The 72,089-nt window shown below is 39.3% G+C and overlaps 2 protein-coding genes and 1 long non-coding RNA gene across 4 annotated transcripts in view; 1 reads left to right on the top strand and 2 right to left on the bottom strand.

Annotated features, from left to right (window-relative positions):
- PIGA (phosphatidylinositol glycan anchor biosynthesis class A) overlaps positions 1–8,823 on the bottom strand; it is a 9,924-nt gene extending 1,101 nt beyond the window's left edge. Inside the window, exons 1-5 of the mRNA XM_048931420.1 lie at positions 7,942–8,823; positions 7,261–7,393; positions 5,445–5,577; positions 3,729–3,935; positions 1–2,389 (exon numbers count right to left, since the gene is read on the bottom strand). The exon at positions 1–2,389 is cut by the window's left edge and continues 1,101 nt beyond it. Of these exons, the coding sequence (XP_048787377.1) occupies positions 2,069–2,389; positions 3,729–3,935; positions 5,445–5,577; positions 7,261–7,393; positions 7,942–8,611 (1,464 nt within the window). The 5' untranslated portion in view covers positions 8,612–8,823 and the 3' untranslated portion in view covers positions 1–2,068. The remainder of the gene's footprint in view (positions 2,390–3,728; positions 3,936–5,444; positions 5,578–7,260; positions 7,394–7,941) is intronic.
- A 9,996-nt stretch (positions 8,824–18,819) lies between these two features.
- Positions 18,820–50,908, bottom strand: VEGFD (vascular endothelial growth factor D). Of its 2 annotated transcripts, none has more exons than XM_048962305.1 (7): positions 50,256–50,908; positions 32,611–32,821; positions 26,817–27,007; positions 24,537–24,685; positions 23,443–23,540; positions 20,845–21,040; positions 18,820–19,485 (listed from the first exon to the last, which is right to left on the bottom strand). In XM_048962305.1, exons 1-7 carry the CDS (start codon positions 50,343–50,345, stop codon positions 19,359–19,361), a joined length of 1,062 nt encoding a protein of 353 aa, XP_048818262.1. In that variant the 5' UTR covers positions 50,346–50,908; the 3' UTR covers positions 18,820–19,358. The 2 variants fall into 2 exon arrangements, with proteins under 2 accessions (XP_048818262.1, XP_048818270.1); XM_048962313.1 differs by lacking the exon at positions 50,256–50,908 and adding an exon at positions 32,937–33,168.
- A 9,293-nt stretch (positions 50,909–60,201) lies between these two features.
- Positions 60,202–68,125, top strand: LOC125700956 (uncharacterized). Its single transcript, XR_007380106.1, has 5 exons — positions 60,202–60,339; positions 60,579–60,698; positions 64,373–64,443; positions 65,639–65,686; positions 66,261–68,125. It is a non-coding gene; the product is annotated as an uncharacterized LOC125700956 (long non-coding RNA).
- Positions 68,126–72,089: the final 3,964 nt, after the last annotated feature.

Raw genomic sequence — 72,089 nt, 5'->3', positions numbered from 1 at the left:
AAAGTGTTTTTAGTCATCACTAAGTCATCACTGTAAGCCCAACCACAAATGATGACAAGCAGCAGTATGCAGTATATTCCTATACTTTCTAATTGTATATTTCCACATACTAATGAAAAATACCCATTCTTTATTGAAAATGAAATAAACATTTAGATGAACCATTTTGTTGTAAGTACACAATGTTCCACAAAAGAAAAAATAGATTTTTTTTTTAATAGATTATCATAATCCTACTGAAAATTACGTCTGTTTTTGTAGCTGTTGTGGGAAACCAAAAGAAATAAACCGGAATCAATAAATTATTTAAAAAATTGCATAACATCTTCCTGGAATTATAATCAGTATTTTTTTTAAAGAGCTGCTATAAACTAGAATGTTGTTATTTAAAAAAGTAAGTAACTTTTGTAAGTAAAACATTACCTTATCTCCACCCATTTACCATAACATGTGGCACCATTTTAGCTGAACTCCACTGTTAACATAGAGAAAGATTCAAGTTGTAAGACAATGCATATTTTACATTATGTATCAAAAGCTAAAAAATGCTATTAAAAGAAAATACTTTGTAAGTAGCATGTATTTCACATAATATTTCCAAGTTTCGTGAATATACGGTCAATTAAATTATCAAATGTTTCTCTAGCAATAATGTACCCTAACTGACAAGATGACACTGACAAAAGCTGTGTTTCAAATACTACCCTTCAAGGGTTTGAAAACAGTATTTTCATATTGCACAGTTTTAACACTAAAACAGTGTCCAACTACATAATACTGAGGGTCAAAAAAAATCATCATTTTTTCAGTTGAAAAAGAAATCAGGCTGGTGCATTAGGCAGGGGGTAGTCTGATGGTTGTCTGACATCAGTGAGAGGTTTGCCTCCTCTCACATCTGCATGTTCTGCTGTTCCTATTACAAATAACTTACAGCTAACAGGTGCAAGGAACTTTTTTTTCCCTTCAAGAAAAGCTTATCTATTGGTTACTCCCATTGAAGGGGTGCCTTCTCTAAAGTTAACTTGCAGAACCTGTCTGACAGTGCTTCTGGTGTGGTCTCAGTGAAATCACACATGCTAACACTGTCCCTCCCAGAGATGGACTGTAATGCCATTTACATAAAAAGCAGAAGAATGGCAAATGGAAAAAAATAATAACAAATAAGAGTAGGATGGTGCTTGTTAAGGCTTGTTAAGCTCTCACAGATTTCTCTCTGTCATTCACACATATAAACACACACACACACACACACACATTACTTTATGCTTTGGCATAGTCTGCTGGAGGTGTTTTCAGGCCTGAGCTGGTTCTGAAGGCTATACTATATTATGCTAATGGCTAAACAATATCATCCCCTCACCTTTCTATTTTTTAAAAAGCCACCTATGTATTTTAAGGAAAAAATAATTAAAAAAAAAAAGTCTTAAGTTTTGCCTCTCTTTCTTATGTGTATGTTAGGAGGACAAATTCAGCCATTCTGAAAATATCAAAAACTCATTATGGAGTTTTAATAACAGGATAATCTGATTTTCTAATTTCATAAAGGAATTCAAAATTATAAGGCTGTGCAGGCAAAACACTATCACTGGGACACAACTGATAGAACTAAGTCTCTGAAATTTCTATGATAATAATGAATTCAAAGTAATACAGAATTTGAGAATAATAAAGAATTTAGGAGTGTTTTCAAGTGCCATTTTCATCTTAGGAAAGAAAAGGTATGTTTTGTTTAGATAGGTCTCAAAAAATCGCAGTAATTATAAGGAATTTATATAGATTACAGTAAACTAATAATTTTTCTGTTTTGCTTCTCAAAATACCACAAAAGCTTATACTCAGTCTGTAATATTCAATTTACAGAGAAAAAAAATATTTTTTGTCTCAAAGGCTCTTGACACATAAAAAATCCATGTTCTCCCTCAGCTTTAAGTGCAAAAGTGATGTTCGTATACTTTCAAGAACTCAAAACTAAATTAGAACATAATCCTAAATTGAGGTAGTACATTTTAATCAAGTTTCTTTCAAAGAACTCCAGAAAGAAACTGAAGAACTTAAGTAGTAATATCTATCAGCAAGCCTTAAAACCTCTAGGGACTGGTGCATTTTTAATTTCCATCTGAGCACTTTTGGAGCTTGGAGGTTCTTCTTTAACTCTTCCTCTTTTCCCCCCAAAATACTGTTTAGTCCATGCACCATTAGGACCTGTGGCATCCATTGCAACATCAATAATGGAATCTGGAGTTATCCACCTCAGAAACAACAAGAAAAGGAAGTTCAGAACAGCAAAAAGAGCAAAAATATACCCAGTCACTGGGCCACAGTGAGACATGAGTCTGTCAAGTCTCTCATCCATTGGTAAAACCACTTCATCTGCAACCCTCTCATACACCTAAGAGGAGAAAAGACAGAGAGTCCCTGTAAGTAAACCAGAACATAAAACTGATTTTTAATTAAAGAAACACTGCTACGATAAGCTTTAATGAATGTGAAAATACATGCTATTAATGACAAATATATATATAAAGTCATACATTATATGGTTAGTCCTGTGTTTCACAGAATCACAGAATAGCTTAAGTTGGAAGGGACCTTTGAAAGCCACCTAGTCCACTTCCCTTGCAATGAACAGGGACACCTACAGCTACATCAGGGTTAGCTACGTCATATATATAAAAATATATATTTTTTACATCCAATATAGTTTCATAAACCAGAAAAATGTTTTCAGGGACCTGCATACACAACTCGAGTCTCAAATCATACAAAAGAGCTTTGTTGTTGAGAACATTGCAGGTTTCATCCTACAAATACATTAGCAATGAGCTAACAAACAACTGTCCTTTGTGCAACTTAAGCTCTGTGTGTCCTTCTCCCAGTTAACAGAGTTTAGTTTCATGTCTTAAGGAAGGGCTACAAAAGCAGCTGAAATCTAGGCTGACTTCTATAAAAACTTTGCAATTGAAATGTTGTTTGCAGTTAAAAAATCGTAAGATAAGTTGTACTGACAGTATTTGATAAAGTCATTGTATGTGACACTTCTCCAAGGAAGTTTATAAATGAGAGATTTATCTAAGTAACAGTACAAAGTAATTAAGACATATGTGTTCCAGCTACTCTTGTCCAAAACACAGGGGCTAAAGTCAAGAGTGACAGATCTTTACAGGAGTGAATAAATTATTGCAGTTAATATTCTTCACTAATGACTGAGTTTTCCCCCCTGAAGCACAATTCTAATTCTGAAATATGATTTCAAAAGCATGGTAATTTATTTTCATTACATCCATAGCTCATATATATTCAGATATGTCTGCTGACATTAAGATACCTCTTGTCTCCTCATTTTAAACCAGTCATTAGCATATCACAGACTAAACTGTGTCATGAACTCCTTTCCTTTTCATAAATCTTATGCAGCATGTTTGCCAGTTATGCCAGAAAAGTTGCTTACTGTGAAAACTCTGGAAAAAATTATACGAATAGAAATGTAACTAAAGACCTAGGCTATTCTTCAGAATATTTATCAGAGTTATGTCATGGGGGAAAAAAAAGCAAGTAGAAAGAAAAAAAAGCCTATTTTGGAAAAGAGAAGTATTTCCTGAACTTTTACAAACCACCTGAGTTTGATGGAAAAAAAACATTCAAAAATTAAACAGAGATGCACATACAATGCTTCAAAAAAGTCACTTTCCAGAAATGTACTTTAAGAGAATTAAAGTCGTTGTACATACTTTTTCAGTTCTCTCTGCTACATTCCTCCACGTATAAAATGTCTTCACTTTGTTATGAACACTTTCTGGAGATGGCAGTTTTCCTGATCTGAGCTGGGCAATTGCCTTTTCTAGTCCATCACACAAAGACTTCACGGAAGGTTCACATAAAATAATGAGATCTTCTGGAAGCACCTCAGGAATCCCACCAACTCTTGTACTCACAACCTTTGAAAGAAACAAAAGAATTACTACATACACTGCATAACAATAAAATACAGCGATGATAATGCTGTTTCACTGTTCAGATGTAACATTATCAAAGAGAAAAAGAGAAAAAAAACCCAATACAATGACTGGTTGCCATGAAGGCAAAGACTGATGCCCTATTTTGGGAGTTTTACCTGCATGAGAACTAAAGGTATAAGCCCTAGAGAAGACCTAGCGCAATAAATTACTTTTAATGATGTTCAGAATTATTTGATTACATGGTAAGACAAAAGATGGTCCAGTGAGTGATTAAGGAGACATTTTCCCTAAAGGTGTTTCTCACAGTAGAAAACTATGTGCAACTAGATTTTGGACCTTTTCTCCATAGACCCTCACAACAACTGTTGCCTCTACTTGTGGATAATAGTTTTACCACATCTACCTTCAGTTTATAGTTTCTAGGCTGAACCTTTGTAAGAATTTCTTTAGAACTTCAGTAACCTGAATTATTTTTAAAGCTACAACTTGTGTTCTCTAATCATTTCTAGCAGGCAACTGTAAGAAAACCACAGAGCTTCCAACCCCTAGAGTGGAAAATAGATGACTGGGGAATGAACAGTGTTTACACTAAGCCAAGGACTCTTCAGCTTCTCATGCAGCTCTACTAGCAAGAAGGGGGGTGTACATAAGAAGGTAGGAGAGGACAAAAATCAAGACAGCTGACCCAAAATGGCCAATATATTTGATATTCCATACCACATGACATCATCCTGAACAATAAAACATAGAGGAGTTGGTGGAGGGGGCAACCATTGCTACAAGACAAACAATGTGTATCACTTGTGGGTTTTTTTTTTTTCTCCTTTTTCTTGCCCGTTCAACAATCTTTCTCTTCACTCAGAAGTTCTACCTTTTTCCCCCACCCATTTTCTCCCCCACCCCACTGGGGCTTAACTACCTGCTGGGTTAAATCATTAGATACTTCATCAGTTTGTCTTTTAAAAAGTGTCTTCAGGTTTTAATATGAGGACCTCAGTTCCTTATAACTGTTGATTAACTTCTTCTTTTAGCTGTCAATCTATAAATTGAGCTGTCTATTAGCCAGAAAGGACTTGTAATGTGATAGCTCCAGTGTCTTCTCTCTCCTCCTAATTTGAATGCCTGCATTCAGCTGAAGTAAGACACTGTATGTCAGACCTTGATGCAGAGGGAAAATAGTCATCAAACAATGGTTTAGTTTGGTAGTTTAGTATGTCCAACTGACCAGCCACCTATGGTCCTAAGCCATTTTTCAGGAGCTCCTCAATAAGCAGAGTCAAAGTAAGTCTTCATGAACATCAACTACCCTTCAATCTGTAATATCAGTACATACACAGTAACACTGTGAAGAGATAGTCTGGTTAATTCAAACTGAAAGTTAGCAGATGTGCCTGTATTCTTAACTCTACTACAAGTTTCATGAATTTTGATTGAAATGGATACATGCATTCTAGACAGTTGAGGTTTTTGTTTGCCTGTTTGTTTTACCTGTAAACCACAGCTTGCTGCTTCCACAATTGCCATACAGAAGGCTTCAGTGAGGGAAGTGTTGAGAAAAATGTGACCCTGGACTAGAACATCTCGAACATCCTGGTGTTCCAAGGCTCCTAGGAGACGTACCCTGTATATAAGAAAAAATACAAGATAAACACTGGATTTGTGCTGTAACAGTTCTGTAAAATGTTAAACATTGTTGTGGTTTAACCTGGCCAGTGGCTGAGTACCCCATAGTCATTTGCTCATTCTCCCAAATCCCAGTGGGATGGGGGAGAGAATGGAAAAAAAATACAAAAGTAGAACTTGGAGGTTGAGATCAAACTATTAACTAAGGTAGAGAAAAGAAAAAGGATAATAGTTATGACTACATATATATATTAATACATATGAATGTATACTGCAAGTAGTGCACAAGCAATTGCTCATCACCCCTCAACCAATGTCCAGCTAGTCCCTGAGCAGTGGAAGAGAGAGAGATGAACTCCCACCCCCTTCAAGACTCCATTTGCATGATGTCATATCGTATGGAAATCCCTTTGGCCAGTTTAAGTCAGCTGTCCTAATTCTCTTCCTTTCCCGCTCCTTGGGCCCTTCGCTGAGAATGGCCTTGGCTCTGTACAACACTGCTCAGAAGCACCTATAAAATTCGGTACTTTATCAATATTGTTTTTCTCCTAGAAACAAAACATAGCATTATACCAGACACTATGAAGAACACAATTCCGTCCCAGCTGAACATAAGACACGTATATACTGAAAAATGAGTTGCAGTCATACACACATACAGAGAGGGAAGCAACGCAGACACCTTGTTCCATTATCTCTAAATCTTGATCAACAATTAAGAAATAGAAGACTCTCTTGCTTCTTTTCCAGACAAAGTTGGTGGAGAAGGAGTTTCCCCATTCTGTTTTAAGAGCAACCACCTTCAAAATACTACTGGCTGATCCTTCTAGCTTTTTACAAGAACCCAGCTTCACAGAATTCATAATAAAGATTAGTGCGCCTTTCTGTGTTTAGATGCATTATCTGAATTTTCAGCATGAGGTGTGACCACTGTCAAAGGTCAAAATTAAAAAAAAAAAAAAAAATAAAAAAAATTAGAACATCAAAGATCAGAGCCTATCACTCTGCAGAGGTACTAGAAAACCAGAAGAAAGAAAAACAGAACTAAAAAACAAACAAATAAGTATATTAAGTATATTTCATACCAGACAGGAGCAGATGGAAGAATTACTGATTGAAGTACAGTACAGATACTGGAAAATTAAGAACCTGGTACTTGCTATATAAAAAACTACCTTTGAACAACAACAAAGAAATATTTACAGACATCACAGAAACATTTGGTAACATTTACTCGAACGAACATGTCTCTAGCACCACAGGAAGACATACTAAATAAGTTCTGGCCTGAAGAGTTTCATACTGAAATTAAAAGAGTTAAAGAAAATAAAGTAGAGCAATGGCAAGGAGGAAGCTTCCAGAATTATTAGCAATTATTCCCACAGACAATATAAGCAACACATTCTCACACAGCAACATAAATAGCCATCTAACAGTTCATGCCCCATAGTGATACTGCAAGTACATTAATAGTGTGATAAATTCAGATTATCTCTGACTCAAGACAAGGTTCACACCAGGTCAACTTGCAAGATAATAGTTCAACTCTAGAAGTTCTCAGTTAGTGCTTGATCTTTCTACTTTCCCTTCTCCAGCCTCAAGTTTTTGAGGGAAGAAGGCAAGGAGCTGCTGTCTTTCCTACCTCTTAAGTACAGCGATTAGAAACATACTCAGAACAAACCTGTCATGTAGCTGGTATCTTTCCCGCACTTCTTCGAGTACAATTCGTTTTGGTCCTTCTCCTCCAACTAGGAAATGTAACTCTGGATACTTCTGACAGAGCTCAGGAATTATACCACTAAGCAAATCTATACCTAAGAACATAAAATAGAAGGCAAGATGTTATTGTATTGGATATTAGAAGTTACACCATTATGCAAATCAACACCTAAGAGCATAAAATGTAGGACAAGCCATTACTGTAAAAGCACTTACCATGATGTAGCCTACTGCTACATTCCCCCTTGTCTTATCACTATTTGCCCACGTAAAAAGACGCTCTCCCTCCTGTTATATACTCCTCTCACGCACTGGAAGGCCGCAGTGAGGTCACCCCAGAGCCTTCTCTTCTCCAGGTTGAACAAGCCCAACTCCGCCAGCCTTTCTTCATAGGAGAGGTGCTCCAGCCCTGTAAGCATCCTCATGGTCTCCCCTGTACCCAATCCAAAAGCTGCTCATCTTTCCTGTGCTGGAAGTGCATCCAGGCCTGGATGCACTAAGGTAGTAAAGTAACATAAGCCAAGCTTTGCACTTTACAAATTTCAGTTTACAAATCTTCTCTATCAGAGAAGAAATATAACTCTGAATCCAACATGAGCAAATGAGAATGATGACCAAAATCAACATTTTTTGCTACCGTTACCTTTTCTGTAAACAAGCCTGCTGACCACCACGATCGTTACAGTGCTGTCATCTCTCCTAGACGGGTCTGGGGTGAAGTCGGTGGGATCCACAGCATTGGGGATGACGGAGACGATGCGGGGGTCCAACGCCGCTCGCAGCACCGTGTTCTCCTTACTGGTGTAAGAGACGCAGATGATGTGGTTCGTATCGCACAGGGACACGGTCAGGAGTTTGTTGGTGAGCACAGAGCTGACATCCGCAAAGCCAAAGAGCGAGTGGTCCGTGAACACCGTGCGCAGCCCCATGGTCTTGGCATGGAAGAGCGCATCATGCGCCATGGCCGAGAAGGAGCTGTGGGCATGGACGATGGTGACTCGCTCCCGCACGAAGATGTACCTGAGCAGAGGCAGGCTGTGGAAGAGCGTGGTGGCGGTGGACTGGTTGTACATCACCCTGAGGGGCAGGTAGTACACCTTCAGCCCGTTGGTCAGGTAGCGGATGCCTTTACGGCCGCCGTAGGCGTGGGTGACCACCAGCACCTTGTGGCCGCGCTCGATGAGGCACTGTGACAGCTGGTAGATGTGGCTCTCCACGCCGCCCATGTTGGGGTAGAAGAAGTCCGACACCATGCAGACGCTCTGCGCTCTCCCTGCCGCCATCCTCCCGCCGGGGCAACGACCAGGAGCCATCACTCCCTGCCGGCCGCACGTCGGACCCCCGCGGGCCCCTCGCCATCGCTGGGCCCGGCCATCTCCCGTGCGCAGGCCGCGCCGACCGCGCTACCGGCGGGGTGGGCGGCCGTCGCGGGCCCTTTAAGAGCGCGCTCACCTCGAGCAGCCGCCACCCGCCTCGCAGGGGGGCGCGCGCACGTACCTGCCGCCCGCCGCCGCCGCTCGCTGGGCGCTGCCCGCCGTCTTCCCATTTCCGGGTACGGCCGCGTCACCACGGTAACCGCGCGGCTGTCTCGCCCTCTCCCCGCAGCCGAGCCTCGGCCAATCGCCGCCCGCAGCCGCGTCACGCGGGAAAAGAAGAGACCAATGGGAGCCGGCTGCGAGCGTCGGGAGGGTGGTGGAGGTGGTGGGAAGGGCCGCGGTGGAGGCGGTGCCGGTTTCGTTTCTTCCCTCTGGGCACCTTGTGTGTGAGGAGTCACCGCCCCATACTATTCGTACTCCGTTCTGGAAACCTTTCCACAGTCGTTACCCAGACAGGGCACCGAGGTGTCCTGGGGCAGTTAGGTTGTTCTGTGAGATGAGGAGGGAAGGACTTGGAGCTGCAGGCCTCAGATCAGCCATTCTCGTGTTAGATGGGCAGTGGGATGCTGCATCCCCTCACCTCAAACAACACCGTGTGCTGTGGTTAGAGGTCTGCCTTAATTACTGTTAGAAAAGCTTGCATGCTACAAGGCAAGCCAATGGAAAAGAAGTTAACTGTAGGCTGTTGTAAGATGAAGAGCTACCTTAAGGTTCCAAAGGTCTTACACCATTTCCAAGAGGAGAAGCTCTTGTGACTCACTTTTGGTCTGTGTCATTCGCAGTAGGAACTCCCAAAATGTTCTCAAGTCTTGCTGCACATCCCACTGGTAAGTGAAAATAAAAACATAGTTGGAAATGGTCCAGAAAGTGTCCAGTTTGGGAAACAGCTGAGTAGCATGACATGCTCTGACACTCTGAGCTGGCATCACTGGGCTGAGCCTTACTTATCTTCTCAATGAGCTTTGGAATCAGCAGTTACCAGTCCATTGCTGGCTTGTCCATTGCTGGCTGCCAAGACTGGATGTTATCTTAACAAGCTAGAGCTGTTCATGACTTTGTTTTATTGTTCCCAATATTTTCCTTGGCAGCTGATTCTCATTGCAAAGATTTCTGGTATGAATTTTGTCGGATTCAATGCTATCATCACTCCTATGCAAATATCTATGGCATGAGCTGACCTAGGCCACAGTGCTGGTTGGATTCCAGGTTGGGTTAAAGCTTGGACAGACATAGATTGGGGGTACTGATCACAAGAAAGAAAAAGGAAGAAATCAGGTCCTTTATTTTGAAACTGGAAGAGTTGAAAGGCGTTGGTGTGTTGAATAAGAAAACCATTGCTCATTCTTTGAGTCTTTTCCAGTGTTGAGAAAGGTGAGGCTGGTATTGGTACATCTGACCTCGTCATCAAGTGCTCCGCCTGGGTGGAACGCCTGGTGGGAACCTGAATTTCATGATATAATTGTACTGTGAAAAGAGCCAGGGGAGCGGGAGGCCATGGGGATCCTAGTTCTCAGCAGAAACTGGAGCCTGGATGTAAGAAGTTTGCCCTAAATAAAGTCCAAGGGAAAAAAAAAAAAAAAAAAAAAAAAAAAAAAGTTGTGCAAAACAAGGAGAAAAGCACTTAGAGGTTCTCAGGTACAGCACCCTGATAAATTCTGGTAGTATCTTGCTTTGGGGTCAGGTCAGGTCTGCCCTGAAGAATCAAGCTGTACTGTTCACTGCCATTCTATTTAGAAAAACAACTTTTTTTTTTTCTTTCTGGACTAGCTATTTCTAATATCAGACTCCTTGTACTCTGTATAAAGAAATCATACTTCTTGATAATGCAGCTTAGAAAATCCAGAGATGAATCGTAGCTGATGTACAATGCAGCAACCCCTCTCATCAGCAGAAGTGGAGTCTGTTGTGACCCATAAGCTAATGCTGAACACTGTGCAAATCAAGAATGCTGACACTGACCTGCAAAACATTCCACAGGAGACACCCACTTCTCCTCAGAAACCACATTTTATGCCATAGCAGCTATGATTTTTTTGGCCCTCTGTTTATCTGAAGTTTAGAGAGAATTCAGTGCTTTCTCAGCAATTGGCTGTAAGCTCTGGAACGCCTTTCTGAAGGAGGTCAGGAAAAGTATTATGGTGAAGCTTCCCTGCCTCTGAACTTGCATGTTAAGTTTGATGTTCTGACATCTGTATTCTGCATTAAACATCCAGCTATGTTTATTGTCATATCTTCAGTTCTGTCACCTTGTACCAGCGAGGTCATCTCACTGTCATGTTCAAACAGTCCTGAAAAAAACTGTCTACCAGCAAGCCTGGGGAAAAAAAAAAGAAAAAAAAAACAGAATGGGAAAAAATCAAAACACCATTGATAAAAATACTGCTACATTTTGTGTCCACAACTGTTTCTTAAGGACAGGGCACCACATACTTTTCAGTGGCAGGGTTGCTGTTTATTATTCATCACTGATCCTGGGCACATCCAGAGTCCTACCTACCCTGTTATGATGTGGAGGGACCAACAACTAAAGAGGGAATGACATTTCCTTCTCCTCTAAATGCCTGAACTTCATGTATTCACACTCTCATTTAAAGTACATACAAGGTCAGAGTAAGACTGTGGAACATATAGAGAGTAAAGGCAGTGACAGCAGACAGTAAAAAACAGTGACAGCAGAGTAATTACTGCTTTCAAACCCGGTCCTTGTATACTACCTGAAGTACCTTCCTAAGATGGGTTAATGAAGAGAGAAGATGTAGGAGGCTTAAAGAGAGTCCTGTGGTATTATTCTGGCAGCAGATGTCATTGTGCCTCAAGGAGATCACTTTGAAAACAAAGGAGAACTTTTTTCCAGGTATTGTGCTACTTCATCTCCCTCTCAGCTTCCTCTCATGCTGAGTCTGTTGCTTTGCCCCTAGCCTGATGTACAACATTGCTTCTTTCTTAAGGACAAGATAGCCATTTGGTGGAGAGCTTTTGCTCTGTGTAATAAGATGGTGTATTACATTAACATGTTTGTAACATATCTAAAGCATGCAGCTTTATTATTTCAAAGCATCAATAATTGGCAAGAGCAGAGGATCAGTTGTTCACAGACTAGTTCACAAAAGAACTGTGCTGTTCCAGATCCTGATACTAGTGCAAGGGAGCACTGGAAAAGAAAACCCAGGACAAGGACTTGTGCTCTGAGTGCGCACAACTAGCTCCTAGTGCAGGAAGATTTCTTGGATTCAGGAAAGCAGAAGCTACTTGAAGATTCAAATGGAGAACATTCATGAAAAATAATACTGCCGAATGGTAATCGTGTCACTGGAGCAAGTGTGGAGCAAGACTTAGAGGGAAACCAAGTAAGAGATATCTGGAAGCAGCCCAACGCTCTGAAAAAACAGAATGCTTTAGTTTCTGACCCTACTGGAATTACATGTGCTCCAAAATGAGGAGGAAAGCAATATATGGAATCTTCGTCTTGAAGGAAAAGATGAACTGTCCTTCTGTTTTCTTTGTTTTATATGGTAAATCGGTGGAGCCCATCGCTTCTCTTAAGACTCCTGTGAAGTAAGGGCCCAACTGTTTACTTCAGCAGTTATTTTCTGTTGTTGGAATTCAAAAAGGATTTAACAGGTTTCAATATTACCTTAAAAAAGTTAGTTGTGCATGGTTTCTACTGTATGTAGCCAATCCCCTACCTGACTACAATACCACCCACAGAACAGGCAAGAAATTAGATGGCTTTCTCATACAAGCACTAGCGTATTCTTGTGGTCTCATATTCTTGAAACTCTTTGCAGCCAGATGAGGTGATACCGATACACTTTTTCAAGTAAAAGTTTCAAGTCAAAAGGTCAGCAAGCTGCAGTGCAGTTCATGAAGGAAATGGCCCTTGACTACAAACTGTAAAACAAGGGCTTCTTTTCTAAGCCAGATTTCACTCTTAGACATAAAAAGTATATTTGATTTCCATTTGGCAGGCACATCTCCCTTCCAAGCAGCATATCTAAGGCAGGTGAATGAATTTGCTAATAAAAATGAGTTGATCAACTGCTCTGTGTCTGTTAGGTCTCCCATCTGTGCTCCTAAGGCACATCCTGAAGTCTTGATTTCTCATTAGCTTTCTGCGTATGTCAGTTCTCTCCCATCCAAGAGCCCAGGTCCTCTTGCTGCTCAAATCAGGACAATGCAGATGGGGAAGGGTAGGAGGGTTTGGGAGCAGTTGGGATGAATTTGCCCAGAAGTAGATTTCAGTCTCCCAAGATTACACACAGGTCATGTCTCCATCCTTACAAGCACAGGACAGTTGCTCACAGTGGTGACAGTTGCTGTGGATAATCCTCTTTTGCCCAACCAAAATCTTTCACTACTTCAATTTAGGGACCATTTCAATGCCCCAGTCATTGGAAACAGAGCCAGGTTGCTGGATGCTTTCTGCCAGTGACCAGCTTATGGGCTCCCTGTATGGTAGATAAAAATTCCTGGACAAACAGTGCAAGCGATGACTGGGCTCTCTATGACAGTTCAAATCAGTCAGAAGTATGGCTTTCTACCAGTAAACTGTATAGATGTCACCTGTAGGCATCATACAATCAGCATCAGCTCTCTTGTCAAGTAATCTGACTAAAGCAACAGAAATGCAGCCACGTGACAGTGTCTGATCTGGATCAAATATGGTACAGTATATTAATTGCTATGAAGCTGCAACCTGTTGACTAGACTAGACTTGTGTTTTTTTAATTAGTTTTGCTAAACTTTATATAATTGCAGATCTAAATTACGCTTACTGCAGCCTTAAGGTCAAGTGCTGTAACGTTTGCACATCAGGTGTGTAAGAAGGCCTGTCTTCTGTTTGTACCTTTAATTAGACCTTGACAACCTAATTAAAAAAAAAAAAAAATCCTGGGAATGTATCATCAAATATTCAATAAAAACTGAAGTGCCAGAACTTATGTGGTTCCGGTATTAAAATGCTAACAAGATAGTTTTAATTGAAAGGTAAGTCAAAGGACTTAGTAAAGGAAAAATAGTGCAGTAACAACAGCAGGTGGAGCTATTGGAAGCTTAAAATATTGGTGCTGGTTGAGATGTAAAACACTCTCTGCGCAAAGTTCAAGACCATGCTCATAGTATGTTTTATTTCCTGCTACTAATGCTCCTCTTACATACGTGCTCAAAAATGTTATCAGCACTGCTCTTTCTGTTTACGGTGCCCATTATTGTAGTACCTGCTTTTTACATAGTTTGCCTGCTTTTTACATAGTTTGAAATAACACTGTCTTTTTTTCTCATATAAAAAAAACCAACAGCAACAAAAACAACAACAAAAAACAATGTTTTTATACTTGATATCTGGATTTAAACTATAAAGTAAGTGTAATTCGTTGTGCATATACTTTAAAATCTACCAAATTAAACAAATTTTCTTTAACGTGGTAGCTTTAGTGTAGCCTTACAAGGCAAACTGTCTGGAGGAAGCAGTAATTTTTATTTGACCATTAGAAGTGACAAAATTTAGAGCAGTTTTCAGACACACAAAGTCTTTGTGAAGTTTGAAATGAAAGCCACAAGCTTCAAGCTTTACACAGGCTGGAAACAACTGCTGTGAGTGTAATTTAATTAATGTGGAGCAGAGCAAGATAAGGTGATTGGCCTCCAGGGGACAGGTAGGGAGGATAATCAATTATTAGCTGTGAAAGCTTTAGGACTGAGCTGTGGATGGTTTTCAAATGGTGTGCACAGTAAAATGCCAGAAGAGAGAGAAACAAGATGACTTTAAAGAGTTTTTCATGATACTCCTTTGTAATTGAGTTACAGGAAAATATTGCTGTTTATTATGGGGTTAACATTGATAAGAAGTTTTGCATAGTTCTTGTGAATATGTTGAGCTTTTCCTTGTGTTTTATGGCTTGTATTGTTTTATTCTGCAAAGTGAAGCTACATAAGAGCAATGCAACCACATTTCAGCATTCATACATGAATCTGAACAGCTAGCTCATTCATTCAGAGTAAGAAAAGCTTTCCCAAGAAAGAAGAACAAAGGAGGCACATGAGTCTGCTCAGACAGGCAGATCAGGGATTAAGGGGTAGTTCTGGATAAATACTTTACCATGGAGTCACTCAGCAGAGTGTGATGGGTTGCTCTGGTTATTCTGCATCAGTTTCAGCTGAACTGCTGAAATTAAGCCACACACTAGCAATACAGTCCTTGCCAATTAAAAATACAATTTTGCAAAACAAGTAGGGGCAGAAGACTAGGTGATATTAGATACTTTGTTACTATTTTGTCACTTAATTTGTAATTACTCTTAATCTGATATTTTTGATATTCTCATTCATGTATTTTTAAATACATAGCATATGCCAATGGGGACTAGAATAACAGCGACTAGAATAAAATTCTTCAGCCATAAATATTGTAAAGGTAGCCTTTGATGTTTAGGATATGAAAGATCTTGCCCTAAGTCATGAACTGTCAATGCTTTCAACCTGGGAGAATCTTTCACTTTGAATTGTATTGTAAATTATAGTAAAATTGAAAATAAAAAAGACTGCTAATGGAATGGAAGTCAACATACAGACCAAGCTACAACAGCATCTTTTTATGTACTTATTTTGCTTTATTGGCTAAAACAGCCATTTCCTTTTAAGTTAATTTAAAACAGACATTCTCCCCCCTGGAGTGAAAAGGTTTTATTGAAGTTTTGAGTAAATGCTGATGTTGGAGTCTGACAGAAATAAAATGAATGGCAGTACATCATTTATAACCCCTGACTTGTTTCTTTTTTAATGAATAGTGTAATAAAGGAGAACACAGATCCACTTGTTCTGGTAACCACCTCATACTTCCCCAGAGGCTGATTCATTCAGTGAGTCCAAAATTAGAAGGTGACAGCGTTCATCATATTTTGAAGCTGAAAAGCATTTATCAGTTACTTAGAAAATACAAATGGAACTGGCAGCTAAAGGAGCTTCCTCAAGCATTTGTTTTGTTTTGCATTTTGGGTTTCCTTTTCCTTTTTTTTTTACACTACTATAAATCAAAGTAACTATCAATTTAAATATCTTAAGTCCTGGCTTCAAGTTGTACATGAAAACAAAACACAGATTCTTTTTTATTTTTTTTTCTACACAAAATGTGCAGACAAGGGAAGCACTAGAGAACTGCATGGTGAGTAAAGGCACTCGTGGGAAGAATGGCTGGAAAACAGGGAAGGATTTTAAGAGTCAGCTGGACCTGATGCCCAAAGGATACTTATAAATGGATCTGTTTGCAGTGTCTGTAAGTGTGATGGGATTTATATATGCCCTGTCAAACTTCCTATGAATAATGCTGGTTATAAGCAATGTCACAGTATGTGACATATGACAAATTCCAAAGTAAATGGGGGCAGATTTTCTTGATATTCTTCAGTATCATCAGCATTTTGTGTGATCATATGTACCTCTGTAATGTAGAGGTCAAGTAGAGTTTTTACATGTAGATGAAGTTCTCCTGATTCTTTCGAACACAATATATTACTCATTCATTCTTTTTTTCTTGTCCCCTCCTTATGAAAAGCATATGCAAGCTTGAAAGCTAGCTACTCATAAAAACTTTAGAAAATTCATATGCATTTGATTCAGAATTAATTATCATTTTTTTAAGTATTCCCATTCCTATTATACAAATGGATATACAGAGGCTATAATCCAAGTGTTGCATTAAAGACGTCCCTCATTATATAAAAATTAAGACACAACATAACAGGAAATTTTGGCTTTATTTTTGTGGCTATGAAACCTGTAAATCATGTCCATATGTTTAAAAAGCAAGTCATGCTGAACACAGTAATAAAAGGCATTTCAAACTTCAAACAGAATGTTTCTGTTCAGTAACCTTCCCTCTGAGAAGGTCATTTAGTCATAAGTTAAAAGCTAATGACATCAGTCAAAAACCAGATCTGCCATGAATTTTACGTATCCCATTTAGGCCTTCTGAGTTTTTATATGAAATCTCTGCAATTAAATTCTGATGTATTGATATGAGAGACAACATAAAGCATTTCTATTTTCAAGTGTATTGAATACTAATTTCTAAGTCCTTTCTTATGCAGAAGCCCGTAGGAGGGGAAGGATGGTCAGTGCTCGTATTCCAAGGCATTAACCTGTGTGATTATAGAAAGGTATTCTCATGTTCTGTGAGGGAATCTGGCTAATTCAGAGTGCTTGGATGCCTCTGCTTTGCCACCCAGCACAGTGCCATATGTTAGGTGAAATGAGGAGTTGCATCCATCCTGCTGATTTTCAAAGGAAGGCTGCGGGGCTTTTAAACACCATTTCTAGCTTCTTAGTGATTGCTTTAAGACCCTTCTGGAATTGGAGCAGACTTATTTGTCTCTCAGGTTGAAGTGGCTCTGTTTTTGAGGGGGGGGGAGAGCGGGAGAAAGAAAACATATTCACTAGGCAGATCAGAAAGCTGAGGAAGTTCTGCAGATCAGCATTGACAAAGATTCAGGCATAATTAATACAGGTTTCTAACTGCTGAATTTCTCTCACTCTTTCCAGATGTCACTTAAAGTCAGAGCCCTGCACACCCAGAGGGCATCTTCTCATCCTGTCTTTTTATGTCAGTACAGCTCTACTGACTTCAGGAATTATTCATTTGTAAGTCTAGCAGGTTTCCACTTAAATTTAGCCTGTGGAAATGCATTCATTTTCCAATTGCTGTGTTGTTAAATGACACTATAAACTACTGCCCATGGGCAATGGGGCGTAGTAGAGGAATATATGTTAGCTTTCTTAACGCTTAAGAATTCAGCTTGATGTACAGTTCTGGACAAAGGAGTTTTGTTGCTCCACGAGCCACTAGTGCAATCAGTTAATTGTGTCTGGTTGAGCATGAAGTGCTTGGGCTTGCAAAGCATCATGCCTCTGTTGCTCTTCATCTTTTTGAGGAATGTGCTAATGGTGCAATCAACCACAGGGTCAGTAACCTCAACTGTGAGTGAGGTGAAAAGTGATGGGGTAGTTTGTTCCATCTAAACACCTTTAAGCTTCACTTAAAGGAGTGTAAGGGTGAGCTTTACTGCCCAGCTGGTTCACCTTGATTTGCACTGGGGTCCCATTCTCCTTGTCTGTGCACAGTGCGGATCAGTTGCACATGGCCTAAGCTATGGAGGAATCTCCTCAGTGAAGAGTCTACTGTAGAGAAGGAGATGGCCCTGCTGCAGGGCTTCACTTTGTGCAATCACGTGTCAGAACACATTGTTTGGTGAGACGTCCCCAGGCCACTTCCCAGTCTGCCAGTGTATTTGTACGGACCTAGATCACAAGATTATTTGGAGGGCACTTGAAGCAGTCATCCAGTGTCCCACTTTAAGTGCTTTACTCAGAGAGAAGATATATTACATTGTAGTGCTTTCTCCAACAGCTCAGTCCACCTTACATGGCTGGGCTCTAATTTTATTTTGAAGAAATCTATTTTTCCCTATATAAATTAAAACAAGACATCAAAAGCCGTTTTCCTTTCCACATGTTGTGTCAACATTTCCATCTCTGTTGCAGTTGTTTAATTTCCTCTGTTCCCTCTGTTCAAACTGCAGTAAAGAATTGGAGAATTCAGCAAAGGGAAAGAAATGATTCCGTCATCAACACCACCACTTGCAGTTCAGGACTGCTGCTTACAATATTTTGTCTGAAACCAGATTTCATTGGTCCAGAAAATAATACTGCCCTTATACTTGTTTTAGTCAAAACACTGTTATTCAAGCCTCACGCTGGTGAAAAGAATTTCAGTGCAAAGGACATATTTTCATACCATTGTAGGCCAAAAAAAAACCACCCATCTTTTCCTTCAGAAAATTGCTGAACAGTTAGTACTAGTGTGGCTGCTATCCCCTTAGGGAGGCTAACATGCTACAACAGGAACAAATAAATAAATCACACACGCCTGTCAGGCAGACATGGGAAAAATGATTCTTCTTTACTGAAATTATTGGACTTAGTGACCTTGTGTCTACCAGCGTTTGGGCAGGAGCCAGTCCCAGAGGGACAAACATAGAAAGGCTGTGCATGAGGTGGCTTTTGGTTTTTGCTTAACTTCTTTTCGTTTGGCAGAGTTTTAAAATAACAGAGATTTAAAAAAAAAAAAAGAAAGAAACAAAACACAAAAGCACTTGAATAACTGATGTATTTATTTTCTTATATACAATTAAATATGGCACATCTGACAGTAGTTGTACAATAAATTCAAAATGATAATTAAAGCTGGACAGTAGATCAAATAACTCAGTGCTGACCCTATTAGAAACCAAATCCTGCACACTGAATTTCTGAAGAAAGTTTTACCCTACAGTTGCATTAGCTAAGGATTCAGAGGCTAAGATTATCTAGTCTCAATTTCTGAAAGTCTGGCTGTTGACTGTGACTGTTACCAATACACCAGCTTCATTTTCCGTAGCATGACATTGAAGTGGCTCTTTCTGCTCTTACTTCCACATAGACAGAATTTCATCAGTTGTTTTTACCTCTTAGAGGACAGTTATCAATGCCCCAGAGGATTGACCTGCAGTTAGTGATTACTCTAATAAATAAATGCAGACTGGATTCATTCTTCTGCTGTTAATGTGGAAGATGTTCGTTTTTACTACTGTTTGAAAGTCATTGACAGCTACTTTGCAAAGCAGTGGATTTCTGGAGAACTGGAGAAGCTGAGTCAAGGATTTTCTTTGCTTTGAGACCCATGAGAATTTCTCTTCTCCTTTGGACATCGACAATGCCTGGGACATGTTGGCTTTACAGTTGGGCATGTTCTGGGTTGGGATGGACATTTGTCCTCACAGCTGTTTGATAAAGGAGAAAAAAAGCAAAAAAGAGAGGATTTTAATGTGATATTCTTCACTGTTACATTCCTCAACTTTTTCATCACTGGACACAGCAGTGTTCTCACACCTGGGACAATGCTGACACCATGTGATACAGGGAGAAAAGACTTTGTTGCTGGATACTGCTGTCCTCAGGTTTTATGAAGTACTTTTGCTCACTGATGCTTCAGCTTTTGTTCTCCAGGACTAACAAGCATGCAAATCTGGCATAGAATTACTGTGTACAGATTACAGTCATTTCTAGAACCTAAACAATGTAAACAAATTATAGCATTGATATCCTCCTGCATCCAAAACTCATAAATGACTGAGTCTTTGATGATGTTTCAACTCTACTGATTCTTTTTGTTTCAACTCTACTGATTCTTTTAACTATGTTACAGTTGTTGACAAGTGTTTTATGCCTGTCTTTATTTTCAGAGCTCAATCTAAAGATGCAGATGTTCCTCCTTCCACAGTTTCCTCTCCATTAATGAATCTAAGAGGTCTGTGACAATGGACTGTATGGGTGACCACTCAGCAAACTGCAGTTCTGCTTTAATAACCAGTGAAACTCAACTCTTGAGTTTCTATTTATAAGCTTTCAGACTGCATACTTGCATGCTCTTGGATCTGTACACATGACAAGGGCTCTATGAAAACAAACATACAAACAACAACAACAAAAAAACTATTGCATGAAAAAAGAGTACTTTATATTTTCTACTTATGTTTTGCCAAAGAATCCTCAAAACTAGTTACTCAAAAGGATTAGGGGAATGCACTGAATGTAACAGTCCCAGAACGATTTTCCTGCTTCCCCATGCTGTCAGTTGAATGGCTTTGTATATGTACAAAATTTCATTAGCTCTAGTAAATCATTTGAGGACAAACATGGTGAATAATGAGCTACATGATGTGGGTGTTAATCTAGGGTACCTTTGCCCCTAGAAGTATGTGAGACTGCATTGGGTTATCACAGAGAACACAGAGTGGGTTTGGACACCCTAGAAATGCAAGACTCAGTACCTCACTGTAAATCGTCTTGGTAACATAGTAATTTCAAGTGTAGCACAGTTTTAGCAGTCATTCCCTTAAAATTAGGAGAAAAATAATGAATATACACAGTTGAATAGCATCCTTGTTCATATTTCTCAAAACATTAAATATCTTATACTCCTTCTATCTCCTGTCTATTATTATTATTACATCCATAATTGCAGCAAGTGATTCTGTACTGGATGGCAATCCTATCTAATTCAGCACTTGCACCTCCAGCATCTACACAGGCTAATTCAGACCTTGCAGTATAGCCACTGAGTGATAAGGAGCACTTACCTACAGGTTTCGGCATGAAATATCTTGTGTTTCTGAGCACAGCTTTCCTGGTTCTCTCTACACAGATAGCAGCTGCAGTTCTCTTTACTTTGAAAGAAGTCTGTGGGACACTTCTGCCTGCAGATGCATTCACAATTTTCTTCATCAAATTCCATGTATTGTCCACACATAGCCAGCTCAGCAAGGGGAGGGAGCCCTGCAATAGCAAGTACAACTTTCAGCAATAAGCTTTACATGGTTAAATTCTGCTCTGGAAGAGGCTGGCTCTTTTGCTGCAGCCAAAAGGGCTCATGTACTCTCTAATTTATTTTGGTCTTCTGTTGTAACTTACATTGCAGAGAAGATCTTTTCAGCTTTTTCAGGACAGGAGTGGGCTGATTGTTTCACTAATACTGCTATTTCTTATGGGTTGAACCCTGCATAAAAGTATTTTATTTTGGGGATGCATATTAGAAGTGCCAAATGTTAGGTTTTGGGACACAGGCATGCTTACAAGAGAGCAGATTTCAAAAAGAAAGTTCCCAGGATTTAGTGTATACCCCTCGCAAAGCTGCCTATCCACACAAACTAGCATACTCACTGTTCAACGTACTTCGCTATTCCCACACTTTGTTGCAGAATTTTTGCAGAAGTAATACTATGTCTAGTAAGATGTAATCCAGTCTAGTACTTCAATAAGCAACATATGTACACTTGTCAGTTAAAGGAAGGAGAAAATACTCTGTTTCAGAAACAAGCCCCAGCCAAGCAAACACACTGTCTAATACTTCATCTGTCTTCCTTCAAAATACGCATCTGGACTATAATATGAGGTTAATCCTAGAAAAAAAGGGAATATATTTTCTGAAAGCCACATTAAAATGCTGGCAGCACATCACTGGTTAAAGGTCATGGCTTATAATGTGTCAGTGGGAAGATAATTTCCTGTAATTTTACAATTAACTATTGGATTTAACCTATGGAATGTGGAATGTAACCTGTGTCCATGACCTCTGCAACCTGAGCTCTGATCTTACTGACCAGAACGGGCCTGTACACTACTTGAAAGAAACCTTCATTATTATTTGCTTAATGATGGAAAACTAATATTCAAAAACTTAAAAAGAAAGAAGAAGGAAAGGAATCTGCCACAAATTCTTGGAAAACAAACCACTTCCTTGGGGTGATAAAGCTTGGCATGTACGAGTGTTTCAGCCTTGCTTCATTTCAACATCAAAGGCAGATCTTAAGTTATTTTATTCCAGCCACAGCCAAACCCATTGTGCTTCACAGAATGATATTTTATCTGAGGAAATATTGAGTTTATGTCAACAAAAGCTATAATTTAACAAGCCACAGACTCTAATCTCCAAGCTGACCTTACAAAAGGCTAAGAGCAAAGAGGAATCTGGCTATTCAGTGTCCTTTGGACATACTCTGATATATGGTGTACTAATTCTTTCTTGAGTGGTAAGCCTAACTTGAGCTTAACTACTTTACTTGATGGCCAAATGAGCTGATTCAGAATGAGAGCAGATCCTACAGGAAAAAAAAAAGCAACATGAAACTGATCTATTAGCCTTATGACATCTTAATCAACAGAGCAGTTCATGAAATTATTAGATTCTAGCTTAGCTTGCTTGCCAGCTTCTTTTTACGGTTGCCTTGGTTTATTGTTTTGTTTGCTGAGTGCAGTTTAAATCAGATGGGCAAAGCTTCCTTCTGTGTCCATCTGCTCTACTGCTGTCATGTTTTTACTTTGACCAGCACAATTTCCTAAGAATATCATGCGTTGTTTTTTTTGTTTGCTTGTGTTATTTGTTTGTTTTTAATTTTATTCAGGCCATGGGGAAATTTTAACTTTTTTCCTAAAACTTACTGCCAGTAGGTGTCTTTAGACTTACACAGTTCCCTCACAGAATATTTCCTGCAAATTTATTTGACAGCAAAGTTTTCCAGGAAAAGAGAGAGAAAAGAAGTACAGAATACTTGTATTAATTTTACCCTCTTCCATTTCCTTCTATAGACCAGAAAGGGTACACTTGCGTACTCCTGAATATGTATGGTATATCAGTTTGAAAGCATCCTAAACATTTTAATATAATCATAAAAGATAATCAAATCATTTCAAAGGTCATATAACCTTTTGCAATGACTACAGCTAATAGGAGGAATTGCTTTTACCCATCTTGTTCCTGATATATCTGTTCTCGAGAATGTCCCATAATGAAAATTCAAGACTTTCCCCACAATATATTCCAAGGATAAATGGATTTCTACAGTTAAAAGGTTTTTTTCATTATGTATGTTATACAATTTAAGGTGAATATAAGATTAAAAAAAAAAAAATCAAGAATGGCCACTTCATGTTTTTAGTACATTCCTGTTTCTTACTGACTTGTTTCTAGAGGTGAAGTAAAATGTCCAAGGAAAAAATATGAGATGGAGATAAACGTACCAATGTTTATTTTCAGGCAAGTTTCTACACTGTAAGCAAGATCTGTCTAAGGATGTAGAATCAAAACTGCTCTCACAACAAGAAGTGGAACAAAGCCCATATGCAACACAAACATCCTGCAGATAATAAGCAGAAGTGCTTCATTGTTAATTTAGTTTTACCTTCCCGTCTGTTTGAGTGCTGTACGTCTGCAACACATTCACATTTGTCACTATCCCAGACCCATCCATTATGGCAAAGTTTGTTCGTAAAGGGACAACTAGAACGGGGAAAAAAAAAAAGAAAGATGGAAATTTAAAAAGTAAATATAAAGAGCAGCAGCATAGTCATTTGGTGGAATGAACCTACTGATGTTCTGCCACTGTGCGAAGCTGTGGCATCTGTGTGCATTATTGCTGTGAACAGAAAACCTTGACAATGGATGATGGGGCTGGATCTCTATTTTACAATAGGAGTAGTAGATAGAGCATATATTTCAGACTACATGCCTAAGAAGGAAATGGCAACAATTTTGCAGCTCCGCTTTTTTTTTTTTTTTTTACTTTTTTTTCCATCTCTGCTCCACCCAGGGTACTCTTAGTCTTAGTATTCATGCCATCTATCTGTATGCTTATATATAAGTCTAGACAGAGACAGTTAACATTAAATAACCTTTTAGATGTGTTTCTAGAGTGTTTGTTGAGTTAATTTAGCAAATTCCCATCAGGATTACAGTAGTGCTTTTACCATACTTTGCAGTAAGATGTGAAATCACTTTTGGCCAAGCTCTGAACCTGGCAGATGCAAACGAAGACTGGAGGATAATTGCAAAGCCATGCTTTGCGTCACTTCTGACCCAAGGTGCTGTGGAGTGGAGTTCTTTATGTTGACCTCAGCACTCTTTGTATGCCCTGGCTGGTTAATGTGTGAACAGAGTTGCTTGTGTCAAGTCGGAAAATCTATGCATATCTACCCAAGTAGCTCCAGTGGAGTATAGTGATAATATTTGATCTTTGAGTCCCCTTTCAAACATCTTCATGTCCTTATGACTGCAGATCCTGCTGTACTAGTCTGCTGCTTTCTGGATTCCTGTTTCCATTCAGTATTATTTACAACATCCAGTCAAAGTTTTATAATCCTGAATGATAATCAAGATAATTGGAAAACCATTTAGGATAACAGAAAGTGCAGGCACCTTTACAATGACCAAATCAGAGCAAAGCAATTTTCTTACTTCAGACAGCATAGGTAGCAAATTGTAAATGTGTTAACTTACCCATCTTCTTCTGGGTACTGGACAGATCTTCGTATGATGGTGTACTGGTGACGCTGGGTGTTTGACAAACACTTACAACCGGTGTGATTGGCAATTTTGATTGGCACAGGCTCTGGAACACTTGTCAAAGGAACCGAGATCTCAAAGAGCTAGGTGGGTGAAATAACCATTTTATTTTTTTTTTCAGTTTCTGTTTTAATATGTGAAGTCTTCCATAAAAACGTTTTATCCTTTGCCACCGTTTGCCTCACCATTGCTCTTTTTTTTTATCAATAGTAACTATTTATACACAGGTATAAATAAGCAGGTGGCCAGTGAATGTTCTGAAGTGAGGGATGGACTATGTCCACCAAAGTAGAAGCTTGCCAGAATAATTGTACTGGTGCTATATACCCAACATTGTCCCAAATTCTTCATATGGACACTAAAAAGCCTGTTGTGTATTGCTAGAGCAAGATGAAAAGTATACGGACATTGCAAACTTTATTCTCAATTGTATCATCAGCTGAATCTTAACAACTTATGGAGATATTAACTGTCCTAGAGTACTCACACATTGCATCTTTAGATCCCTAACTTGATCCCCATGGCCTCCTCAGAGAAGGAAGAAACAGGAGTAAATAAAGGACACGTTAATTGGGTTCTCTTTATTGGAGAGCCTAAAGAAACAAGAAGCCTATCTTCAGTGCATGCAAATTGATGTGATCTCTAAGAGAAAGTCCTGGTTCTTTGCGCAGCAATGTATAGGAGGTGTTCAAATTATACACAACCCCTCTGCCCTGGCAGACCAACTTCCTTCAAGCGGAAAATAAAGCACAGGGTACTTCTCTGCATACCACCTTAGTGCTGCATCCATATTCAGCATCTGGGAAATATTCCTAGATCTTACACTTTAGATTTTTAAATTTAAGTGTCACAGTGTCTAACTTTGGGAGTATCCTTCAGTGGATATTTTGCACAAGGAAAAAATACTCTCACTTATACAGGAGTAATTCTGCTGATTTTAGAGAAGTAATTCTGAGCTGACGGTAGTGTATGCAGGAGTGGAATTAAGGTGAGAACTTTTGAGGGAATGGTTATTTCAAGAGCACTAAAGAAATGCAGAATTGCAGCTTTTCAACAAACTTAGGAACTGCTGTTCAAAAACCAAGTAAGTAAATAAATACTTTTTAACCTAGGTCTCTGAGCTGATCAGATGACTTTTGTGTGTGGCTGTAAGTGCCTTCTCTTTCGGGTATGGAATTAAAACAATTAATGAACATTGACACAAGCAGGATAGGCCCTGATTTATTTTAATCTAACTGTATCCCAGTGCAACCAGACACAAAGAAATTACATTCCAAAAAAAGCTGTAACAATATGTAAGTGAATCAGGCCTGCTGCCTTCAAATATTTCCCCATAAGGACTTAAATCTTTTTAAAACAGCTGCCTCAATCTTGGCTCTGACTTAAAGAAAACCCTTTTTGATAACTAGAATTTAATATATTATTTCAAGTACAAAAGGTTTTAAAAGTGGGGATACCCAAGATGAAGATAAATCTGACAAGACCAGTCCCCTGGTCTTCATATAGTTTCAGATGTAGAACTTAGAACTGTGCTTAGTCACCCATTGGAGCAAGATATCTCTGTACGTAGATGCTAAAGGCAGTCTACTGAAAGATACTTCTGGATACTCTTTATGCTCATATTTTGTGGTCATTAAAACTCAGACATTTATTGCAACTGATTTAAGCCTTTCTTTTCCATTGTGATTTGTGATATTCAGATCCCAAGGCATTCATATGGAGAGCATCTGGCCTCTTCTTCTGAAAATGCCTCTTTTTTTAGGCTTGCAAATTCAAAACTATCAGCCAGCCTTGTGGAATTGATGTCAGTTTTAAAAATACAGCTCTCAGATTCATGGCCCCACACAACAACATTTCCCAAACTCTCCTAATCCTTTGGATTTTCACAAGCCAATGTTCTCAAGGGCCCCAGATCCAAGCAACAATATGTTAAATAAGGATTAAACCCCTTAAAATCACATGAGCCTACAATCACTTTCTCACTGCCTGATTTTCCATCTCTTTGCATACACAGACATTTTTAGTAATGCAGCATGAGTGTGAAATGTTACTGCACATGCCTGCATTCACTCCACGTGGATAAAAAATTAATTCTCCTGTTTGTTATGGTAGTGCAGACAGATCTTTCATAACAGGATTTCAGAAACCAAACATCCTTTTTTCCCTTCATTTTTTGAGAGCCAGGCCAGAAAGAGAGCAAATAGCTTCATTTACCGTTTTTGACACGTAAGTTGTACTTGTGTTCATGCAACTCAGACTCTCCTCATTGCAACAGCCTCCACATCTGAACACATTCACACAGGGTGGCTTGAAGAACTTGTTGGTTGTTGTACCCAGCTCTTTGGCAACTTCCACACAGGTTTCCCTTGGCACACACTGAGTCTTCTGCCATTCTTCATCTATGACTAGAAAGAGCACCATTTTTAGTGAGCAATTGTGGCAAAGTAAGCCTCTGACTGGTGAGGTATTACATAATTAAAATGAAGTGCTGACAGGCCATCTGCACTTACTTGGATCAATGTAAGGACCAGAGAGAGGTAGAGTACAAAATTATCCCAGTAACTTACACCAGCTGCCCTGGCAAAGAGGTTGCTACATTTATCTGCCTTCACTTTTCAACAGAGATGACCAAAATGTCCCTTAGTGTCTATGGAATAAGTAGGGCTGATTGGTAGTTAACGAATCTATGTCCTGGTGGAGGCTAATCACAAGTGGTATCACCCAGGGGTCAGTCTTGGAACCAGTGCTCTTTAACATTTTTATAAACAACATAGATAGTGGGATTGAATGTACTCACAGCAAGTTTGCTGGTGACACCAAGCTGAGCAGTGCAGTTGACACAATAGAAGGAAGGGATGTCATCCTAAGGGACCTGGGCAAACCTGAGAACTGGGCCCATAATAAGGCTCAGCAAGACCAAGTGCAAGGTGGTACATTTGGGTTGCAGCAATCCCACATATATGTACAGAATGGGTGAAGAACTCTTTGAGAGCAGCCCTGTGGAGAAGGGGTGGTTCTTGTGAGTTCTGGTGGACAAAAAGCTGAAAATGACCAACTTCCTGAGCAGCATCAAAAGAGAGTTAACCAGCAAGGACAGGGAGGTAATGGCGTCCATCTACTCTGCCATTCTAAGGCCCCCTCTGGAGTACATGCATCCACATCTGGCCAACACAAGAAAGATGGGGAGCTGTTGGAATGGGTCCAGACGGCTGGAGCACCTCTCCTGTGGAGATAGGCTGAAGGGGTTGGTCTTGTCTATCTTGAAAAAGAGGAAGTCCTGGGGAGACCTCACTGCAGCCTTCCAGTACTTCTAAGCCATTCTATGATTCTGTGATCCCTGCTGGCAGAGGATGAGATCCCAGTGCCCACCCACCAGCACATTCTCAGATCCTGCAGGCAGTTCCCACCTCCTTCTCCTGTCCTGCAGGACCGTTTAAAGTTGCAAACCCAGCATCTCACTGCCCTACCCCTCAGTAGGCATGCAGAGCCCAGGCCTGACTGGAAAAGCACATTAATGATTAACAGACTCTCTTCAGAGAGTATTAGTGCTCCCACTGGATGACAGCCAGCCAGCACTGTCTCTGAGCTGATGAGCAAAATCCAAGACAAACACTCTCACAACTAAATACCCTCAGGGTATTCAAGTTGGAATAACAGGAATACGAATTCAAGTGTGTTTTATCTATTCAAAACACTGTGGCATCTTTCAAATACTGAATTGGTGTAGGCTAGTAATTTATTTCATACACATCTATCAAATACTGACTGTGAGAAGGAATAATGCATTCAGTGGCTGAAGCAGTGCGAGAAAACGCAATACCATGTCAGTGCTTCTTCGAAGGGGCCATGCTTTTTTTTGCACTTTTGTTTTCCAGATTCCTGTTATGGAATAAGTTGATAGTCAACAGTGCTTATGCTTTAAGTCCGTCTTAAAATTAAGGAATTTTTTTTTCCTGTGTGCCTCCTTTCATCAGGTTTGTGAAGGACAAGGAGCAACTTCTATCAAGAAAATTGCTTTCACTTCTATTGCAGTCCATCTTCCTGCTATTACGCCACCAGTGAGCGCATTTACAGAGAAGTTTTAAAAAAAAAAAAAAAAAAAATTCTGAAAGACTTTTAATCTAAATGCTGTACTTTTCTTCAGATGAGCCTTTATTTCTCCCTTTCCTGGCTGACTTTCCTTTTATTACTTTTATTTTTTTCTTCAACTGACTCTGTACATTTAAATTAGTTTGTTTATTCCTGCAAAGCCTTTCCTTGGGGTCGATTCATGCCACTTTCCAGTCATACAAAAAGTACAAGAAAAAAGAGTTTGGGATCTGGATTCTGATTTTACTTCCTACAGCATGAATTAAGAGCAGGATCACTAAAATCAACAGAATTCTCTGGAGTAATTGAGTCAATCAAAACAGCAATCTAATCCTAAAACTTAAAATAGAAAATAAAGTGTTTGCCAAACTTATTACAGTACATGCATGTAATCGCTTCGGATGTCACTTCAGTGAGTGTAAGCAGTGACCTTTCCATCTGTACATATCCTCCCTTTATTAACCACTTTTGTAACAGAAGGGATGTTCTAAAAAAGGTCTGATCAAAAAACTGGATGTCACATTTTGTTGTGAAACACTGTGATCACTCTGATCTTTTCTGCTGCAAAATTTAGATGCAATGAGATGCACTCAAAGCCCGAAAGTGCTGCTGTTGCAGGTGAGCTGAACTGCTCTGGGGAGACTGTGGTGGCATGGGGTGAGGTGAGCTTCCAGCGAGTTCATCACTGAAGCTCTAGAAAGGAGGAACAAAGTCCTGAATTCACAGAATCACAGAACCACAGAATTGTGGAGGTTGGAAGGGAACTCTGGAGATCAACTAGTCCACCTCCTCTCTCTGGGTAGCCTGTTCCAGCACTGTCACCCCTGAAGTAAAGAAGTTTTTTCCTCATGCTCATATGAAACTTCCTATGTTTCAGTTTGTGCCCCTTGTCACTGGGCACCACTAAAAAAAGCACAGCCCCATCCATTTGACTCCCCCCCTTCATATATTTATAAGCATTGACAGGATCCCCCCTCAGCTTTCTCTGTGGCCCCCTTCTGGGCTCTCTCCAGAATTTCCCTTTCTTGAACTGAGGAGCCCAGAACTGGACATAGTACTCCAGATGTGGCCTCATCGGGGCAGAGTGGAGGGGGAGGATCACCTCCCTCAACCTGCTGGCAATGCTCTTTTTAATGCACTCAGGTTATCATTGACTTTCTTGGCCATGAGAGCACACTGCTGGCTCATGGTCACCTTGTGTCTAATGGGACACCCAGGTACTTCTCTGCAGAGCTCCTTTCTAGCATGTCAGCCCCTAACCTGTACTGATGTGTGTGGTTATTCCTCCCCATGTATAGGGAGGACTTTCCATGTTCAATTTCATAAGGTTCCACTCTGCTCAACTCTCCAGCCAGTCCAGGTCTTGCTGAATGGCAGCACAGCCTTCTGATATGTCATATGTCAGCCACTACTTCCCAGCTTCGTATAATCAGCAAATTTGCTGAGAGCGCACTCTAACCCTTCATCCAGGCCACTGATGAAGATGTTGAGCAAGACGGGACCCAGTACCAATCCCTGGAGAACACTACTAGCTGTGGGCCTCCAACTAGACTCTGTTTCTGATCATAACCCAATGAGCTCTGCGAGTCAGCCAGTTCTCAGTCCACCTGACTGTCCACTCATCTATCCCACACACTTTCTAAGGTTACCTACCAGGATATTATGGGAGGCAGTGTCAAAAGCCTTGCTGAAGTCAAGGTAGACAACATCCACTGCTCTCTGCTCATCTACCCAACCAGTCATGACATCATAGGCTACCTGATTGATTTCCTGTTGGTGAACCGATGTTAACTACTCCTAATAATCTCCTTTTTTTTTCTGCTTGCTTGGAGATGACATCCAGAATAAGTTTTGCCATCACCTTCCCAGGGACGGAGGTAATCTGGCTGTCCTGCAGTTTCCCTGCTCCTCCTTCTTGCCCTTTTTGAAGACTGCAGTGATACTGGCTTTCCTCCAGTTCTCCCCCATTCTCTATGACCTTTCAAAGATGATAGAGAGCAGCTTGGCAATCACTTCTGCCAGCTCCCTCAGCACTCATGAGTGCATTCCATTGAGGCCCATGGATTTGTGTGTATTGAGGTTGCCTAAATGACCTTTGAGCAGATCCTCCTCGACCAAGAGGAAGTCTTCCTTTCCCTAGATTCTCTCTAATCTCCTGGGTCTGAGATTCCTTAGCAGTAAAGACCAAAACAAAGAAGGTGTTCTGTATCTTGGCCTTCTCAGTATCCTCCATTACCAGAGCTCCTACCTCATTCAGCAGCAGGTCCACATTTCCCTAGTCTTCTTTTTGCTACTGACGTACTTAAGGAAGTCTTTCTTGTTGTCCTTGACCTCCCTCACCCGGTTGGAGTCTGGGGTACTGTGGGAGATGGTTTAAGAGTGAAGCAATGAAAGGCCTAGACCCAGACTTCTCATCATAACACTTTACTAAAACAAAACAGATGCCCTTGGCAAAAGGGTCAGTGCTTACTGACTGGAAAGAGTGTGGGAAAGAAATATATGTTTATAGGTTTGTGGTTGTGTTTTTTTTTTTCCTAAAGGAGCTGTAGTACCTTGAGTGTATTAAGATATTAAAACAAAGACGTTTCTGTACTGGGATAATTCCTCTTTGGATGGAGGAACGGAGAAGATGACCCAATAGTGTGACATCTCTGTGTCTAAAGTTAGATAGTTAAAAAAAATAGGAAGTGACCTAACAGCTATGCCACGTTGTTATAAAAGAGTTATATCTGTATGCCTACAGGCATTTGACATTACCTAAACAGTCATTAATTAAAATCCTCTTAATTGTTCTTCCATTGTGTATTGGATGTTGTTTTGTTCTGTTGTGGGGCTTTTTTTTGGTTTTGTTTCTTTTTGTGTATGTGTGTATCTTTTTCTTTTTTTTCAGTGCAAATGTTCTATGAGAAGTTTAAAGCCAGGCCTGTCATATGAAAGCCATTTTCAGACTGGCACTCATCTCTGTATTTCTGTGCCATGTCTGGAGTAGCAAATTAAAGCCTTTGCTTTGTCATAAATTAACTGAAATGTAGAAATAATAAATATGAAAGCAACACTAATGGTGTGCAAATGTAGCTGTGGTTATTGTAATAGTGATGTTGGAACAGAATCAGCAATATCTGATTTCCCCAAAGGAAAGTGATATGGTCATATCACTTTAGATTCAAATCTGAACAAAAAAATAGCTTTGTCAGTACTTGGCTAGGCTACAGTGTAGCTTTGCTGTAGGATATCCACCTCCTTGATGGAAGCATAGCAAACGATCCTTTATTTTACATCAGTACATCATATAATGGCCCTCATGTCTCTCACTTAGAGGGAACAGCATTCATTTTTGCTTCAAGAGAAGGAAAAATTGTGATTCTCTGTACTTAGGTGCCGACTGGCAGTTTCAAAGTCTACTTCTTCTCCCAGAAGGTATTTTCTCAAACAGAGCAAGAGTATTAGGACAATAGCTCCTTCCTGCAGTTCCCACCCAGACACTAGTGCTGATGCAGTGTCTTAGATCAGAGTGCACCTCATAAAAAATGGAATTTCAATGCCTGTTGTAAAGCTCGTTTGTTTCTGCCTGCAATTAAATTCCTGGATCTGGCACAACACTGCTGGCAAGCCCCTCAGCCCATCATTCCAGACCACTCTTTGCATGTTTATTTCCTGTCTGTCTTTGGACTGACATATCCATACATAATAGAACTTTCCTTTGGACAGTATACAGTACAATAAGCCTGATTTGGCTATGAAAAGGGAGATGTACTCAGGCTGTTGCCTCACATTTTTTCATACAATGTCATTTTCCATGAATACTGTGCTGCTTCCAGTGCAGGTGTCTTCTAGGAAACCTCTGGTACTTAACCCATAACTAAGTAAGAAACAGCACTCCTGAAGCTGCAGCTAGACTCAGATGCAATACTGCACCTACCTTTCAGTGTATCGATATCATAGAAAGCAGCAGCAAATCTGGTGGAGCGATGTGATGCAGAGCGGGAGTCTAAATTGGCCAGGCTTTTGAGTTTTAGCCTGCATTTCCACAGCTTCCAGTCCTCAGCGTGAGTTATTCGAAGGAGCTCTTCCAGGCTGGATGCTCTCCTGATCTGCTGCTCTGATCGCTCCAGTGCTGACAGAGATGTCCTCTGGAAGGAAAGGAGGAAATGAAAAAGCCAGAACCTTAACAGAGCTTCTGGATGCTCTTGCACAAGAGGCAGCACATTGATGAGAGCAGCTAAGAATAGCTGGGACAACAGCTGCGTGTTTCTGATGGTACCTGAAGTCAGACCGACTTGAGAGATTTGTTCCCGTATAGCTTGGGATACTCACTCCCCAGTCTTTTCTGTCCCAATCATTGGAGCTGATTGACAAATGCAGGCCATACTCTCCGTGTCCCTGCTCCCTAGGAAACCTGGCACCCATCAAGTCATTTCTGTGCCTGTGCTGGCATGTCACACCAGGACTGGATCTCCTTCACAATCTTAGTGACTTCAGCTGGCGTGGACAACCCACTCAGCTTTGCAGCAAGTCACCTCAGGTGCCAAAACTGGTGTCTATCAGGAAACATCACTGCAAGACAGGTGATAGAGCCAGAAGCTGCCCTAAGTACAAGGGCCTGTCCACCTGGTGGGCAAACACAACATTCAGCATACTGCAAAGTGCAGAGTACGTATTCCATTTCCCACCCTACCATTTGGCTCAGGTGCAGGGCAGTCAAGGCGGCCTCAGTTCCAGTCTCCACGTTTGGCTGTGCAGCACTGTTACCTCAGTCATTGCATTTTCTACCTTCTTGGTGTATGAAACCATTCTTCACTCCCATGGTAGAAGGCTCCTTACAGAGGCCTAGTTTAAGTCGTTAAGCATTACCTTTTTAACATAATTTTAATGCACAGCACTCCACATAAGTACTTGTTTATTTAGCTGCTGCCTTCCAGCATCTGTGTTTACGCCTTTACCAAGCCACTGCATATTTATTTCTACTGACTCACTGAGTCTGCTGGAAACTATTGCCTCCAACCCAAGCAAAAGATTATCATTGTGCACGACTGTGTTGCACTGGGCTGGTGCTCTCAGCTGTGCTCTCTGATCATGCAATTGACTGTACTTTTTGACTTGCAAATTAAGGTCTGCTCTGCCAGCTCTCATAAATAATGCATCGCATCTTATAGGCAAAGCTGAAAGATAGGAGTTGGTGATGAGGAGCTTGCAGCCCCAACCTGTAGCCAGTTAGTGTTCCTCATAAGGCTGGAGAAAAGGTGAGGGGAAGAGCTACCTACAAGAGGAAAATTTTTAAATAAGATTTAAAACCTAGGCACTAATCACATCTGTTATTCGTTATTAAAACATCTGTGGCATTTATTTTGCAATCATACAGATGTTAACTTGTATATACTGCCCAAGTTCATTTTTGCATAATTACCTTCCACTGACCTAAAAATCCCTAAGCAGTTAACTCAGAATAAATTATTTGCTCTTCTTTTATACCCATATGAAACAATGTATTGTGCTCTAGTAAGTTGCTATGTTTCATTATAAAGATGGCTGTTTTTCATAGGTGTATGATTTCTCATACATTTATATGAGATGAAAACTGGAAAGCCCATCTCTATACATATGGACAATAAGTCAGAGGGAATGTGAATAATTAGCACCAGCAACTGAATTGCAAGACAGTTTTAGAAACAAGATACCCAGAATTTTGCTGATCTAGGAAGGCTGAAATTCAACTTGAGGATCATGTGTTGAGTTATTTGTTCTAAGAACCACAGCTTATATTCTTTCCCATCCACATACTGTCTCTTTGACTCTACAAAAGATGGGTATAGGACCCACTGTGGTGAGGCACTGGGATCAAAGATATTAAAATTGAACTCAACTAAGCATTTACAAGATTTTTTTGTCTACAGCAAAAAGATTTTCAGCCTGAATCAGCATCTAATACTTTTAAACTTGAACAAAATTACAGAGAACCAGTAAAATGGATGATGGTATCCTGTAGATGAAAAGACACATCTCTCCATTCCTTGTGGAAGTCAGTAGTTTAAACTTGTTTTTCCATTTATTTTACTTAAATACCATGTATTTTTTATTAATGATTACTAGTAATTTTAAATGTAAGATCATAGATACACATGCTACATGGTACAGAAAGATTTCCGGGCTTATCTAACTCAATAATTTGTATTACTTTAAGTATTTTTATATTTCTAAAGCTACAGAATTTCACTGATGTGTAAATTCACTGACTTTATGCCTACTAAATAGTTACTGTATGGAAAAGGGAATAAGTTTTATTAATAGAATTCTATTTTGTACCCAAAATTCATATCCGGTAGGTTTTGAACTGTGGTAATTACAAAACAGTACCCCTGATATTGATGTATTATAGTAGTGTTGACAAAGCCTACCTGTGTATGCAGTTTTGTTCCTTCCTTTTCTGTTATTGGAAATTGGAGAAGTCAAGGGAAATGGAAAGAACAGTACACATTACAGGATTTTCTTGGTAGTCATCAGAGATTAATCCTAATTAACTATGCCATCTTCATCCAAAACTCACACAGAATCCATAGAACTAAGTTATCATTTCTCTGTCAACTCAAACCTTGTTCAGTGTGGCCAAGGCTATTCAACCCCAAATTGGATCAGCTGCCTTTACCCCTTTATTTTCCTAACAAGCACCCAAGCTCTGGAGTTAATGGTATAGTCAATTGCCTCTCAGCACAATGCCACAACAGCTTTGTTCCTTCTTCTTATATCTGACTTCCTACTGGAGGGAACAGAATTTTCTGCTGATTTTATAACTTTCACAGCAATCCAATACAGAATTTGCTGATGTCCTTTACCACAACAACAGCAGTACTGTGATAAAGTGCTGTCTCTTGCTCTGAGCACTGAAGACAATAGGCATGACAGTGAATGGAAGACAAAGACAGATATTAAGAGAGCACTGAATCTCAAGGAATTGTAAATGTTTATAGCGTGGACATCTACTGAGTCTGTGGCCTAGTTGTTCTCAGCTCCCTCTGCAGCCAATACACAGCAATAGAAATACTTGTAAAGCATGATTCATTTGAAACTGAGCTTTAACTGGCCAGCAAGCAAAGGCTGACCAGGCCAGAAGAGTTATCTGTTGTGGATCTCTGGTCAAACAAGTACCACTGATATTATCAGGGATATAAAATGTTTGAAGAGAAATATCTCATTTTGTTCCAACCTACCTAGGTGCCAAAACAGGTGCAATAAATACTGTCTTACATATTTTTTTTTACTTCACTGAGACCATTACAATGCATTCACCTAGTATATTCCTTTATACTCTTTCTAGAGTGTGGACAGTTTTCATTGTTTCAGAAGTCTCCCATTCTTATATACTTTGACTACAGAGGTAGAAATCCAACACCAGCAGATCATGGCACTATAGCCTCAGATGGAACATTCTCTTGTCATGGCACAGTGGCAATGAATAATGTGTGGTCACAAAATATTTCCCACGCAAACAAAAAATTTATAGTCAGTCTGTTATGAAAAGGTCAGCATCAAAAGGAAAACATAGAACATTTTATGGCCTCAGATAATACGATAGATGGCGTACGGTATGATTGTTAATACCACACAGATGTGAACACTTCTTTCATGTACAACAGTTTGAAATCAATCCTTGTTTAGTTATAGACAAACATACTTTGGCTGTGTGAAAACAAACAAACAAACAAAAAACGCACTTTGAAGAGTGTGGCTTTGCACATAGATGAATAAATGTTTTAAAATATGAAATTGGAAGAAGGTTCTTCTTTAACAGCTTGCTATATCTACCCCAAGTGTGATGGTTAAGAACTTTATCCCCTCTCACAATGATCTTGAATGGGCAGCATGCAAAAAGTCCACTGACATTTATGAAAGTTCCAGATCCTGAGAAATAGCAAGAGGAACAGAGCCACTTTGTCTGTTTCTCATGACTGCAGCCACCTGCAGCATATGATATTTCAAACTTTTCAGAGACCCCTAACTCCTTTTTTATGCTTTCTTTGATAATTATTTCTTTGATATATCTCTTCCTTCCAGATTCCTCTCCCTGTCATGGTGCCATCTGCCTCAACTCTGCCCTCCTCATTTATTTCCCGGCTCTAACTTTTACCACTCTGCTCTTATCATCTTGTACTGCTTGGATCCCACTGTCCTTTGATATTGTTTATTTTTACTTTCTTCCTCTGTAGCCTTAAGAAATGAGTCAGGTGCAAGTTTAATGAGGCCAAACACACAGTGAGCTGTTTAACCTTTTGGTGTAATGGGACATCCACTTCTCTCTCTGCCATGCCCTCACCCCCCTTCTCTTAGGTCACAGATCTTGTTAGTTAGCTGAGATAAGCCATCACTATGGTTATTGGTTGTGATGGCTGAAAAGGACTTCACTGTACTTGGCATTGCTTATATAGTTAGAAAAATGGTAATGTCTGGCCCTTAAAATGTAAAAATTTCCGTTCAGGCTTGGGAGACAGAAAGGAGAGAAAGAGACATTGATAAAAGGCCAAGACAATGTATATTACGTGAGCCCAAGAAGAAAAAAATATATCCTTGAAGCCATATCACTGGAAATCTTCAAAGAGGAAAACCTTTGTCTTGCAGCATAATAGTGCTAGTCCCAAACCATTTTGAATATCGTGGAACTCACTGCCAATATTGGCTGGACTGTTCTACCATGTTCATCGTATAGTCCGAATTTGACAACTTCTGACTTCCATCTGTTCAGGTTGATGAAAGATAATCTGCGTGGGCAACATTTTCCTAACAAAGATGCCATCATAGCAACTATGAAACAGAAAATCCACTGGTGTAGATTTTTATGAGCTCGGCATGCTGACTCTTTCTGATGACTGGCAAAAATACAGAGCTAATGGTGGTGACTGTGTTGAAAACTAGCGTTTGTAGCTGAGAATTTGCTCTATCAAATGGTGTTATTGTGCTCTTTGTATCTATTGTAGTTCCCATGGAAATAAATAGGAAGCATTTCTTTCAGAGTGGCCTATGTACATAATGTCATTGCCTATAATAAATTTTTGCTTCAAGCTCATCTATAAGAAATACTGAATTAAAGTAGAAGTAGTAGGTTTGAGTATTTCATTCTTATCTCTAGAGCTTGTCAATAAGGTACATCAAATTAAAGTGAAAGTACTAGATTTTCAAAGCATCAGAATCAATCTCATACCCAGACCTAAAGGTCTGATTTGTACTCAAATGAAGTTTTCTGGCTTTCATAACAGTAACCTCCCATATATTCCCAAACTTTGTTCAACTCATAAAGGAATAACTGTTTTCCTGTATTTGGGCAATGAGCAATGTCACTGACATCAGGAAATGATAACTTGGGTTAGTATTGTGATTTTTGGATAATTACAACCTCTGCTCTTCCAAAAGAAACTATAATGGACTATCTATCTTCTTCCTAGCAATCTCAGATGCCAGAAAAACCCTAAAAGTAGTTAGTGTTGGAAAGAAACAAAAGGGGACTGATGCATTCAGTGGCCTTTACCACTTTGGAATCTAGCTTAAATCAGATGCCGAGTTCATTAACCCTGTGATTTATGACATCAACATTTGTTGTTGATGTTGATTGTTGTCAAACATTTGGGGTTTTTTTTTGGCATCTTGTACATATGCAGAATTTCATAGTCTGCACTGCTCAAACAGTGCCTTTTCTTGATAATTAGCATTTAAAGTCTCCTATCAGATGGCACAAATCAGCAGCTTGCTTTTCTCCACTTTTGGCAAGATCTTAGGTTTCTTGCCTAAGAAAATGCACCCTACTCTTTTTAAACTGATGTCTGAGTGAGCCAGCAGAATACAAGTAATACATTTTCACATGTTCCACCCTTTCCAGCATGTCACAGATAACCTTTGCATTAATGATATGTTTGGCCCATTCAAGATTTCCTGGAGGTATTTTGTACTAAGAAAAAAAGCTGTGTGGAATGCAATAGTAAAAGAAAGGCCCACTAAGATCCTAAATTTCTTGAGGACCTATACCCAAACACATACTTAGGACCCAAAATTCATTATTTTCAAGTCCAGTATCTGTCAATATTTTTATTTAAGGAAACGGATGAATGGTAAATAATATCCTGTATGTGTGAACTGGCGTAAATAAAGGTTATCAAAATCCATGAATAAACCCAAGGACAACCCATTTCCTTACATGATATCAAAACTACTTTCTTTAAACCCCCATCTCAGCACTTCTCATCCACAGTGGAACATAAACCTCTGCTCAAAGTTATACGTGCGTGCAGCAGCTCCTCTGAAAAGGAATGTTTTTTTCTGATTTATGGTCTCAGATGCTGTTGTGTCAAGCACTGCACAAATAGCAATGGAAAGCTTCAACATTATCACTGCATCTGGAGCCAGGACAAATGATCGAGGAACCTCTCAATAACCTTGCACTGTTTTATGATCCACCTTCTCAGCAGTTAAACAATAAAAAGAAGGTAACAGCTTTGTTTTGCCAAGGAAAGCAGATTTTAGCTTCATAGCAAAGAGTCGTGGTTCTCTTAATGCTATTTTATTACAAACATGGCCAAACACTGTTAAACTAAGTTTGAACTAAGTCTTTCAAAATTAGCCAGTTTGGTCAGGAGGTTTCATCACAAACTGAGGGCACTTGGACATTGACGAAGAGTACTGGCTGCAAGTGAGAACATTTCAAAGTGTATGTGGGTGTGGTGTGCTTGATGCAGCAGTAGCAGCCACAGTCATGTCAAAAGAAGTCATGTAGAAGACAAACACAGAAGTATTTTTTGAGAACTAATGTTCCCCATTACAATGCTGCCTTTAGGCTATTCTCAGAACTAGACCCAATCAAGTTTTTTTAAATACAAGGTTTATGATTCATCACCACGTAAAAATACAAAGAAACTTTGCTGTTATGCATGTTATACCATAAAATAACCTTTTTTTTTTTTTTTTTTTTTCCCCTCTGGTGCATTCTACAAAGTGTTTTCACGACAGTGTATGATCTCATCAATATTACAGGCTCATCTTGCAGAGATATATTTCCTACTGCTCCTGGCCAACCCAGCCAATCTACTATAACTCAAAAAATATGACCTTACAGGTGTCATTCACCTGACTGAATACATGAACTTGTTACTTGAGGTTCTTACTGTAGTGAAGTGAGAAAAATAAGTGCTTTGACTGAACATTCATTTCATTCTACAGTGTGTTCAAACTGCCTCTTTCTCTCCATTCTCTCTCTAGGAGTCAATCACTAGCTCTGCAGTCATATGATATGAAATCCCCTCTCTTACCCAAAGCACAGTTGCTGCTGAGGCACAGTGGTCACTTTTTCTTAAGGACACAAATATAAACAACCAGGACCTGAAACTACAACAAAACTTGAAAGACCTGGAAATGGCTTTAGACAAGGACTGACAGTTGCCTGGGTGGAGGAATGCACTTAATTCCCTACCTCAAAGCCATGGGGGTAATTCCTCAGTCATGCTGTAGCTCGTAGTATCACCTGTGATGTGGCCAGGGACTCTCTAGATTGCAAGAGGATTCTTGTGGAAAAGTTTTGATCTCTCTTTGCAAGAAAACAGGCCAGCTCCTGCCACTGTGGAGTCAACATATACGTGATGTTTGAAGGTACTGCATGGCCATTTGCTTGGTGAAGATGATAAGTTTCCATGGAATCTCTGCAGTAAGGGGAACTCCTTTTGGTGATTTGCATCATTAGTATTATTAGTATTACAGCTTCCAGGAGTAAGGGATCAGGTACAAAAAGAAAATACTTAGACAATCCCTAATCTGGCATCTACAACCAAGCTAGAAGACAAGAGAAAACAGAAGATGGCATTCATCCAAAGGGAGTACCAAGAGAACACAGAAAATATTGCTTAGAGTGATAGGCCTTGATTTTGAGATAGCAGGAATCCAACCAGCGTCAAGTTTTACCATAACATATTGCCTTTAATATGGCATCTCATGTCCTTTGGGTATGGAGAGTGGATAATAAAATTGTGAGAGTCTTCTGCACCTTGAAAGCATCAGACTTTCAGGAGTAACTTGCAATCTTATAAACAAGGAACTTCATCAGCTTTAAAATATATAGCAGGAGGACTCTACTGTGTCTGACACTAGCTTGCACTAATTTTATCATCTGTTTGATTTCATATCTGAGGAGAAAAAATATAAACTAAGTTTCTACCGCTCCACTAAAATCAGAATTTTGATTTGCTATCGTGTATGAATTTTTGATCTATCTTGTCTCATCCCTGACTCAATTTCATTACAATTAAAATTGTAATGAAGGAGTACAGCTGTATCAGCTGAGTAGATCGCAAAAATATGCAATTGGCCTGAATATATTTTTTAAGATGCTGGAAATGGTCTCATATGTCTTTGCCCAAATATAAAATTAGTAGGGACTGAATTACTGTTGAGAAACCCTAGGGCTGCATCAGATGTAGTTATATGATAGTCAAAGAAGTTGTTTTATTGAGAAAGTACCAGAGCAACATTTAATCTTCTCCATAGTCCTCTCAGAAAATTGAGGCTTCAATTTGTCTGCTAATTCTTTCAGCTTTTCAGATGCATCCACTGCCATAGCATTTTATCCATCAGAGAAAGACTCCATACAACAAATAAAATATAAATGCAACAGAGATGTATATTCTGGCTGCAAGAGGAGCAGTAAATTGTACTCTGGGTGGAAAGCCTGAAGGTCATCTCTCCACCCTCATCAGTCTCTACTGGAACTCAATGTTTGCAGAGCAGGCACAGGAAACAAAGCTTTTGCTTTCTCCACCCAAAGCTTAGGAGATACCTCTCTGCCATCTGCCTCTGGAGTTAAAAAGTATTTCCCTTGCTTTCTCTGAGAGAAGAGTGAATATGTTGATAGAGCCACTCGTCATGTGTGCCAATGCTGCTGAAATAGAAATGACACAGCGCCCCGTAAGAAGAGCAGCAGAAAGTGGCCAGGGCACATAAAGGACTGACAGGTACATTAAATATGGTTTGGGGAGGAATGTGAGGTGACAAAATGAATAGTTTCATCTGATATTATATGAAGGTGTAGGGACTGATGGATGCGTTCATGTGAGACATTCATAGTTCATAGATATGACAACTGAGAGTCTCTTTTGATAAAACTTAGCCAGCTTATCATTTGACCAAGACCCAAAACTGGAGAAGAAGCAGCTTCTAGACTGCTCCATCTTTTCTGTTCAGCATGGTAATGCTCTCTCCAGACTCTTCCAGGCTCCAGTCTTGTTCCCAGTGAAGGCAAGAAACCGAACTACTTGTTTTCTAAGATTATTAGTTCAGATACTGACAGATTTTAATTCAGTTGAAGATCATATGCTTGCACAAGTAAATCATATTAGATACCCAATGTCTTCAAGAGAATAGCTGTTTTATATTTTGAACAGTTTTTTTTTTTTTTTCAACTAGAGTAGATCTTTCGTGGTGCCACGGCAAACAAACCAGACTTCTTGCACTTTAGTAGCATGGTTACGTTATCAAAACCCTCAGAGACGAGACATTTTGGTTGTTCTCTGAACATTTGGTTTGAATGAATCAAAATATCAAAGAGAAGAAGTGAAAACAGCAGAATGTTACATGATTTGGAAAGGAAAGCATGATTATTTCGTTTACTTTTAACATGTCTAAAGTAATCAGAAACGGATATAATTTTATCAAAATATCTCCCACATTTAGCCAGATGATTTTTTTTTATACCAAAATGAGGTCTTTTGTTGTCTTTTTTTTTTTCTTCCATCCAGTAAGTATTTTGAGAGTCAACTACAACTCTCATTAAATAAATCTCACTCCCCACAGACAGATCTTTTGCTCTCATGAGAAACTCTCACAGCAGCTAAAGTGTGCTTTTGAAGGGAACAGCATTCACCTGTGTCTCATTTTGTGGGCAATGATGGCAAACTGAATCGGATAGATGGAACAGAAGAATAGGTCTATGCGGTGAGGAGTTTCTTCATTTTCAAGCCTAGTCATTTATGCAGAGAATTTGCCTTTAGGCCTCTCCTGTGATAAACATGGGAAGTACATTTGTGTGGTCAATAAAAGGACAGATACAGATTGTCATAAAATGCCCATGGCAATAATTCGCTTGTATGTCCCAAATACTGCTGACAGCTATGGGAATCCAACAGTATGTTTTCTCAAGCTCTCCTTCTGTATTTGGTTGTATCATCTCACACAGCAGCAACGCTTTCAGGCAGACATGATGCTCAGCACAGAATGCAACTAGAGACAATATGCAGCACTTTCTTCATCCTACACAATGCTGTGTGCTAACAATCTGACAGAATACACATGTTAAAAATAGTATATTATATGCTTTTACAAAGAACATATCCAGAGCATAGTCACTTTCTTTTGATATTTGTCCAGTCTTCGGCAATCTCTGAGGTTTGGACAAAGATTTTGGAATGTCTCAGTAATGGAGAATTGAATAAAATCAGATGATTGTATGTTCTTTCAATATTTTAAAATATTTTTAATGTGATGAAGGTTCTTTCAGTTACTGCTTCCATAGGTTCTGTTTTTGCCCCAAAACACTTGCAAATGTTTTGGAAGTGTGATTAGCCAATTGAACTGCCGGATTTCCAAATGTCACTTCTCAAAGCAGATCCACTGCCAATGCTGAGTGAACTTATGTTACCTCAATCACATGCACACATTTTCCTGGAATTGAAGTTTTTATTATGTAATATTTCCCTAGCAGTTCAGGAAAATATCCTGACATGGTTTCTGAGTCACATTGCCAATTGAAGTGAAAAGTTTTGCCTGATTGTATGGCATACTCTCTACATGCAACGTAACATACGATAGAATCATAGAATCATAGAATCATAGAATCATAGAATCATAGAATCATAGAATCATAGAATCATAGAATCATAGAATGGTTTGGGTTGGAAGGGACCTCTAAGATCATCTAGTTCCAATGCCCAGCAATAGGCAGGGACACCTCCCATTAGACCAGGCTGCTCACTAGACCAGGTTGGTACAGCAACATGATGCAGGTTGGTACAGCAACATGATGCAACTTCTCTGCAATTTAACACCATATCATATCATATATGACATGATTCCTTCGCCCACTACATGGTGACTACTTTGCATTCAGCAACGATGAGTTCTCAAAACCAACACAGCATATTTTTGATCTAAAAACATGGATTTGACAAAACCATCTGACTAACAAGCAGAACAATCACTGCTATCTAAATTTGTATAGTGCCCTCACTGGATTGCCATATCTCACGTGTTCACATAGTTACCCAGTTTTTCTAAGTGCTATTCTGAAAAAACAGTAAGGACCCTAAATGGTATTCCCCCACTGGCTGAATCGTCACATCATTTAGGTCATACTTGGGGAAGATAGAAAACAATACACAGATATCCTTTAGGCTGTTTTCTTAATTTGAGCAAAATGAAATACTGTACTCAGTTGTTCTGCTGGTCCTTGATAGAGACGCCCACATGTACCTCTTTCACAAAAACATCAAAGAAAAGAACAAATTCTGCTTGGTCTTCCCATGAGCAAATGGAGTCTCTGCAGCTGTCATAGAGGCACAAAGAGTTTTTTTTCCATTCCCCTCAAGTCTCAATATGACTTATGAAGATTTGCAAAATGTACTGGGGAGTTAAGGAGCAGGCGGAAAGTTACACAAGAGACTGGCAAATAGTGGGAGGGATAAGGATTTCCTCCTTGCAGCAAAATATCTTGAGTCACTTTTTCCCACAGGCAATGTAGTAACTTTGGGATTACATCTCAAAGTGAAGCCCAGGAAACAGTAGTGGCCAGTTTTGTAATTGCACTTTCCCTGTGAGAAAGGTCTAAATGAAACACAGATCCCAATCATCTAATGATAATTATAAAAACTACTGTACAGTACTTTTAATGAATAGAAATAAATGAGTTATCACCTGCAACAACTGTATCTCTTTCTCCCAACTAGACACACAGGAGAAAAAATACCTGCAAACCTTTCTCAAATCTGCAGTGTGGACAGCAATGATCAGAGCAAAACTTGCAGCCAGCACAGCAGAGGTCTCACAAGCTGAGTCTACACCACTTTTTTTTCATTTTCAGGCACACTGTTCCTCTCCTAGCTCTATTTGCCTCCTCTGAGTGCTGCATCAAAACCACCACATCAGTGGCTAAAAACAAACAAATCTCTCTCGGGGAGAAAGCGCAAGCAGGCTGCAACAACCCACCCTCAGACCAGTAACACTTGCCAAGCCTGAGCTGATTGCCTGTTTTGGTTGCCTTGTGATCACAAATTAAGTCAAAGTTGCTCCACTGCCCTCTGAACCTGCCTCCCTGGGTACTACAGAGCTCCAGAAGAGATCCATGACTGATGTCAGATTTTAATTAGCTCTGTCCTCATTTCAAAAAGCTGAACAGAGGAATGAATTTCTCATTCTCATCTGATCAATCTTAACATCATGATGCACTTTTCAGCACCCTGCTATGTACTCAGGAATTACAATCCCAGCTGAGGTGGGCCAGACTGGAAGACCTGAGCTGAGAGTGATTTTCTTGCTATTTTTCCTGAGTGTGAACAGCTTTTGATAAAGCAGCAGTGTTGTAGTAGTTTCCTTTCCAAAGAAAGTAGTTTCCTTTCCATAAGAGCCAAGAACGGATGCTGTGTGGCATGGCAACACTGCAAGATTGTTCTCTTATCCCTCACTGTAGACTGAAAGCAGCAGATAGCTCAGAACAAAATGGCTTGCTTCACAACCTCCATGATAGCTTCCCACTCCTGACATAAAAGCACAGCCAAACATTTCTGCAGGAGTGCTGCACGTACATTTCTACATGTTTTTGGTTCGTTGGACATCATACCAGAGATTGTAATCATAGAGAATCAAAAGCAGCAAAGACAAAACTGAGATAATAAAACAGTTCTGAAAACCACAATTTCATCATCTTTACCCCAAAGAGTCTGGTAACTTTGAAAGGAAGCTGGATATAAGAAAGAAAAGTCTAGTTTGAGGAGAGAAATTGTTTCCAACAGCCTTCAGCACTTTTTCCCTAGTTATTAAGCAGTTTGCTGTACTTCCAAGAGCTGCCTTTCAGGAAAAGAATCTATGAAACAGAAAATTTGTTAGGTTATCTCTTTTCTAAAAAATCAGCAACATTTGCAAGCAGTTACTGGAGTGCTATGAAGATGTGACTATCTGAAAAACAGCATCAGTGACAATCAGATAGATGGAAGCTTACTTTCAGCTCTGCTAAGAGTTGTTCGGGTTTCTTTGCAGAGTTCTCTTCTGGTTGCAGAGAGAGACTGTAGCTGACTTTAGGAAGAGAGAAAGGCAAAGAGCACTGTAACTGTTTCAGTTCATGGTGTGATGGCTCACCAGCATCTCCACGCCTACCCAAGGGCAAGGCATTTGTCACTTAGGTGCTGAGAATCATGGGTAAGTGCTCTTTCACTCCCACCTTCAGCAAAGCACGCCAGAAGACAGCTGTGTTTGGCATCTGGCTTCTACTTCTGTCCTGCTGACAGTGTCAATATGAGGTTGTTGAATCTAAGGCCTGCTGGAGCGAAAATGTCTACTCAAGCCTGTATCAATATGTTTTGAGAGAACGGCATGGAGCACAGTCAGGTGGGGGTCAAGTTGGGGGTCAGGGAAAGGTTTTTCACTGGAGGGTGGTGGGCATGGAACAGGCTGCCCAGGGCTGAGGGCACGGCCCTGAGTGCTGGAGTTCAAGGGGCGTCTGGACGGCGCTCTCAGACATTGGGTTTGATTGTGGGTGGTGCTGTGTGGAGCCAGGGGTTGGACTTGATGATCATCTCTGTGAGTCCCTCCCAGTTTGGGACATTCTATGATTCTATAAATATTTGGTGTAGAGGTTAAAAAAAGAGTTAAGCTGGGAAAAAGATAGGCATGTAGCAGAGAACTGCCATGTTCACCTCCAGGTCTCAGCTTATCTAATCCATAAGTCTTCTCATACTCTTCAGGCCTACTAATGATGGGATTCTCTCTAGTAAAACGAAAGAAAGTTTTTAATAGTGAGAAGACCTGCAAAAGAAAAAGGAAAGCTCTGAGTATGTTACAAGATGGACATTACTTTCTCTTGTCTTCCCCTCAGTATGTAGAATTAGGAGCAGAACAGGTTAGGGAGCCTTGAGATTCAGACCCTCAGAGATCAGGACCTGGATCCTCATTAGAGAGGTAGTTTTAATGTGGGAAGACAGAAGCAGCTCTGACAGATGGCTGGCTTTTACTGGCAAAAGTCACTTCTAGGACATACCTCTGTATCTAATTTTAAAATTCTGGAAAAACTAGCTTATGTCTGTCACCTATTTAGGACAGGAAAAGTGATGAGGAAGTAGGGGGAGACAGTAAAGTTTGTGGTTCTCTAGCAGAGGTATTCGAAAATGTAAGAGACTGTCAGAGCAACACTTTGACAAGGAATTTTTTAAGCATTTCCTTACGAAGAAAATTAATGCTCAGTCTTCAGAAAAACCATGTGGAAATCTAATTGTTCACTGAGGATTTAGTATGTCAGACTGGCACTCTGAATCCAATAACTGGAGTGTGAAAGAGAGGGATTACTGCCAATCTTGACACAAGTTCAGTTGAGGAGGCATGTCAGATACCTGCCCCAGACTGAGGTTGCCTACCGCTTCCCATCTTGAGATTGTTTCCAGTTGTTTATAACATTGCCAGATGTTCAATGTTCAGGCTGAAACTTTTCATGCCAGACATCTGCTTCTAAATGATTTTAACAACTTTTGATTCAGTGGAACATGTCCCTGCCCATGGCAGGGGGGTTGGAACTAGCTGTTCCTTATGGCCCTTTCCAACCCAAACCATTCTCTGATTCTATGACTATATGGTGTGTTGTCTTAGTCAAAATAGTTCGACTATGGTTGAGGATGAACCTCCTTCTTTATCCATGCAAAAGCCTTTTCTGTCAATCTTATCTCTGTAAATGTCTAGCATTACCTTGTGGCTGACCACAATGTGAAGTTTGGACAGCGGAGGAACATTTGTTGGCACAGATATGCCTCCTGATATTTCTGCCACCCAAATGTAAGCACCCAAATGTAAGCAGCAGCTCACAGATGCTCAGCAGTGACTTTACAGGATTTAGCGGTTAAAATCTCTGCAGATGTGACTTGTGCTGACCACACTGCAGCCTGGAGCTGAGCCTGAGCACATCTTTCCTCTCCTTCATGCTCTTCTATTTAACATGGAAAAGGAGGGTGTCAGGGCTGAGTGTGGAAGGGAAAGAAGATGAACATTGGCAGAGGCATGTAAGACCTAGCCAAAGAGTGTGGGAGTGTTCGGGAAGACCTGAAGTAGTAACTGGAGTAAGGAGAAAGGTAAGCTTGTGAATGGTGAACAGACAGAGACAAAATTAAAGGCTTGGGAGGGAGGAGGGGACTGAAAACAGAGGGATTCAGTAGGGCATTGAGATTACTGCTGAGAAATTGAGGCCACTCCTGAAAGTCAGAGAGAGGAACAGGGTATCCTATGCCAGGGTGAGTGAATGGGGAGGAAGACGATGCACAGGTAGTGCAAAAAGGATTATGGTGGGGGAACCTATTCAAAGCATGAGAGGCACAAAAACATGGGCTGGGGAGCCAGTGGTGCTGGGACAGGGACAGGACGAAAATGGGGACAGAAAGAACTGGGACTGGCAGGCAGGGAATTACTGGGCTGAGTGTGCAGATGGGAAATGAAAGAGAATCCAGCACACAGAAGAGGATGGGGTTAGGAAAAGTGAAGTGCAGCAGAGATGCATGAGCAACTTGTAAGGATAACTTTCATAATATTACTTAGGATCATTGTGGAGGGGGTAAATATAGTATTTAAATAATTAGTCACTGGAACTCTGTCACATGATACCACACTGACACCAGCTGATGGTTCAGACCATCAACAGATTTAAAACTTGAAGTGACCTGGGCTGAGTTCAGTTGCTGTAACAATGGGTAAAGGGAAGAGGCTACCATTCTGCAACCCTTCCTGTGTCCCGTTAATTGTGCATTACCTACAGCCTGACCTCAGGGTTCCTATCCAGGCAGTATTGCTGTTGATCTGAAAGAACTTTTAGAAGATGTTATAAGTGACTATAACACATTATTTCTCACTTTACAAGTAAAATCTTAGGTGCAATTGGTAAGAATATGCATAATCCTCTGTACCATTAAACACTGTAACATGAAGGACTTTCTGCAGGGTATGTCCACATATGCACACACACAAAAGCCCACAACATAAATGCCAAAGCAGCCCATAAATCTAATACACAATGTAAAACATTAAAACAAAAATAATCAGTGGCTTAGCCCAAAATCCTTGTCTATACAGAAAGAGCCAGAACAAGCAACGTGAAAAAAAAAAAACAACATCTTTTCCTTTTGGTAATCAGCAGCCAACATATGTAAAACACAGCTCTTTAAAGTGTGATCTATACCGTATCTTCTGATAGTCTTGGAAACTTAACAGTGACTTGTCAGGCAGTGAAACATATAGAAGAATGAAGGCAATGTATATAAGAATGATTACAATGGTCTTACTGATTCCAAAGACTCGATTGTTAAGGTTGTAAATTAAAAGCTTGTGAATAGTGAGCAGGCAAAGGGGTGAGCCATTAGTCTCCCTGAAAGCCTATCTATCACTCACCACTGCTAAGTTCTTGTGCCGGCAACAGAAGTCTGCAATTAAGCACACAACTGAGCCTTTCTTTTCAGAACCACAGGTCAATATGCAGTGCAGTTCACAGGCTGGTGTGTGGTCATCTCTTGCAAGCAGAAGGTTTTTTGAAGTGAAAACAGAATATTAGCTTGTTTTGCTTTGTCAGTAAAAAACAAATAATTTGTTCTGGACCACACACTGAATTAATCATTTTTGGACATACTACACACGCAGAATCCTGTTCCAGTTTTTGTTCTTGTTTTTCTACACGATTGTCCTGGCTTTTCTCACATTGTCTCAGAAAATCAGATCTGAAAAATCCTACTACCAAGGTGAGACTTCAGCTTAAGTTTTCTTTCCAAGCACTGTGTCCTACTATTACTAGTTGTAACTTATTGTAAAGTCTTGGACAACATCACTTACTATAAAACAAAAGAAGAACATTTCTGGCAAACAAGTGAGCAACTGGTGAACAAGTGTTTGTAGAGGAAGATTTTCAACACCCGGATACTTATTCCTGAAATTCTTAATAGCTGAAAGAAAAATAATTGCATTTGGAAAGTATTCTAAGTACTCTGATTTGCTTTTTGGTTTGTATTTTGTTTTTATCTTGCATGAGTGATAGAAGGAATTCAATTAAAGAACAAAATATGTAACAAATAAGAATAACTAATACAAAGAGATGAAATACTAAGCAGTGAATACGTATTTAAATTCTTTATAGATTCTCTTATCTCTAGGGTTATTAAACTTCTGTTTAATCACCAACAATCACCAGAACAAAACAAAATAAACACAAACAAGCCCCTCATCAAAACAGCTAGAAACCTACCACCCTGCCCATGAGGTTTGTGTAATTCTGGCAATGTGGATTATTAACATTAGCAATAAATAAAGATCGCCTACCTTTACAGATCCATTCTCATAGTCAGATCCTTGCAGCAAATGCAGAAATGAAATCATGAAAATATTCACAGTCACCCACGGTTTGTACATTCTGATGTTTAATTCCACAGGTTACTACGCAGTTGTTGTCATACAGCTGGAGGCGTCTCTTTTGAAATGCATTTCACCACAACAGACAAGAAAAGCTTCCAAATTTCTGTTATAAATTCGCAAAGGATTCCAACATGCGAGAGTAAATATCTTGCTCTTCACTCTTCTAAGCAATTATTTTGAACAATTCACCTAGAAACTGTAATTTCTTGGAGTAGATTTTAGATACATTCGAAAGAAAATCATGATAAGACTTTAAATAGATTGATATCTGTATGCACGCAGCTACACTCTCACAAGTGATCAGGTACGGGTTCCAGTTAATGAAGTTACTGTATCTTCCATCAGGGCTCAAAGAGGTATTCAAAATCCATCTGTGGTCCAGAAGATTTAAGCAGTCTGCTCTGTTCTGTGCTCCGTGCTACAGCAGCCTCTTCAGATGGTAGCGTAATGGCCAGTGTTTTGAGCTAGAGAGCTGTAATCCAACTCTGTATTAAAACTTTTTTTCACAACCTTCGTGGAAGCTTGCAGAAGCATGTGTCTTAAATCTGATACAGACTTTGGCAGCAACACAGCCAAATTTTGGCTCTAATCCCATTTTGTCCCTACCAATAGCATAGCAGTTTTAAAACTAACTGATGCAATCTAGACTCTCATTATTTTAAAGAAGATTACCTGAAACATGAAACTTCAGCTCACGTTCTTACACAGCACACATATTTTAAGTTACTTCTTGTAGAAAAGAGGGGGAGAAAACAGAAAAGAGAGAGAATGACTTTTTTCTTTTGTGTGTTCTTATGTGGGATAGTGTTTTCTGGATAGATTTTAAAAAGAAAAGTTAAAAACGATCTTTAGTAACAAATAGAATTTGATTTCTTTAATGAAAGCTCATGAAATCACAGACATAAAAGGAATCCATCTATTTTTCTTGCAGCAGAACAAAGTGTTGTTTCTGTCCCAAGATATAATAAAGATCTGCATACATTTCCTCTGTATATTTTCCCTGTTTAGTACCAAAGTGGAGACCTAAAATTTCTATTTATAACATAGACAAAGGTTCTGATAATTATGTATGTTAAATACATATTGTTATACTCTTGTGTAATATTTTACATCCACGAGACCTTTCGCCACTCTCTCATGGCTTAAGGTTTGTGAATTAGATCCTACAGTCGTTACCATAAAACAATCCTTTAACTAAGATTTCAGAGCACTGGTTTCCTACCTCTGACTTCCAAGCAGTGGCTCTCTTAAACATAAGCCACGTCTATGTAACAACAACTAGCTTGCATAATTTCTTCCTAAGTATTCTTTACAAATGGAGATTGGAGAGAAAACTATTTGAATTCATTTCTTCCAGCTGTTGCCAGTTAACTGAGCTATTATGTTTTTAAAAACATGGATGTAACTGCATTATTTTTAGCCTTGCTTTTTGCAATTTGTTTTTTTAAAGCAATCAGTTCCCCCTGTTCTAGCTGGTGGCTTTCCCCATCCGTGGTTCATCTGGTTCATCCCTCTGCCATGGTTCGTATAAGGACAGCAGGAGTTTCCCCTTCTAAGCTGAGCTGGGTGAGTTCCCTTGCTCTGCATACCCGCTTCTCCCCTCCTGCCTTGCCCACAGACACACTGCTGGCTGTGTTCACACTCCCTCACTGGCCCCACACCAACAGGGACATTCTGAGTAAGTGCTCATTGAAATACATCAACTATTTAACTTATCATTTTAAATGAACATATTTTTTCATGCTTATGTACAGTCCCTTTGAGCTCTTTTAGTTTCTGCATTTCCCTTCTGATGCTGGTAGCCAACTGCTTGCAGGAACTGAAACTCTGTGGAACTAAAGTGATGCTTCTTAGCCTCAGGTGCACTACTTTAGCAGAAATAACCAAGCGAAATAATAGCACTACATCCTCAGAAATGCATGATAATAGCTCTCTATTGACCTGCAATTAAATAGAGGGGATACCTGGCCATCAGCATCTCTCATTTTATGGGAATCATTAATTGCACACAGACTCAGATTCCCAAGACATGCAGGAAGCAATATGCACTTCATGCCCCGAAGCCTGGTCACTGAGTATTACTTATACAACTAATCTCCAGCACGGTTCAGGGATGAACCTCTTGTTTCCCTTGGGAAGGTCAGTGCAAAATCCCACCTTTTCTTCAGACACCATGGGGTGCTGGAGCAAGGCAGGATCTTTTCTCCAGGCAGCGGCCAGGATGCTGCTTCTCACATGGGCATCACCAATCCTCTGCCTAAGTGGGCAGATGGAAGGGATGACTCAGGCACAGCACAGAGTGTTTTGAAAACCAGCTATGGAACTCGTCCTGCATCCATGAGGGCATTTAAACTGTTTTCATGAAGCAAAACTGCCTGTGGAGATAGAAAGTGAAAAGCTCTTCTGGTGATGCACTGTGCAAAGCAATGATGAGGGCACACATCTGAGAACAAGAGCATAGCTCAGCTCTCTATTCTAAATCAGGTTGAAAAGAGATGCGAACACAAGGACTCTCACACTCTCAGCCTCCTGCTGAGAGCTGCAGTGCCTTTTCCACCCCTGTGGTACCTCCAAAACTTACCTCAGGGACTCTTAGCAGTCTAGCGCAAGAAAATCAACACTGTTTGTTTTGGAAACACTGGAGGGAAACACCTCAATAATGTTTTGTTTATGCTTTAGTTCATCACTGCTGTTTACCAAATTAAACTCTGAATTTCAAATAGTTTGGAAAGACTAAACTTATATCTTTCTGGAAGCAAAGTGTTTATAAGAGAAGGCTGTCCAGCACTGGCTCCAGTGGGCTTTTTGACATGAATGCTGAACAGAACTTCTGGCACTCAGTCAAACCCATTTACAAGAGCAAGTTAGATGCTGCAGGCAGAAGATAAAAAATACTTAATCTCTCCCTTAAGGCTTAGATGCAAAGACTAAAAGAGGAGAGGAAAAAAGAACTTTTCTAAACTGCAGTGGACTTCAAATCTAGCTCAAAGCTGTTAGCAAAAGCACTGACAAAACAAGAGGAGTCAGCTGATAAGACAACAAAGCAAGTCTGATGATGGCCTTTTGGGAACAGCTTCCTTTCCCATCCCTTTTGCTATTTCCCATTGTCTCCCATACAATTCAGGATTTGAACAGGGGCTCCATCTCCCATCTCCCCTCCATCTCCCATCTCCTTCCAGCACCATCTCAAGCCCACACAACTTTCTAATTTTTTTTTCTTCCTACTACTGCACTGATAATGATTTAAGTGTTTTACAATGAAGCTAAAAACTCTGAATTATTTTGAGCTTGTGCCTACAGATTGCCTGCAACAGCAGTGAACAAATTTGCTGAGCAATCAAACATCTTCAGGGGCTATGCCTTATGTTTTCTTTTAATATCCAAACACAATACTGACAACATTCTAGTTTCTTTTACCTCCATTTGCTATGGTAAAACCACCTGCTCTGTTCTGTGCAGTCTCTGATTGTGTTTATTTATTTTTAACCTAGCACTGTATGAAGAAGCACTGCAATAATATTCACATGACTGTTAGCATGATTCCACTTTGGTAGCTGAATGTGTAGTTCCATTGACACCAGCGATGCTAAATTCTGTTAAGTGAAATAAAACTTCATACTTTGCCACTTGTGGATAAAAAGCTGTGGGTCAGCTCTTTGCAGGAAGAACTTTAAAAAAATTGGCTTAGTCTTTTCCAAATATTGATCAGCATGGAAGACTCAAATGGATGAGCAATACAAGTGAAAACAAGTTTAAGTCTCTACTTACAAACATTACAGGTAATTTAAAAAATATTATGGTAAGATTATAAGTCTCTATTCCAAAGTAACAGCCTCACACTTCATAGAAACTCGGATTCATTGGTTCTTATAAGCCATTTTTGTGATAGAAGATTACAGACAAACAAACCTGAAATTGGTAGATATCCCTAAGAGCCGATCAATCATATTTTGCTTATACTTACCTCTATTTTGTAAGATAGAATTTGTAGGTCAAGGACTAGGACTGCTTACCAATTTGCATTGCAATTTCTATTCTAAGGCTTCACGGTAAATAAACAGAAAAGAGACCAATACTGATGAATGGAACACACAAAAAATAGCACTATATTTGACTTCTACATTTCTTGCATACATACACACCCAAGGAATGGAAGAATTTCTTGACAACATTGAACAACCCATGTTCTTCAAGCTGAAATTCTTTCATCTGATAAATTCCTTTGATTATCTGAAAATAACATATACCCACAGATAGGTCCAGACCTGCGTCTCTATTTGCAAGGCAACACTAACACAGAAACACCCAAAAAATGTCTTCACTGGAAGAAATGAAGCAAAACATAAAAGGAAAATACAGACCTTTTAATACAAGAGTAAGTCATAAATCAGAAGGACTGCTCAAATGACAGACGGTTTGTGAGCATATGTCCTAAATAAACTCCATTAGATTGATCAGTCTCAGACTGAAAAGTTAAAATTCAAGTACAATAAGGAAAATTCAGTTCCTTTACTTCAGTGTTATTCCATCGGATACTTTGTACTTGAAAACTCTGCACCGTTTCAAGCCTCAGCATGGAGTAGTGTTCAGGGAACTAATGTAGTTCCCAGTGAACATTGTCAGGTGTTTATAAGATGATTCTATGAGTAGATCTGTACAGTATCTCTAAATAATCCACTCACAGAGGAATTTTTGGTTTTTTCAAAGTAGAAAAAGAAAAATTGGATCAGTTATATGAAATATTACCAACCAGAATCTTAACAGATTCAAGGTACAGCAATTTTAGGTCACTCAGTACTCATTACTTATTAAGTAGTTATTAAAAATATTTTTGAATAAATCAAAGTTTACTGTAACAGCTACTGGAACAACAAATTTCTGTCGAATTAGCAGAATGATTGGAAGATCACAGTAAATGACAAGCTGGATTGACAAAACTAATGGAGAAAAACGCACAAAATCTGACAGCCAGGTGTGTGGCAAGCTGTGCTGGTGTGGATGTGGGGCAGCGCCCACCAGCCTGCCCCAGGACCAGCCCTGCACACCAAGAGCTTGATGCTGCATCTCGTGAGGCTGAAAAACCAGCGGGCCAGATGCCTGGGTGTCCACTGCGGGCCTCCACTGTGCTTCAGGCTGAGGTGGATGAACTGATGTCAGTAACCAATCTAGCTACATTAAAGATTGCTGGGGAATGCCTGCCCAAGCCACAAACACACCCATGGCTGAAGGGCAGAGGCTCTCAGCTTCAACAAAAGTGAGCCACAACATCCACAGGTTCACCTCCCCACCATGCTATGCTGAAGCCAGCTTGGAGAAGGAATGCTGCTGCTAAATGCAAGCAGCGGCAGGAGAGCTGTCAACAACAGGCAGATAAAAAACCACAGACATGTTGGGTTCAGTGATGGACACACCTTTATATTGCTCTGTCTTTGAGAGGCTCTGTCCCAGTCTCACAAAGAGCACAGCTGCCCCATCACCTTTGTGTAGTTCATGTTTGTTACTCTCAGCGCCTGGAAGGATGGAAAACCATTGTGTGGAAAACTGTGATGAGCAAAATCGTTAGCTAGCCTAAGTATGAAGAAATTGGTGTTTCCTTCGTTTCAGTGCTTCCTTAGTGTCTTTGTTTAACTCTGGGTTCTGAGGAATCTAGCCTACATTGCCCCTAACCCGGAGAGAAGAAGTTATCTCTGTATTCCTGCAACTGATATACTTATAACAATGAGAGCTCTGTATTGGTTTGTCTTCCCATCCATCTGTATTTACACAGCCTTTTATGAGGGCAGCACTGGAACAATAATCAAACTTTAATTACAAAGACATGTAATAGGATTCACGACCCTTTATTTCACTTGTGACTTTTATAAGTTGTCGTTTTTTCTCTACAAAGAAGTGAGGCAGATTAAACGGGAAGATAAAAGCATTTTCAAGGTTAAGGAGGAGAAAGAAAAGAAGGAGGAAAAGCAGGGAGAGGGAAGAAGAGAGAGAGCTCTGACCAGGGAGCAAATGCCATATTTCACACCTGTTAAAATAAGGGCCATGTCTCCAAATCGCCTGCGAAATGTTCACTGTTTAAGTGCACCAGAGGATCCTGAACTGCTCAAATTAGATAGGTGTCCATCTGAAAAAAACTCACAAGGCCAGTGAAGGAGGTAGATACCAAAAGGATGAATTCAAAGTCAATAGTTCAACCTGCAATCTGATGCAACAGGCAAGGGAGTTGTAACTGCAAAGCATAGTGAGCATCTAGACTGCTTAATACCGGCTGGGTTGTGAGCACTCCATCTCCCAACACAGACATTTTCACTAATAAAAGCAGCTAATAGATGAGAGAGTACATGCAGAGAAGTAGAAGCACAGAAGTTCAGAGGGAGAAAAATTTGGTACAAACTGAAACTAGTTTGTGGGAGGTATGACAGAAAGAGGGTGGCAACAGAAATCTTTATACATTTATTTTCTACAAGTGTTTTCCCATCTTACTCTATAATACTCTGAATCAACATCTTTGGAGTAATATATATGCATATATAACAGATGGTCTGAGAACAAGTACAAGGATCATCATGATTGACTTTGCAGTGAACACCCTGAGAACATGCACATAGGGGTTTATAATGACAGCAGAACCCTGCAAGTTAATCTCAGGATTCATATCAATTTCAGGACATTTGACTGTCACAACTTGGTAATCTGAAAATGAAACCCATCTGGTGAAACTTTAGGTTTGGAGATGGCGTGTTTTTTATTTATTTTTTGTTCACTCCCTGATATTCGTAAACATTAGGCCAATGAAAGGATAAATCAGCTAACAGATGTCAGTTGGGGAGAATTAATGTTCTATCTTTTGAGAATGTTTAGAGAAGAGAATGTGTAGTGTTAAGTGCATACATTACAAAGTTAGTCTCTGAATCTAATAGGATGATTTTTTCCACCCTTAATACATAAAAACACTTCTGCCTTTCTCCATAAAAAAAAAAAGAAAACAAAAAACAAAAAAACAACATGCTTCCTGTCTTTATTACAACCAATTGCTCTCAATAATGTATTTGACAAACACAGGTTTTTGACCTCACCCTCCAATTTCTATTGAAAAAATATGAGATGGCCAACCCAACTGGATTTTGTGAAGAGTTTTTATACCTAGATTGATAGCTCTACTCCAGCTCCATCTGCCAACTGAACCAACATCTAACACTTTGGATCCATCATCATCTGGTCAGTGATCTGTATGAAATAATCTATTCATCTCTTTTTGCTCATCATTGATATTAGGATTCAGAAAACCAGGTGCCACAAAATCATCTCAAAGGGCAGGAGGAATCCTGAAGAGGCACAAAGCGTGCCACAGCTTTCTTTCACTCTGTGCCTGCTGTTTTCAGCCCCAGGACCTGAAGGATCACCTACCTGTCACGGTGTTGCAAAGTAGGATTTCACAAGTGAAATAACAAGATATTCTTTAGTTCTTATAAACTGCTAGGTTAGTCTTTGAATGCAGTAGAGAAAATTATGCTCCATAAAGCATGCCATTTTATCTTGGGCTACTTAAGTTTTCAGGTTTGCAGAACAGATTTAAAAGAAATGATCATTCTGAGTGAAATTGTTCATGCTAATGTAAACACAAAGGTTCCTTTTCCATTGCTGACTTTAAAATTAATGCAGAGGTTGAGGGATTTACATATGTCATGAAAATAAAGAAAACACTGAGCAATATGTAATAGTAATAAGTAAAGAATGAATTTATAAATATACTTACTAAGGACTGCAGAAAAGTATAAGGAGGGTGATGAACCACAGTTATGGCTTATGGCAACAATGTCAACAAATCTCTTCTTAGTTTTATCAAGAAATATTCTTCAGACTGCAGTTATTAGGGCAGAGGTATCTAGTTCTCAGACTGAACAGTTACCATCCATCAAGATGAAGTAATGAAGTTCTGGTTTTTGTTTAACATTTTTTTTGGACCTTTGAATAAAACAGACAGTTAAATGTGAAAAAAAATGATAAGAACTGAGTTTAAATTCTGAAAGTATTTTTTTCCAAACACTTCTGAAAATTTTGCTCAGAAATACGCATAATTCATAATCAATTTAAAATACTGACAAGATTTTATTCTCAAGTGTATTCAGATAAATCATTTTTCAAAGTCAACCCAAAATGATTCAATAATGGAAAAAGGCCATTTTTCCTCTGTTTTCAAGCCAGCTCTGTGCAGCCAGCCTTTTCTCCAACACTGAAAAAGAATGTTAAAGAATCTTTTCTTTCACAAAATCTTCTGTTGTTGAAGGGACTATGGGTAAGAAATGGCTAAAATACTCTAATACATATTTAAAAAGGCACGGTGCAAAGGAGAAGAGGCTTTAGGAATTGGACGATCCTATTCAGGTAAGACCTTTATTCTCAAGACATATGTTGTCAGCACAGAATGATCTCACAGTGTCCTCTGGAATCACTCAATACCATTTCAATACCCTTTTCCAAAGTGACATATATGATTTTATGTGACAATCTGCAATTTAGATATATTAGAAGTGCCCTCTTAACGAAGAACCTCCTTGACAATTTATTTTCTCAGATAATTCCAAACAATTCTGGTCTAAACATCTCTAGAACCAGTTTGTAAATACATATATATATATGCTTTTATATGGGATTAATTTTCCTTTCTTTATTCTTCTAAGAGTTGTATGGAAACACCGATATTACATATAAATCTGTCTTCTACAGCCTGTTGCTGATGTGTCCATCTCTGCCTTCATGGCTGAATGGCAGAGCTTTGAGTACATCCCGAGACATTTAAGATTGTTTATACTACTGAAAAAAAAAAAAAAAATCCACACTCTAGTTATACAAGGCTAGATTACACATGTAAAATACATTGCTATTTATACATAAAATGTTTACAAAAGAATTACAGAGACAGTTGCATTGATGTTCACAGGCTATTTTTCTGATATTTTATGAATGCGATAACTGTAAAGCAAAGAGGTTTTGAAAGACAAAATACATTTTACATGTTTTTCACTTACAAATACAGCCAAATCAGATAAGAAATATTTTCCATTGCTAAACTGTGCCAAGTATGTTAACTAACAGTACAGTTCATAGGGGTCTCAACTGAAAATAGCTGTTCTAAATATGTGATCAGATTACATTTGCAAAAGCACAGTGAAAGCTACCTGGAAAGGCTGCCTTTCATTTTAAATTGTAATGTTTTCATACAGTGTCACATATACTGGTTACTGCTTCCACTTCCCATTGAGTCTGCTTCCTTTCTCCCAGAACTAAGGATTAAGCAGCAATTCCCAGCATTTTGGGGCATACAGACCAGACCAATTTAATTACAGTGTATGTACTGAAGCTCTGATTGCTGCCTCTTGGTTGCAAGTACTGAGCAGACTTATAGATTGCCCATTTCTTAGCAAGGGATTTAGGATTAAATACACAAATAGGGAAAAGCTGTGTCCCTGTGTTTGAATCATCCTGGTCATCCATTTGCTAAACAGATAACTAGAAACTGCTGCTCCTCTTCATGCACATATGAGTAAGAAACGTGACCACAGATATCCTTGCTGTGACTCCACACTGACACATTGCACTCTGGTAGTATATCTGCAGAGGGAAACTGCAGCACCAAGAGGAACACAGGATAACTCCCCTTCTCACCTCTCAAAGAGTTAGAATTCTCCATCCCAACCCAGCTGCTGCAATCAGCATCAGCAACACCTTCCTCCTACACAGGCTGAGGAAACTACATAGTTAGTCACAATTCACAGCTGAAATCACCACCTGTAAGCAACTGATTGTTGTCAAATAGCTACACAGCGGGATGCTAACATGCCACCAAGGCTGTTTGGCTGGGAAGCTGCTTGTTGGGGGCCTTCTGGCTTTTCTCCATCAGGTTGCTCTCCTGGGGTGGTCCTGCAACAGCATGAGTGCGGGGACACTGCAGAGATGAAAGAGGGTAGCGTGGTGGGTCCAAAATCGGCTCCAGCAGGTGGTAAAAGAGATCTGATCGATTACATGGAGAGTTTAAATAATCTCTTGATAACCCTTTTCTGTACATGTTTTTGTTTAAAACTCAGCAGCATCAATGGTGCTCAGAGACTGAGGAGGAAATGAAAGCAGTGAGCTGTCTATCCATCAACACATTGTTCTGCTCAACCACAGGCTGTTGTTTTTATTAAGAGCAGCATCTTAAATAATTACAAATCTTGTTGTCTTGTCTTTTCCCAGAACATTGTGTTTGAAAAGCTGAACAGAATCTTTGGGGAGAGCTCAACACTGAGAATTACCAACACACCTGCTGCCTGTTTTGATGTGAGCACCAAAGTACAGTGAGATATAAGAACCAAGGTTAGTGTACAGAGTTTTGAAATCTTATAGGGCAGTTGGCACTGGGCTGCCTTGTTTCACAGACTTGGACAATGAGCTGCCCAGGCACAGGTGGCCTCTGGTTACTATCTGCCCTTAGGTGCAGCTGCCATGCAAGTGATGAAGAGTAAGAGCAGATTTGCAGAGGTGACCTTTTTCTCATTCCCAACATCACAGACAAACGTGTGGTGTAATAGGCTGAAGAAACTCTTAATGCTGCCTTATAACTCACTTGAATGAGCAGGGTAATTTTTCTGCTGACCGGTTTTCCCAGGATGGTACTACACCTCCCTTGAAGGCAGTGCTAAGGGTACATTGTGTGATAGCTGCAGCTCTGTTGGTGCTATTTCTTCTCACTGTTGTGCACATTTGTGTTTGTTTACCTGTGAAATCCAGCTTAGCCTCTTGAGCTCCTTACACTGAGCCCAGTCACGCCGCATCCAAGGGAATTATTGGTACCTCTGATTGGATTCATTTGATCTAACTTTGGACTTTTCTAAACAAGTACAAGGTTTTTATCCAATCTTTTCACTCTGAACTCCCTTTCCAGTCAATAGAGAGAAAGTTTCAGTATGCTATTTATCTGACCAGCAGGAAGTTGGAACTAAATGATCTTTGAGGTCCCATCCAACTCAAGCCATTCTACAATTCTATGACTGTGCTATAGAGAGCTGGGTTCCCTCCACTGACTAACTCTCATGGTACCAGCTCAAATGCTGCCTCTCCTCCTGCAAGTATCTCCTTCAGATACATAGCCATGGAGTAGAATGGAAGTATTTTCCAGATGCATCTTTCTTCTTTTCTTATACTGTCTGAAAAAAAGTCAGTTTCCTGAAAAACATTTTAAGTTATTTTGCCATATCACCCAACAGATCACTTGTCACTTCTTAAAGAATCCATAAAGTATCCCATCTGGGCTTTTTGCTTCATCTAAACTGAAATATTTCAACCCTGTACCCTTCTTTCCCCAAGGTGAAATTAAGTCTTCCAAAATTTTCTGTGGGTCCTTTATGATTTTAGACATGTTGTCTGTTTCTTAAGTAACTTTCAATAACTCTCTAACTCAGTTCTGATATCAGGTTGTGTTTGTTGTTGTTTTGTTTCTTTGTTGCTTTCTTATTTGTTTGCTTTTTTTTTTTTTTTAATACCAAAATCACACATAAATTTCCTCAGAACAGAAATGTTTAAAGCTATGCTCATAGTTTCTTCTCATAGTAGATATTTGGCAGTTTCTCTTCCTGACCGTAAAATATAATTGCCACAGTTCTACACACTTTATTGCTTTTCTCACAGTGATTCTATTGTATTAGTGCCAGAGCTTATTCAGTTTTCTCTTTTAGGATCACATTTTTCCCACGTATAACGATACCTTCCTTTGTGAAATGCATTAAAATATCATAAGGAAGGTATCTTGTCTAAGTTTGAATACACGTAACTCAATGCACCCTTGTTTTCCAAGGTTTCCCACCCAGCTCTGCCTCTTCTGAGAACTATCATGAAGCACTGACCTCTAGCAAAGTATTTCCCTGTAGATCAGTTTACTTCCTATTTGATTCAGTCTCTTTCTTTGGAAAAACATAGTGCTTTTTTCATCCTTAGAATCCTCCTCCGTTATTAACTCTGCTTGTTTCCCAGTCACATCTTACCCATGCAGGCTGTGGTGGGATTACTTAAAAGTGAGAAAACAGCTTTTGTTCTGTATTGAACTACACTGCTGTACTGGTGGGAGAAGCAATTACGTTTAATAGAAGCTGTGGTTTGCTATTTGAGGTGTATAGTAGTCTCTTTGAGATATTATGCTGAATCTTACATGCAGATCTGTTACATGACAAAACTCTACAACTGGTGCATGCTTTCTAATGTTAGAAGGCTTTAGAGGACTTCCTTTTCAATTATTAATCAAATTGTTAAGCGTGGTGTGTTTTCTGCACCCTGAACTGTGCTTTAGTCTTCAGTGCAGCCAAGTTAATGTTGCTATCAAAATTGTAACTTTGCACGGGAGAGATTTTTGGTATGTCAGATTCACACGATTATCATAAGCATACATTCACTAGCTACTAACAAGCTAACCAACACCACTTTTCCTTTCTGTGGGCCACTTCTGCATCAGGAGTAAATCTGCATTAAATCAGCTGACAGGAATCTCACCAAGTTACGATGACCACATTTATCACATTCTCTCCATGTTTTGCGTGCAAGGAATCACTTGATTTCCTGGTGATCACATCTGACATTGGGCAAGGGAGGTGAAGAGCTTGAGTTTCGAAGTTCTTAAAATGTCTCTTGCATTCTATGCCTTTCACATGCCTATTTTCCCTTTCTATTTATTCTTTTTGCTTTCAGTTAATCATATTTTAATGAAAGGTATAGCTCAGTAATTTTCTTTCATCTTTCTCTCCAGCTTCCACAGATTAAAACCCAGAAAAAAAAAAAAAAGTTTGGAGCCACCATGACCCTTTCAAAATAATGTACTCCCACCAACCAAATAAAGTCTAATTCCTAAGTCATGCTGCAGACCCTAAACCCTCACGCAGGACACCTCCTTTATCAACATCTATCTACATCAACATCAAACCAAGTTCTGTTCTTACCTTATAAATTGATTTTGGATGCTAGTCAATCTCCTAAAGCCAAACTACAGACTGTTGGCTTTGGCTCAGTACTGTTGGCTGACACAGCTCTCTATCATGTCCTAAAAGTGTTAAGATAGTTCAAACCTCCAAAGATGGTATTATCTCAGAGAAGAGTACAGCATCCTCCCAGAGGATTTACTCTTAGAAATCTACTTTAGGTTAAAGAAATATCTTACATCTTCCCTATCAGATGATAGCGAATCAACAGCCCCATTGATTATGAAAATGGAAAGGACTTGACATATTAACTTTATGTGGCATTGGTTAATGATTTTGCATTTCTCCCACTTTAAGCAATCAAAATAAATCAGCCTCCTTCAGTTCTACTAATATCTTTATTTTGTTGTTTACAGTTTTATATCATTTAACTGAGCACTATGACATTTTGGTTATAAAGATGTAGGAAAGTCTTACATTTTTCAAAAAATTATGGAAGCCCTTTCAGTGCTTTTAGGTTCAAAAATATATATATTTTTAAATCTCCAGATGCTGGAAGTGAATTTTGCAGGACACTGTTCACTGAAGAGTGGCTGTGGTAAATCAGATGCAAAATGCTTCTCCCCTTCAGTACACTACATCCATGATCAGTGCAGTGAAGACACTGAAAATACTGCACCTAAGAAAAATGAAAAGAAAAATTGACGTGCCAAGAGCTACAATACAAAGAACCACTGAGATGCAGTTTCTTTAGAAAATATTTTGCAAATAAAATAAAAATAGTTGTAACTGGTATGTGCAAAAGAATCTCAAAAAGAAATGACCAACTAAATCAAACCTCTTTAGGTGTCCCTAAGGATATCTCACTGCACTATTTTTTATTTTTTTTAAAGTGTCTTAATGTGAAAAGTAATTGGCAGAGGAAGAAGCAACACAGGGCAATTATTTAATCAATTGTGGTCTATCTACTTGGTATTAAGTTCAAAGTTATAATGACATTGAATTTACCTCAAAAGCAGCAGGTCAAAATTAACTTACTTTATGGCAACTACAATACCTTCACTTATTGTATTTGTGCTTTTACAGAGAGCTGGCTTAGAAACTACAGTTCTGTGTGCTAATGTGCATGGAAACTCTATTATGCAAGAAGAACACAAGTAAGTATATTTGTGATTTAAGGGATCTGCTAAGGGATCCACCTCCTAACTCACCTTTAACCAGAAGGTCATGCAATAACAGCCAAATTACTCTGACCCTTTGCTAAATTCAACATATTTGCTCACTGGTTGACTGTTACTTTATATGCCATGACCACCTCCATTCTATTCTACTAGCTAAGATCTGGTACACTGATTACAGCAATTGAATACAGACCTGACCACTCAACTAGAGAACTATTCATACACACCTGTCTGATGCATATAATATAATATAATGCATAGTTTGAGGTGATTCACTTCCCACCTTTATTATTGTACTCATATGTAATTTGTGAACTGTGCCCATAAAGGCAAAAAAGTTCACTAGTGGTGTTACACGGTTGTAAACTTGATACCATCTTTTTCCTCACCAGTGTAAATGCAGCTAATAACTTCATCTTGTACTGCTAATAAGATTGATTTATTATGCAAATCAAAACCACTCCAGTGGATAACAGTGAATTCTCTTTTATGCAACTAGCAGGGAAAAGCATGTTTCAAATGTAGAAGAATTATGTGGTGCTGAGATTCTGCTAATGCTAAGGGCAACCTTTGACTGTGCACAGTATGTAGAGACTTGCTCCCAGGAGAGGAGCTATCAGATGTATGAAGACTGCAGGATGTGGCCCCAGCTTCTTTCCAAGCCATGTGGGATGTACTGCTTCCAAACCCACAGGCTTGCTTCAGCTACTTCACACTGTGCAAAAACATCTGTTTTCAGTGACAGCACAAGCCCTGACCAGATGCTTAACTCTTAGATGTACCTATTTTAAATGAATAAAATTGAAACAACTAGTTCCCTGAAAAGTCGTATCTAGTGGGGCTGTGACACCCTGTATTTCTTGTTCCCATTCACTCTTGTGTGAATTCTCTGATGTTGATGGAATGCAAATACTATTACATTATTGAGTACTTCAGAATGGAGTGAGTACACACTGCAAACCTACAGTGTTTCTGTTCCAAAGTGTGTAGTAGGTTAGTACATGAATACCTCTGATTATTTCTAGCACCTGTAATTAATCCTCCAATTGCAGTCTGGTATTTAACGAATCCACAGAAGCCAAATAAAGAAGGAACAATACATCAACATATCTGAAATATCATGAAAATAATAGTATTGTTTGAACTCTCTGTGTTTAATTCCTTCTTGCAGATACTGGCTCAAACATCTGTCTTCATACTGATGCAGCAGATATGTAAGGTATGCAGATATGCCACTCCACTTACATGGTTGACAATTTCACTTTTGCTTCTGTTTTTTTTTGGCTTCCACCAAGTGGATGGGTTGTGTTGGTGGTTGGACTAGGTGATCATAGTAGTCTTTTGCAACCCTAGAGATTCTGTGGTTCTATGTCACTAAGGAAGAACGAGGAAAGAAAAATATTGGTTACATATGTGGAAGCTATTTTTAACATTCTATACTGAACAGGTAAGACATTAAGTTAATTTTGTGAATGCCACTTAACTGAACTTGAAAAAATGAGTTATATACTAATCAGGTTCTACAAATATCATTCCTCATTGACAAGCTGAGTCATTTTTGCATTAAGTGTATTTTAAAGAGTTTTATAGATATACACCGTTCAGTTATGGAATATTTGTTATAATGTTCCATGTTATTGTTGAAATACACAAATACATTAGTGACAAAAAGGGGAGATAAGAGGCACAGAAATCTACTGACATCAGAGATGAAATACACGTAGAGGTACAGGCTAGCTACTTCACTGCATACAGTACCTACAGAGAAATGTCTTTATTTGTTTGTTTTCCAGAGAAAAGGCAGTTTGGAAGAATGCTGAAGAGCTTGAAGTCACTGAAATGTAACATACCTACTAAAATACACACAGCGATTAATGTTATTGTGATACAAATCAACTAGCTTGTAAAAAAAATTGTAGGACCACTGTTGAAAGCTACTGTATTTTCCTTTGCTCCTCCGAATTAATATCCTACAGAAACAGAATGGTAGTTGAAGATTTCTACATTAATAGCATTATGGTTGTGGTAATAGTAACTGCAATGGCAGCTGCATAAACAAAATGTGGGAATGAAGAAAAAGAAATGTTCATAGTAAAGCAGGAAGCAAAGGCATCAAACAGAAGAAAAAAAAAACCAGATGGGAATCCTGGCTGAGGTAGAAAAGTTTGAGGTTAATATTTAAAACATGTCCTCACTCTGCATGTTTTGAAGGTGTCCATTTCCTTCACATGGGTACACTAAGCAGAAACATGTAATATCCCTCACAAAGGAAGAAACTCATAGACAGCAGTTGTCTCTCTTTTCTGCTTAACAGCTGCTCAATATCATTTTTCTCTGTAGTCTCAAAGTATTTATGTACCTTTGAACTCTTCAGAAGTAAACAGGGGATTTGAAACAGGGGAGAAACTAACAGCATTTATGGGGACATGATTTGTTAATGTCACATTGTGAAGAAAATTAAGGGAAACTTTGAAGAATTATAATTTTAGGCCCTGTTACACATCACAGGATATATTAAACTTGAGTTTGCAGATTACAAGCAAATTAGAAGAGTCACCACCCTTGGCCTGATACTCCTTGGCAAATGATGATATTCAACAAGTTACCTCACACAGTTTTACACAAAGAAAATTCTTTGCAGAGAGCAGTAGTATTTATGAAATCTCTTCCATGCCAGTTATGTGACTAGAACTTGAATAAATAAAACCAATGAAAATATCCACTAGGAATAGCAAAGCTGTAAAATATTTTTTCCACTGGGTGTTTACTTGGCTTACTCTTATTTGGAAGTATATCTAGTTAGGAGGCAATTCCAGATGTACATAAGAAAAGATTTTCATTTCCTTCCCACCCTTCCACCTCCTTGCCAAATAAAAAGACATTTTAAGTATTTTAAGTACATTTAAGTTAGAAGGCTTTGTTTTCCAAAATATACATCTGTCTTCCTCAGAAAACAAAACAAAACAAAAAAAAAACCAACAAAACAAACAAACAAAAAAAACCAATGAAGCTTCTTTGGAACTTCCTGATGTATTGTGTAACAGCCCTGAGGTGTTCCTAAATTCATCTCTCTACCATGGAATACAAGAAGCCCAGCTTGTTCCTGTGAGGGACTACCCTGTTATTAAGCTATTCAGCTGTAATGAACAGAGTTAAGAGGTCAGCAGAAACTGGCCAAGGTTTAAATGCTGGTGGACATTTTCCACCACCTCTGTGAAATTCTGCTACTGGATTTGATCAACCTGCAATTTTAGTAGAGCATTCTTCTTTACAAAGTGAACAATTTAGGGATTATTCCTGGTAGCGTTGCTGCAGAATTCATGTCCTTTTTTGCAGGCCAACTGAATTTAACAAACAAAGCGGCAAAAGCAAAAGCAAAAATTCATGTGACAAGTTTAACTGACCTTAATAGAGAATCACATTTCTTCTTCAAGAATCATGAGTTGCTCTAGAAGCAATTCAAAGCTAATGCAACTTTTGAAGTGAAATCATTATTGTTAAGTGTTTACTAAGTAGTTATTATTTCATCCCTATGCTATCCAACAATGTATTTTCCTCACTGGATTCCTCATGGGCCACAGAAAGCTTCACCACATTTGTACAAGGCTCATATGCAGGCCACAAATGCCTTGACAGTGGTGAAGAAGGAGCACTGCTTCCCCTTCTTCTGTGCTAACAGAGCCTATTCAAATCTCACATGATCATAGAAGTGAACTTTCCTGGTCTCTGCAGAATGCTTTCAGCTTAAATTTATGTTTAAACTTATGTTTAACAGGTTGACCATCCATAAACAGAACATATGGAGCTCCACAGTAATGGGCTAAACTGGTCATTCGCAAAAGACTTTAAACAGAGACCCTGCACTGTCTGGACAGAACATCATGGACCCTCTAGATAAACAATGACAAGTTCTGGAACTAAGTTATGCACTTCAACATACTGTAGTTGCTTTTAGTTGACATTTTAATAAAATATTTTATCCAAATACTACCAAGATAATTTTACAGAAATTACAAAACCAAAACAGCAAAGCACTTCTTATAGATAACTTCTTGTAGACCTGTGCAACAGTACATTCTTTATTCATACATGCTGAATGAAGAAAACTTATTTGAGTCTAAGATTTTGAGTAGCTCTGATGATGGAGACTCCATCACCTCCCTGGACTACCTGCTCCACTTCATACAGTTACACCAAGGCATCAAAATCACAGAATCACAGAATCATTAAGGTTGGATTTAAGATTATCTAGTCCAACTCCAGCCCATCCCCACCATGCCCAGTGACCATGTCTCTCAGTTCCACGTCTCCACGTTGCTTGAACACCTCCAGGGATGGTTACTCCATCACCTCCCTGGGCAGTCTGTGCCACTGCCTCACCACTCCTTCTGAGAAGAAATTTTTCTGGATATCCATGCCTGATTGAAGCCCCTGCTCCATCAGGGCCTTTCTTTTTTTTACCCAAGCTGCATGTCTTCCCTAGATAGCAGCTGAGGCTTGGAAGCTTGCTTATGCCTTTCTTCACCCAAGCAGGAGACCACCAAAAGAGTCAACCTACTCCAAGCAAGCAGGCTTTTCTCCCCAGGTTCAGTTTGTTGTGGTCAGTTGCTGGGGATGGCCCTGTCCCACCCTACAAATGCAATGCCCAACTCCAAAGGCATACCACTCAGCACATGCCTTGGAAACCCAAACCCTGTGCTCTCCAGTTGCACTTGTGTCTCCTATTTTGAATGTAGATGTGTGCCTGCCAACCTGGAAAACATGGGAAAGGGGAGTGCCTGACTGTGCCCCTCACAGACCTCTGGAGACCTGAAGCCATTTGGACTGGGGGTATTTATAGAGAATTTGGTTATTGAATCTAAGCAAGTGTCTGTCCTCATTAAAGTCATGATATAGAACAGCTCCTAATCTTGCAGAGGTAAGCGTTTGAGATTACAAAAAAAATATTGAGTTTGGGAAAATGTCAGAAGTTGTCTGACATGCCTCATTTTTTTTCCCTTACGAAGAATTGTTAGATTTTGTGACATTATTAGTCTGTTTTCCATTGCATGTGACAATCATTAAAATTAATATACATTTATAATCCATACTTAAAATAGAAAATGCCTATTTGGGTTATGCACATATAGCCTATTAAGCTCTGAACTGCTTGCTAGTTAACACATTTTATTATATTCCCAAAGATTTAATTCTACATATGGATCAAAGAAAGGCAGGTAATTTTCAAGAGCAAAAACATCTATAGAGAAAATAGCAAAAATGAAAGCTGTACTCTTACAGGTTCTTGTTCATGCAAAGGCAGGTTTCCTTCTCCGAGGCTCATACAGACTTCCCACCCCATTTATTTTGGGATGGGGAAGACTGACAGGATTTTCACTACTAATAATTCCCTTTGCTCTGTCATGGTCTTGGAGCATCATTCCAAGCTAAAGAACCTTCTAGGGAACGGAGAAATTCGCAGAGACCCTTGGTCCAAGCAGATAATAAGCGAGCTGCCAAACTCCTCAGAAACCATTAAATAAGATTGGCCCTCAGCAATCAGTCTTACATAGTGACTAAATCACAGCCTTAATACAGAAAATGCACTCATCAGAACTCAACTGGACTTATAAATTTTCTTTCTGAAATAAAGAATTAACTATGTTGTATGCCTTTCAAAGAGCTTCCATTCAGAAGTCTTTAACTGTATCTCCCCTAACATCCTTTCCTTCATCTCCTGGGTTTCATTTGCAAATATGTTCTTGATTATAACAAGAAAGACACTGCCACACATAAGCTCAGCAGCCTATTGTAATCACAGCTGTGCCAACAGGGGAACACTGGAGTTCCTCGCACAAATATGAGACACAAGAGTTGGTACACACTAAATTCCTCTTCTGCAAATCACCGACCTTTTCCAAAATATCCCTTTTATTGCCAAACAGAGCCAAAATAAAATTTTAAAAGTGAAATAAAGAAGAGAGGATAAATGCAATGGGATTCAACATGTGGCTTCAAATATGAAATAACTATTTTACAATCACATTTAAAGACATCTTTATTTAATGTTTTTCTTCAAACTTGTTCCACATTTAACTTCTACAATGTATTGCGTCTGATTTCCTGACCAAATTATTTACAGGCAGAATCAAGAAAGCAAATCACTTATATCCAGATACCGTACTAGAATAAGTCATTCGTAATTGCATGAACATATAAACTGTGCAAAGAGTTTTTTTGATAGAAATGAACTAAAATTTTCTCCACTGCTGCTTGTGTAAAAGCACTGTATTGAGCAAATCCACTCTTCTAATTCAGTCAGGCCTCACTCAGATCCAGACAACAACCTCAAATTATTGCTGCAGACAATCTGGCAATGCGAGTTTTTGTGGTGAAATTTAGAAATGCAGATTCTCCTCAATATTTTTCATATTAAACAAGAATGAATTATAAAACGTTGCACAAGAACATATTTAAACATAAAGTGGAAAAAGAAAGAAAGGAAGGGAAAAGACAAGGTAACTCACCATTTTATCTGTATTTTTTTTCCCCACTTTTCTAACACAGGAAATGAACCATTTTTTTCCTTCTTTATCATTCTCCTTCTGCTTACTGCTCTCTGCTTTTTTCAACATACATCATTTCTGCCTGTTTCACAGACTATCAGTTGTAGCTGAAAGATCAAAACCTCTCTTTGAACATAGAACCTCCTTCAACAGAGATTCAACACAGAACCTCCTTTAATGGAATTTCATAGTTTTCTTCCTATGTTGATACATACACAAAATTGTAACCTTGGATATTAGACTTTTTCAGGTAGAGATCACAGTTGTCTGATTTTGTGAAGCGCAGAAAACAACAGCTACAAAATTTCACAATAAATACAAAAAAATGTACTGTGGAACAGTATTTAAGTACTGCAAGCCAGTGGCATGATAGCGAGGAGGCTGAAAAGGAAAAAAACTGGTTTTTTATTAAGATCATTAATAACATCCAAGTCAATCATTTCCTGACAGTTAACGACCAGATGGATTAAGACCCCCTCCAGATGGCTGTTAACTGCCAGGAAATAGCCAACTCATTGGCCATTGGTGCTTTAAACACCATTTGGATACTGCTTTTCATTAGTCATATTCACATGATGTTATTATGCACTAAGAGCCTGAATGCAGTACAAAGCCTTACTTTCACAAAACGATAGAACAGAGTGTGGGTACAAAAACAGCACAAACAGATGTGTTTCACTTATGCAGAACTATATTGCTCCTAGAACCAGAAGAATGTGATGATTATGGAAATCACTGAAGAGACAGTCATCACTGCAAGCTTCCACATACTAATCCACTTACATTCCTTCTCTTATGTCCAGGCTGGACCACCCCAAGGGGTGAAAGGTTAGTCTCCATGTCAAATCATCTCATGGTTTCCCTGCTAAGATGTTCAAAAAAGTATGCGACTACTGAGATTAGGTTACTCAATCAACATTAACAGGACTAAAACAAAAATTCCAGAGCACAGAAAGAGCAATCGTATGGTCTTTGGGTACACACACATATTAATACATTCAAAGAGAGACTAGAATATTTATTTCAAACAGTCTTTAGACACAGAGAACTACTGTTGTTTTCTTTTATCATGTGCCG

Source organism: Lagopus muta, chromosome 1, assembly GCF_023343835.1.
Source record: "Lagopus muta isolate bLagMut1 chromosome 1, bLagMut1 primary, whole genome shotgun sequence".
Taxonomy (NCBI): Eukaryota; Metazoa; Chordata; class Aves; order Galliformes; family Phasianidae; genus Lagopus; species Lagopus muta.
This window is presented reverse-complemented; position numbering and strand designations above follow the sequence as displayed.

What these genes read in the sequence shown, in the direction of transcription:
- VEGFD (XM_048962313.1), bottom strand. Translation starts at nt 33,098, where the DNA reads ATGGGTGCCAGGTTTCCTAGGGAGCAGGGACACGGAGAGTATGGCCTG. An exon ending in TCAGGTACCATCAGAAACAC is followed by an intron (nt 32,822 to 32,936) that starts GCAGCTGTTGTC and finishes CTTTCCTTCCAG; the next exon opens with AGGACATCTCTGTCAGCACT. An exon ending in CAGTACCCAGAAGAAGATGG is followed by an intron (nt 23,541 to 24,536) that starts GTAAGTTAACAC and finishes TCCCCGTTCTAG; the next exon opens with TTGTCCCTTTACGAACAAAC.